Source organism: Lissotriton helveticus, chromosome 4_1 (genome assembly GCF_964261635.1).
Source record: "Lissotriton helveticus chromosome 4_1, aLisHel1.1, whole genome shotgun sequence".
NCBI classification, from domain to species: Eukaryota; Metazoa; Chordata; class Amphibia; order Caudata; family Salamandridae; genus Lissotriton; species Lissotriton helveticus.
The window spans coordinates 1,077,711,465-1,077,783,553 of record NC_136063.1 but is presented as its reverse complement, the minus strand read 5'-3'; positions in this window follow the sequence as shown (position 1 = coordinate 1,077,783,553).

Below are 72,089 nucleotides of genomic sequence, written 5' to 3'. Positions count from 1 at the left end.
TCAGAAGCTTCTATTTCGACCAATTTCTGGCAGAAAAATGACTCTAAACACTTATTTTAGTTCCAAACATGATAATTCACATTTAATAGTCATTTACAGTCAAAAGAGAAAACAATAAAACATTACCATTTCTGACCATCTGGAGAAAGTTCGACAGGTTCGGGGTCATCGTTTATCATCAAAAAAATTATTTTTTCAACTGTTGAAAAAATGATTCAAAATGTCAAATGGATTATGCCGCATGTTAAATATCCACTTTTTGAAGCCCCACAGTGACCAAAATTGCCATTTTTACAGACTTTTACTGCTATTCAGAAGCTTCTATTTCTACCAATTTCTGCCAGAAAAATGACTCTAAACAACACATTTTAGATCCATACATGATAATGCACAGTTAATAGTCGTTTACAGTCAAAAGAGAAAACATAAAAAAATGGCCATTTCTGACCATCTGGAGAAAGTTTGACAGGTCCGGGGTCATCGTTTTTCATAAAAAAATCTATTTTTTCAAATGTAGAAAAAATATTATTCAAAATGTCAAATGGATTGTGCCTCATGTTGAATAACCACTTTTTAAAGCCCCACAGTGACCAAAATTGCTATTTTAAGACCTTTCTTCCTACTCAGAAGCTTCTCTTTCGACCAATTTCTGGCAGAAAAATTACTCTAAACAACTCATTTTAGTTCCAAACATGATAATTCACATTTAACAGTTGTTTACAGTCAAAAGAGAAAACAATAAAAAAATGACAATTTCTGACCATCTGGAGAAAGTTCGACAGGTCCGGGGTCATCGTTTTTCATCAAAAAATGTATTTTTTGAACTGTTGAAAAAATGATTCAAAATGTCAAATGGATTGTGCCTCATAATGAATACCCACTTTTTAAAGCCCCACAGTGACCAAAATTGCCATTTTAGCAGACTTTTCCTCCTACTCAGAAGCTTCTATTTGACCAATTTCTGGAAGAAAAATGACTCTAAACACTTATTTTAGTTCCAAACATGAGAATTCACATTTAACAGTCATTTACAGTCAAAAGAGAATACATTAAAAAATTACCTTTTCTGACCATCTGGAGAAAGTTCGACAGGTCTGGGGTCATCGTTTTTCATCAAAAAATTCATTTTTTGAACTGTTGAAAAAATGATTCAAAATGTCAAAGGGACTGTGCCTCATGTTGAATAACCACTTTTTAAAGCCCCACAGTGACCAAAATTGCCATTTTTACAGACTTTTCCTCCTACTCAGAAGCTTCTATTTCTACCAATTTCTGGCAGAAAAATGACTCTAAACAACACATTTTAGTTCTATACATGATAATGCACATTTAATAGTCGTTTACAGTCAAAAGAGAAAACATTAAAAAATGACCATTTCTGACCATCTGGAGAAAGTTTGACAGGTCCGGGGTCATCGTTTTTCATCAAAAAATCTATTTTTTCAAATGTAGAAAAAATTATTCAAAATGTCAAATGGATTGTGCCTCATTATGAATAACCACTTTTTAAAGCCCCACAGTGACCAAAATTGCCATTTTTACAGACTTTTCCTCCTACTCAGAAGCTTCTATTTCTACCAATTTCTGGCAGAAAAATTACTCTAAACAACACATTTTAGTTCCATACATGATAATGCACATTTAATAGTTGTTTACAGTCAAAAGAGAAAACATTAAAAAATGACCATTTCTGACCATCTGGAGAAAGTTCGACAGGTCCGGGGTCATCGTTTTTCATCCAAAAATTATTTTTTCAAATGTAGAAAAAATTATTCAAAATGTCAAATGGATTGTGCCTCATGTTGAATAACCACTTTTTAAAGCCCCACAGTGACCAAAATTGCTATTTTAACAGACTTTTCTTCCTACTCAGAAGCTTCTCTACCAATTTCTGGCAGAAAAATTACTCTAAACAACTCATTTTAGTTCCAAACATGATAATTCACATTTAACAGTTGTTTACAGTCAGAAGAGAAAACAATAAAAAAAATGACCATTTCTGACAATCTGGAGAAAGTTCGACAGGTCCGGGGTCATCGTTTTTCATCAAAAAATTTATTTTTTGAACTGTTGAAAAAATGATTCAAAATGTCAAATGGATTGTGCCTCATGTTGAATACCCACTTTTTAAAAGCCCCACAGTGACCAAAATTGCCATTTTAGCAGACTTTTCCTCCTACTCAGAAGCTTCTATTTGACCAATTTCTGGAAGAAAAATGACTCTAAACACTTATTTTAGTTCCAAACATGATAATTCACATTTAACAGTCATTTACAGTCAAAAGAGAATACATTAAAAAATTACCTTTTCTGACCATCTGGAGAAAGTTCGACAGGTCTGGGGTCATCGTTTTTCATCAAAAAATTCATTTTTTGAACTGTTGAAAAAATGATTCAAAATGTCAAAGGGACTGTGCCTCATGTTGAATAACGACTTTTTAAAGCCCCACAGTGACCAAAATTGCCATTTTTACAGACTTTTCCTCCTACTCAGAAGCTTCTATTTCTACCAATTTCTGGCAGAAAAATGACTCTAAACAACACATTTTAGTTCTATACATGATAATGCACATTTAATAGTCGTTTACAGTCAAAAGAGAAAACATTAAAAAATGACCATTTCTGACCATCTGGAGAAAGTTTGACAGGTCCGGGGTCATCGTTTTTCATCAAAAAATCTATTTTTTCAAATGTAGAAAAAATTATTCAAAATGTCAAATGGATTGTGCCTCATTATGAATAACCACTTTTTAAAGCCCCACAGTGACCAAAATTGCCATTTTTACGGACTTTTCCTCCTACTCAGAAGCTTCTATTTCTACCAATTTCTGGCAGAAAAATTACTCTAAACAACACATTTTAGTTCCATACATGATAATTCACATTTAATAGTCGTTTACAGTCAAAAGAGAAAACATTAAAAAATGACCATTTCTGACCATCTGGAGAAAGTTCGACAGGTCCGGGGTCATCGTTTTTCATGCAAAAATTATTTTTTCAAATGTAGAAAAAATTATTCAAAATGTCAAATGGATTGTGCCTCATGTTGAATAACCACTTTTTAAAGCCCCACAGTGACCAAAATTGCTATTTTAACAGACTTTTCTTCCTACTCAGAAGCTTCTCTACCAATTTCTGGCAGAAAAATTACTCTAAATAACTCATTTTAGTTCCAAACATGATAATTCACATTTAACAGTTGTTTACAGTCAGAAGAGAAAACAATAAAAAAATGACCATTTCTGACCATCTGGAGAAAGTTCGACAGGTCCGGGGTCATCGTTTTTCATCCAAAAATTTATTTTTTGAACTGTTGAAAAAATGATTCAAAATGTCAAATGGATTGTGCCTCATGTTGAATACCCACTTTTTAAAGCCCCACAGTGACCAAAATTGCCATTTTAGCAGACTTTTCCTCCTACTCAGAAGCTTCTATTTTGACCAATTTCTGGAAGAAAAATGACTCTAAACACTCATTTTAGATCCAAACATGATAATTCACATTTAACAGTCATTTACAGTCAAAAGAGAATACATTAAAAAATTACCTTTTCTGACCATCTGGAGAAAGTTCGACAGGTCTGGGGTCATCGTTTTTCATCAAGAAATTCATTTTTTGAACTGTTGAAAAAATGATTCAAAATGTCAAAGGGACTGTGCCTCATGTTGAATAACCACTTTTTAAAGCCCCACAGTGACCAAAATTGCCATTTTTACAGACTTTTCCTCCTACTCAGAAGCTTCCATGTCTACCAATTTCTGGCAGAAAAATGACTCTAAACAACTCATTTTAGTTCCATACATGATAATGCACATTTAATAGTCGTTTACAGTCAAAAGAGAAAACATTAAAAAATGACCATTTCTGACCATCTGGAGAAAGTTTGACAGGTCCGGGGTCATCGTTTTTCATCAAAAAATCTATTTTTTCAAATGTAGAAAAAATTATTCAAAATGTCAAATGGATTGTGCCTCATGTTGAATAACCACTTTTTAAAGCCCCACAGTGACCAAAATTGCCATTTTAACAGACTTTTCCTCCTACTCAGAAGCTTCTATTTCTACCAATTTCTGGCAGAAAAATGACTCTAAACAACACATTTTAGTTCCATACATGATAATGCACATTTAATAGTTGTTTACAGTCAAAAGAGAAAACATTAAACAATGACCATTTCTGACCATCTGGAGAAAGTTCGACAGGTCCGTGGTCATTGTTTTTCATCAAAAAATTAATTTTTTGAACTGTTGAAAAAATTATTCAAAATGTCAAAGGGATTGTGCCTCATATTGAATAACCACTTTTTAAAGCCCCACAGTGACCAAAATTGCCATTTTAACAGACTTTTCCTCCTACTCAGAAGCTTCTCCACCAATTTCTGGCAGAAAAATTACTCTAAACAACTCATTTTAGTTCCAAACATGATAATTTACATTTAACAGTCGTTTACAGTCAAAAGAGAAAACTTTAAAAATGACAATTTTTGACCATCTGGTGAAAGTTCGACAGGTCCAGGGTCATCGTTTTTCATCAAAAATTGATTTTTTTCAACTGTTGAAAAAATGATTCAAAATGTCAAATGGATTGTGCCTCATGTTGAATACCCACTTTTTAAAGCCCCACAGTGGTTAAAATTGCCATTTAACAGACTTTTCCTCCTACTCAGAAGCTTCTATTTCGACCAATTTCTGGCAGAAAAATGACCCCAAACCACTTATTTTAGTTCCAAACATGATAATTTACATTTAATAGTCATTTACAGTCAAAAGAGAAAACAATAAAACATTACCATTTTTGACCATCTGGTGAAAGTTCGACAGGTCCAGGGTCATCGTTTTTCATCAAAAATTGATTTTTTTCAACTGTTGAAAAAATGATTCAAAATGTCAAATGGATTATGCCTCATGTTGAATATCCACTTTTTGAAGCCCCACAGTGACCAAAATTGCCATTTTTACAGACTTTTACTGCTATTCAGAAGCTTCTATTTCTACCAATTTCTGGCAGAAAAATGACTCTAAACTACACATTTTAGTTCCATACATGATAATGCACAGTTAATAGTCGTTTACAGTCAAAAGAGAAAACATTAAAAAATGGCCATTTCTGACCATCTGGAGAAAGTTTGACAGGTCCGGGGTCATCGTTTTTCATCAAAAAATCTATTTTTTCAAATGTAGAAAAAATTATTCAAAATGTCAAATGGATTGTGCCTCATGTTGAATAACCACTTTTTAAAGCCCCACAGTGACCAAAATTGCTATTTTAAGACCTTTCTTCCTATTCAGAAACTTCTCTTTCGACCAATTTCTGGCGGAAAAATGACTCCAAACACTTGTTTTAGTTTTAAACATGATAATTCACATTTAATAGTCATTTACAGTCAAAAGAGAAAACATTAAAAAATGGCCATTTCTGACCATCTGGAGAAAGTTCGACAGGTCTGGGGTCATCGTTTTTCATCAAGAAATTCATTTTTTGAACTGTTGAAAAAATGATTCAAAATGTCAAAGGGACTGTGCCTCATGTTGAATAACCACTTTTTAAAGCCCCACAGTGACCAAAATTGCCATTTTTACAGACTTTTCCTCCTACTCAGAAGCTTCCATGTCTACCAATTTCTGGCAGAAAAATGACTCTAAACAACTCATTTTAGTTCCATACATGATAATGCACATTTAATAGTCGTTTACAGTCAAAAGAGAAAACATTAAAAAATGACCATTTCTGACCATCTGGAGAAAGTTTGACAGGTCCGGGGTCATCGTTTTTCATCAAAAAATCTATTTTTTCAAATGTAGAAAAAATTATTCAAAATGTCAAATGGATTGTGCCTCATGTTGAATAACCACTTTTTAAAGCCCCACAGTGACCAAAATTGCCATTTTAACAGACTTTTCCTCCTACTCAGAAGCTTCTATTTCTACCAATTTCTGGCAGAAAAATGACTCTAAACAACACATTTTAGTTCTATACATGATAATTCACATTTAACAGTCATTTACAGTCAAAAGAGAATACATGAAAAAATGACCTTTTCTGACCATCTGGAGAAAGTTCGACATGTCTGGGGTCATCGTTTTTCATCAAAAAATTCATTTTTTGAACTGTTGAAAAAATGATTCAAAATGTCAAAGGGACTGTGCCTCATGTTGAATAACCACTTTTTAAAGCCCCACAGTGACCAAAATTGCCATTTTTAAAGACTTTTCCTCCTACTCAGAAGCTTCTATTTCTACCAATTTCTGGCAGAAAAATGACTCTAAACTACACATTTTAGTTCCAAACATGATAATTCACATTTAATAGTCATTTACTGTCAAAAGAGAAAACAATAAAACATTACCATTTCTGACCATCTGGAGAAAGTTCGACAGGTCCAGGGTCATCGTTTTTCATCAAAAATCGATTTTTTTCAACTGTTGAAAAAATGATTCAAAATGTCAAATGGATTGTGCCTCGTGTTGAATACCCACTTTTTAAAGCCCCACAGTGACCAAAATTGCCATTTAACAGACTTTTCCTCCTACTCAGAAGCTTCTATTTCGACCAATTTCTGGCAGAAAAATGACTCCAAACACTTATTTTAGTTCCTAACATGATAATTTACATTTAACAGTCGTTTACAGTCAAAAGAGAAAACATTAAAAATGACAATTTTTGACCATCTGGTGAAAGTTCGACAGGTCCAGGGTCATCGTTTTTGATCAAAAATTGATTTTTTTCAACTGTTGAAAAAATGATTCAAAATGTCAAATGGATTGTGCCTCATGTTGAATACCCACTTTTTAAAGCCCCACAGTGACCAAAATTGCCATTTAACAGACTTTTCCTCCTACTCAGAAGCTTCTATTTCGACCAATTTCTGGCAGAAAAATGACTCCAAACACTTATTTTAGTTCCAAACACGATAATTCACATTAATAGTCATTTACAGTCAAAAGAGAAAACAATAAAACATTACCATTTCTGACCATCTGGAGAAAGTTCGACAGGTTCGGGGTCATCGTTTTTCATCAAAAAAATTATTTTTTCAACTGTTGAAAAAATGATTCAAAATGTCAAATGGATTATGCCTCATGTTAAATATCCACTTTTTGAAGCCCCACAGTGACCAAAATTGCCATTTTTACAGACTTTTACTGCTATTCAGAAGCTTCTATTTCTACCAATTTCTGGCAGAAAAATGACTCTAAACAACACATTTTAGTTCCATACATGATAATGCACAGTTAATAGTTGTTTACAGTCAAAAGAGAAAACATTACAAAATGGCCATTTCTGACCATCTGGAGAAAGTTTGACAGGTCCGGGGTCATCGTTTTTCATAAAAAAATCTATTTTTTCAAATGTAGAAAAAATTATTCAAAATGTCAAATGGATTGTGCCTCATGTTGAATAACCACTTTTTAAAGCCCCACAGTGACCAAAATTGCCATTTTTACAGACTTTTACTGCTATTCAGAAGCTTCTATTTCGACCAATTTCTGGCAGAAAAATGACTCTAAACAACTCATTTTACTTCCAAACATGATAATTCACATTTAACAGTCGTTTACAGTCAAAAGAGAAAACATTAAAAAATGACCATTTCTGACCATCTGAAGAAAGTTCGACAGGTCTGGGGTCATCGTTTTTCATCAAAAAATTCATTTTTTGAACTGTTGAAAAAATGATTCAAAATGTCAAATGGATTGTGCCTCATATTGAATAACCACTTTTTAAAGCCCCACAGTGACCAAAATTGCCAATTTACAGACATTTCTTCCTACTCAGAAGCTTCTCTTTCGACCAATTTCTGGCAGAAAAATTACTCTAAACAACTCAATTAGTTCCAAACATGATAATTTACATTTAACAGTCGTTTACACTCAAAAGAGAAAACATTACAAAAATGACCATTTCTGACCATCTGGAGAAAGTTCGACAGGGCCGGGGTCATCGTTTTTCATCAAAAAATTAATTTTTTGAACTGTTGAAAAAATTATTCAAAATGTCAAAGGGATTGTGCCTCATATTGAATAACCACTTTTTAAAGCCCCACAGTGACCAAAATTGCCAATTTACAGACTTTTCTTCCTACTCAGAAGCTTCTATTTCGACCAATTTCTGGCAGAAAAAATGACTCTAAACAACTCATTTTAGTTCCTAACATGATAATTTACATTTAACAGTCGTTTACAGTCAAAAGAGAAAACATTAAAAATGACAATTTTTGACCATCTGGTGAAAGTTCGACAGGTCCAGGGTCATCGTTTTTCATCAAAAATTGTTTTTTTTCAACTGTTGAAAAAATGATTCAAAATGTCAAATGGATTGTGCCTCATGTTGAATACCCACTTTTTAAAGCCCCACAGTGACCAAAATTGCCATTTAACAGACTTTTCCTCCTACTCAGAAGCTTCTATTTCGACCAATTTCTGGCAGAAAAATGACTCCAAACACTTATTTTAGTTCCAAACACGATAATTCACATTTAATAGTCATTTACAGTCAAAAGAGAAAACAATAAAACATTACCATTTCTGACCATCTGGAGAAAGTTCGACAGGTTCGGGGTCATCGTTTTTCATCAAAAAAATTATTTTTTCAACTGTTGAAAAAATGATTCAAAATGTCAAATGGATTATGCCTCATGTTAAATATCCACTTTTTGAAGCCCCACAGTGACCAAAATTGCCATTTTTACAGACTTTTACTGCTATTCAGAAGCTTCTATTTCTACCAATTTCTGGCAGAAAAATGACTCTAAACAACACATTTTAGTTCCATACATGATAATGCACAGTTAATAGTTGTTTACAGTCAAAAGAGAAAACATTAAAAAATGGCCATTTCTGACCATCTGGAGAAAGTTTGACAGGTCCGGGGTCATCATTTTTCATAAAAAAATCTATTTTTTCAAATGTAGAAAAAATTATTCAAAATGTCAAATGGATTGTGCCTCATGTTGAATAACCACTTTTTAAAGCCCCACAGTGACCAAAATTGCCATTTTTACAGACTTTTACTGCTATTCAGAAGCTTCTATTTCGACCAATTTCTGGCAGAAAAATGACTCTAAACAACTCATTTTACTTCCAAACATGATAATTCACATTTAACAGTCGTTTACAGTCAAAAGAGAAAACATTAAAAAATGACCATTTCTGACCATCTGAAGAAAGTTCGACAGGTCTGGGGTCATCGTTTTTCATCAAAAAATTCATTTTTTGAACTGTTGAAAAAATGATTCAAAATGTCAAATGGATTGTGCCTCATGTTGAATACCCACTTTTTAAAGCCCCACAGTGACCAAAATTGCCATTTTAGCAGACTTTTCCTCCTACTCAGAAGCTTCTATTTTGACCAATTTCTGGATGAAAAATGACTCTAAACACTTATTTTAGTTCCAAACATGATAATTCACATTTAACAGTCATTTACAGTCAAAAGAGAATACATGAAAAAATGACCTTTTCTGACCATCTGGAGAAAGTTCGACATGTCTGGGGTCATCGTTTTTCATCAAAAAATTCATTTTTTGAACTGTTGAAAAAATGATTCAAAATGTCAAAGGGACTGTGCCTCATGTTGAATAACCACTTTTTAAAGCCCCACAGTGACCAAAATTGCCATTTTTACAGACTTTTCCTCCTACTCAGAAGCTTCTATTTCTACCAATTTCTGGCAGAAAAATTACTCTAAACTACACATTTTAGTTCCAAACATGATAATTCACATTTAATAGTCATTTACTGTCAAAAGAGAAAACAATAAAACATTACCATTTCTGACCATCTGGAGAAAGTTCGACAGGTCTGGGGTCATCGTTTTTCATCAAAAAATTCATTTTTTGAACTGTTGAAAAAATGATTCAAAATGTCAAATGGATTGTGCCTCATATTGAATAACCACTTTTTAAAGCCCCACAGTGACCAAAATTGCCAATTTACAGACATTTCTTCCTACTCAGAAGCTTCTCTTTCGACCAATTTCTGGCAGAAAAATTACTCTAAACAACTCAATTAGTTCCAAACATGATAATTTACATTTAACAGTCGTTTACACTCAAAAGAGAAAACATTACAAAAATGACCATTTCTGACCATCTGGAGAAAGTTCGACAGGGCCGGGGTCATCGTTTTTCATCAAAAAATTAATTTTTTGAACTGTTGAAAAAATTATTCAAAATGTCAAAGGGATTGTGCCTCATATTGAATAACCACTTTTTAAAGCCCCACAGTGACCAAAATTGCCAATTTACAGACTTTTCTTCCTACTCAGAAGCTTCTATTTCGACCAATTTCTGGCAGAAAAAAATTACTCTAAACAACTCATTTTAGTTCCTAACATGATAATTTACATTTAACAGTCGTTTACAGTCAAAAGAGAAAACATTAAAAATGACAATTTTTGACCATCTGGTGAAAGTTCGACAGGTCCAGGGTCATCGTTTTTCATCAAAAATTGTTTTTTTTCAACTGTTGAAAAAATGATTCAAAATGTCAAATGGATTGTGCCTCATGTTGAATACCCACTTTTTAAAGCCCCACAGTGACCAAAATTGCCATTTAACAGACTTTTCCTCCTACTCAGAAGCTTCTATTTCGACCAATTTCTGGCAGAAAAATGACTCCAAACACTTATTTTAGTTCCAAACATGATAATTCACATTTAATAGTCATTTACAGTCAAAAGAGAAAACAATAAAACATTACCATTTCTGACCATCTGGAGAAAGTTCGACAGGTTCGGGGTCATCGTTTTTCATCAAAAAAATTATTTTTTCAACTGTTGAAAAAATGATTCAAAATGTCAAATGGATTATGCCTCATGTTAAATATCCACTTTTTGAAGCCCCACAGTGACCAAAATTGCCATTTTTACAGACTTTTACTGCTATTCAGAAGCTTCTATTTCTACCAATTTCTGGCAGAAAAATGACTCTAAACAACACATTTTAGTTCCATACATGATAATGCACAGTTAATAGTCGTTTACAGTCAAAAGAGAAAACATTAAAAAATGGCCATTTCTGACCATCTGGAGAAAGTTTGACAGGTCCGGGGTCATCGTTTTTCATAAAAAATCTATTTTTTCAAATGTAGAAAAAATTATTCAAAATGTCAAATGGATTGTGCCTCATGTTGAATAACCACTTTTTAAAGCCCCACAGTGACCAAAATTGCCATTTTTACAGACTTTTACTGCTATTCAGAAGCTTCTATTTCGACCAATTTCTGGCAGAAAAATGACTCTAAACAACTCATTTTACTTCCAAACATGATAATTCACATTTAACAGTCGTTTTCAGTCAAAAGAGAAAACATTAAAAAAAGACCATTTCTGACCATCTTAAGAAAGTTCGACAGGTCTGGGGTCATCGTTTTTAATCAAAAAATTCATTTTTTGAACTGTTGAAAAAATGATTCAAAATGTCAAATGGATTGTGCCTCATGTTGAATAACCACTTTTTAAAGCCCCACAGTGACCAAAATTGCCAATTTACAGACATTTCTTCCTACTCAGAAGCTTCTCTTTCGACCAATTTCTGGCAGAAAAATTACTCTAAACAACTCAATTAGTTCCAAACATGATAATTTACATTTAACAGTCGTTTACACTCAAAAGAGAAAACATTACAAAAATGACCATTTCTGACCATCTGGAGAAAGTTCGACAGGGCCGGGGTCATCGTTTTTCATCAAAAAATTTATTTTTTGTACTGTTGAAAAAATTATTCAAAATGTCAAAGGGATTGTGCCTCATATTGAATAACCACTTTTTAAAGCCCCACAGTGACCAAAATTGCCAATTTACAGACTTTTCTTCCTACTCAGAAGCTTCTATTTCGACCAATTTCTGGCAGAAAAAATGACTCTAAACAACTCATTTTAGTTCCTAACATGATAATTTACATTTAACAGTCGTTTACAGTCAAAAGAGAAAACATTAAAAATGACAATTTTTGACCATCTGGTGAAAGTTCGACAGGTCCAGGGTCATCGTTTTTCATCAAAAATTGTTTTTTTTCAACTGTTGAAAAAATGATTCAAAATGTCAAATGGATTGTGCCTCATGTTGAATACCCACTTTTTAAAGCCCCACAGTGACCAAAATTGCCATTTAACAGACTTTTCCTCCTACTCAGAAGCTTCTATTTCGACCAATTTCTGGCAGAAAAATGACTCCAAACACTTATTTTAGTTCCAAACATGATAATTCACATTTAATAGTCATTTACAGTCAAAAGAGAAAACAATAAAACATTACCATTTCTGACCATCTGGAGAAAGTTCGACAGGTTCGGGGTCATCGTTTTTCATCAAAAAAATTATTTTTTCAACTGTTGAAAAAATGATTCAAAATGTCAAATGGATTATGCCTCATGTTAAATATCCACTTTTTGAAGCCCCACAGTGACCAAAATTGCCATTTTTACAGACTTTTACTGCTATTCAGAAGCTTCTATTTCTACCAATTTCTGGCAGAAAAATGACTCTAAACAACACATTTTAGTTCCATACATGATAATGCACAGTTAATAGTCGTTCACAGTCAAAAGAGAAAACATTAAAAAATGGCCATTTCTGACCATCTGGAGAAAGTTTGACAGGTCCGGGGTCATCGTTTTTCATAAAAAATCTATTTTTTCAAATGTAGAAAAAATTATTCAAAATGTCAAATGGATTGTGCCTCATGTTGAATAACCACTTTTTAAAGCCCCACAGTGACCAAAATTGCCATTTTTACAGACTTTTACTGCTATTCAGAAGCTTCTATTTCGACCAATTTCTGGCAGAAAAATGACTCTAAACAACTCATTTTACTTCCAAACATGATAATTCACATTTAACAGTCGTTTTCAGTCAAAAGAGAAAACATTAAAAAATGACCATTTCTGACCATCTTAAGAAAGTTCGACAGGTCTGGGGTCATCGTTTTTAATCAAAAAATTCATTTTTTGAACTGTTGAAAAAATGATTCAAAATGTCAAATGGATTGTGCCTCATGTTGAATACCCACTTTTTAAAGCCCCACGGTGACCAAAATTGCCATTTTAGCAGACTTTTCCTCCTACTCAGAAGCTTCTATTTTGACCAATTTCTGGTTGAAAAATGACTCTAAACACTTATTTTAGTTCCAAACATGATAATTCACATTTAACAGTCATTTACAGTCAAAAGAGAATACATGAAAAAATGACCTTTTCTGACCATCTGGAGAAAGTTCGACATGTCTGGGGTCATCGTTTTTCATCAAAAAATGCATTTTTTGAACTGTTGAAAAAATGATTCAAAATGTCAAAGGGACTGTGCCTCATGTTGAATAACCACTTTTTAAAGCCCCACAGTGACCAAAATTGCCATTTTTACAGACTTTTCCTCCTACTCAGAAGCTTCTATTTCTACCAATTTCTGGCAGAAAAATTACTCTAAACTACACATTTTAGTTCCAAACATGATAATTCACATTTAATAGTCATTTACTGTCAAAAGAGAAAACAATAAAACATTACCATTTCTGACCATCTGGAGAAAGTTCGACAGGTCTGGGGTCATCGTTTTTCATCAAAAAATTCATTTTTTGAACTGTTGAAAAAATGATTCAAAATGTCAAATGGATTGTGCCTCATATTGAATAACCACTTTTTAAAGCCCCACAGTGACCAAAATTGCCAATTTACAGACATTTCTTCCTACTCAGAAGCTTCTCTTTCGACCAATTTCTGGCAGAAAAATTACTCTAAACAACTCAATTAGTTCCAAACATGATAATTTACATTTAACAGTCGTTTACACTCAAAAGAGAAAACATTACAAAAATGACCATTTCTGACCATCTGGAGAAAGTTCGACAGGGCCGGGGTCATCGTTTTTCATCAAAAAATTAATTTTTTGAACTGTTGAAAAAATTATTCAAATGTCAAAGGGATTGTGCCTCATATTGAATAACCACTTTTTAAAGCCCCACAGTGACCAAAATTGCCAATTTACAGACTTTTCTTCCTACTCAGAAGCTTCTATTTCGACCAATTTCTGGCAGAAAAATTACTCTAAACAACTCATTTTAGTTCCTAACATGATAATTTACATTTAACAGTCGTTTACAGTCAAAAGAGAAAACATTAAAAATGACAATTTTTGACCATCTGGTGAAAGTTCGACAGGTCCAGGGTCATCGTTTTTCATCAAAAATTGTTTTTTTTCAACTGTTGAAAAAATGATTCAAAATGTCAAATGGATTGTGCCTCATGTTGAATACCCACTTTTTAAAGCCCCACAGTGACCAAAATTGCCATTTAACAGACTTTTCCTCCTACTCAGAAGCTTCTATTTCGACCAATTTCTGGCAGAAAAATGACTCCAAACACTTATTTTAGTTCCAAACATGATAATTCACATTTAATAGTCATTTACAGTCAAAAGAGAAAACAATAAAACATTACCATTTCTGACCATCTGGAGAAAGTTCGACAGGTTCGGGGTCATCGTTTTTCATCAAAAAAATTATTTTTTCAACTGTTGAAAAAATGATTCAAAATGTCAAATGGATTATGCCTCATGTTAAATATCCACTTTTTGAAGCCCCACAGTGACCAAAATTGCCAATTTACAGACATTTCTTCCTACTCAGAAGCTTCTCTTTCGACCAATTTCTGGCAGAAAAATTACTCTAAACAACTCAATTAGTTCCAAACATGATAATTTACATTTAACAGTCGTTTACACTCAAAAGAGAAAACATTACAAAAATGACCATTTCTGACCATCTGGAGAAAGTTCGACAGGGCCGGGGTCATCGTTTTTCATCAAAAAATTTATTTTTTGAACTGTTGAAAAAATTATTCAAAATGTCAAAGGGATTGTGCCTCATATTGAATAACCACTTTTTAAAGCCCCACAGTGACCAAAATTGCCAATTTACAGACTTTTCTTCCTACTCAGAAGCTTCTATTTCGACCAATTTCTGGCAGAAAAAATGACTCTAAACAACTCATTTTAGTTCCTAACATGATAATTTACATTTAACAGTCGTTTACAGTCAAAAGAGAAAACATTAAAAATGACAATTTTTGACCATCTGGTGAAAGTTCGACAGGTCCAGGGTCATCGTTTTTCATCAAAAATTGTTTTTTTTCAACTGTTGAAAAAATGATTCAAAATGTCAAATGGATTGTGCCTCATGTTGAATACCCACTTTTTAAAGCCCCACAGTGACCAAAATTGCCATTTAACAGACTTTTCCTCCTACTCAGAAGCTTCTATTTCGACCAATTTCTGGCATAAAAATGACTCCAAACACTTATTTTAGTTCCAAACATGATAATTCACATTTAATAGTCATTTACAGTCAAAAGAGAAAACAATAAAACATTACCATTTCTGACCATCTGGAGAAAGTTCGACAGGTTCGGGGTCATCGTTTTTCATCAAAAAAATTATTTTTTCAACTGTTGAAAAAATGATTCAAAATGTCAAATGGATTATGCCTCATGTTAAATATCCACTTTTTGAAGCCCCACAGTGACCAAAATTGCCATTTTTACAGACTTTTACTGCTATTCAGAAGCTTCTATTTCTACCAATTTCTGGCAGAAAAATGACTCTAAACAACACATTTTAGTTCCATACATGATAATGCACAGTTAATAGTTGTTTACAGTCAAAAGAGAAAACATTAAAAAATGGCCATTTCTGACCATCTGGAGAAAGTTTGACAGGTCCGGGGTCATCGTTTTTCATAAAAAATCTATTTTTTCAAATGTAGAAAAAATTATTCAAAATGTCAAATGGATTGTGCCTCATGTTGAATAACCACTTTTTAAAGCCCCACAGTGACCAAAATTGCCATTTTTACAGACTTTTACTGCTATTCAGAAGCTTCTATTTCGACCAATTTCTGGCAGAAAAATGACTCTAAACAACTCATTTTACTTCCAAACATGATAATTCACATTTAACAGTCGTTTACAGTCAAAAGAGAAAACATTAAAAAATGACCATTTCTGACCATCTGAAGAAAGTTCGACAGGTCTGGGGTCATCGTTTTTCATCAAAAAATTCATTTTTTGAACTGTTGAAAAAATGATTCAAAATGTCAAATGGATTGTGCCTCATGTTGAATACCTACTTTTTAAAGCCCCACAGTGACCAAAATTGCAATTTTAGCAGACTTTTCCTCCTACTCAGAAGCTTCTATTTTGACCAATTTCTGGATGAAAAATGACTCTAAACACTTATTTTAGTTCCAAACATGATAATTCACATTTAACAGTCATTTACAGTCAAAAGAGAATACATGAAAAAATGACCTTTTCTGACCATCTGGAGAAAGTTCGACATGTCTGGGGTCATCGTTTTTCATCAAAAAATTCATTTTTTGAACTGTTGAAAAAATGATTCAAAATGTCAAAGGGACTGTGCCTCATGTTGAATAACCACTTTTTAAAGCCCCACAGTGACCAAAATTGCCATTTTTACAGACTTTTCCTCCTACTCAGAAGCTTCTATTTCTACCAATTTCTGGCAGAAAAATGACTCTAAACTACACATTTTAGTTCCAAACATGATAATTCACATTTAATAGTCATTTACTGTCAAAAGAGAAAACAATAAAACATTACCATTTCTGACCATCTGGAGAAAGTTCGACAGGTCCAGGGTCATCGTTTTTCATCAAAAATTGATTTTTTTCAACTGTTGAAAAAATGATTCAAAATGTCAAATGGATTGTGCCTCGTGTTGAATACCCACTTTTTAAAGCCCCACAGTGACCAAAATTGCCATTTAACAGACTTTTCCTCCTACTCAGAAGCTTCTATTTCGACCAATTTCTGGCAGAAAAATGACTCCAAACACTTATTTTAGTTCCTAACATGATAATTTACATTTAACAGTCGTTTACAGTCAAAAGAGAAAACATTAAAAATGACAATTTTTGACCATCTGGTGAAAGTTCGACAGGTCCAGGGTCATCGTTTTTCATCAAAAATTGATTTTTTTCAACTGTTGAAAAAATGATTCAAAATGTCAAATGGATTGTGCCTCATGTTGAATACCCACTTTTTAAAGCCCCACAGTGACCAAAATTGCCATTTAACAGACTTTTCCTCCTACTCAGAAGCTTCTATTTCGACCAATTTCTGGCAGAAAAATGACTCCAAACACTTATTTTAGTTCCAAACACGATAATTCACATTAATAGTCATTTACAGTCAAAAGAGAAAACAATAAAACATTACCATTTCTGACCATCTGGAGAAAGTTCGACAGGTTCGGGGTCATCGTTTTTCATCAAAAAAATTATTTTTTCAACTGTTGAAAAAATGATTCAAAATGTCAAATGGATTATGCCTCATGTTAAATATCCACTTTTTGAAGCCCCACAGTGACCAAAATTGCCATTTTTACAGACTTTTACTGCTATTCAGAAGCTTCTATTTCTACCAATTTCTGGCAGAAAAATGACTCTAAACAACACATTTTAGTTCCATACATGATAATGCACAGTTAATAGTTGTTTACAGTCAAAAGAGAAAACATTAAAAAATGGCCATTTCTGACCATCTGGAGAAAGTTTGACAGGTCCGGGGTCATCGTTTTTCATAAAAAAATCTATTTTTTCAAATGTAGAAAAAATTATTCAAAATGTCAAATGGATTGTGCCTCATGTTGAATAACCACTTTTTAAAGCCCCACAGTGACCAAAATTGCCATTTTTACAGACTTTTACTGCTATTCAGAAGCTTCTATTTCGACCAATTTCTGGCAGAAAAATGACTCTAAACAACTCATTTTACTTCCAAACATGATAATTCACATTTAACAGTCGTTTACAGTCAAAAGAGAAAACATTAAAAAATGACCATTTCTGACCATCTGAAGAAAGTTCGACAGGTCTGGGGTCATCGTTTTTCATCAAAAAATTCATTTTTTGAACTGTTGAAAAAATGATTCAAAATGTCAAATGGATTGTGCCTCATATTGAATAACCACTTTTTAAAGCCCCACAGTGACCAAAATTGCCAATTTACAGACATTTCTTCCTACTCAGAAGCTTCTCTTTCGACCAATTTCTGGCAGAAAAATTACTCTAAACAACTCAATTAGTTCCAAACATGATAATTTACATTTAACAGTCGTTTACACTCAAAAGAGAAAACATTACAAAAATGACCATTTCTGACCATCTGGAGAAAGTTCGACAGGGCCGGGGTCATCGTTTTTCATCAAAAAATTAATTTTTTGAACTGTTGAAAAAATTATTCAAAATGTCAAAGGGATTGTGCCTCATATTGAATAACCACTTTTTAAAGCCCCACAGTGACCAAAATTGCCAATTTACAGACTTTTCTTCCTACTCAGAAGCTTCTATTTCGACCAATTTCTGGCAGAAAAAATGACTCTAAACAACTCATTTTAGTTCCTAACATGATAATTTACATTTAACAGTCGTTTACAGTCAAAAGAGAAAACATTAAAAATGACAATTTTTGACCATCTGGTGAAAGTTCGACAGGTCCAGGGTCATCGTTTTTCATCAAAAATTGTTTTTTTTCAACTGTTGAAAAAATGATTCAAAATGTCAAATGGATTGTGCCTCATGTTGAATACCCACTTTTTAAAGCCCCACAGTGACCAAAATTGCCATTTAACAGACTTTTCCTCCTACTCAGAAGCTTCTATTTCGACCAATTTCTGGCAGAAAAATGACTCCAAACACTTATTTTAGTTCCAAACATGATAATTCACATTTAATAGTCATTTACAGTCAAAAGAGAAAACAATAAAACATTACCTTTTCTGACCATCTGGAGAAAGTTCGACATGTCTGGGGTCATCGTTTTTCATCAAAAAATTCATTTTTTGAACTGTTGAAAAAATGATTCAAAATGTCAAATGGATTATGCCTCATGTTAAATATCCACTTTTTGAAGCCCCACAGTGACCAAAATTGCCATTTTTACAGACTTTTACTGCTATTCAGAAGCTTCTATTTCTACCAATTTCTGGCAGAAAAATGACTCTAAACAACACATTTTAGTTCCATACATGATAATGCATAGTTAATAGTTGTTTACAGTCAAAAGAGAAAACATTAAAAAATGGCCATTTCTGACCATCTGGAGAAAGTTTGACAGGTCCGGGGTCATCGTTTTTCATAAAAAAATCTATTATTTCAAATGTAGAAAAAATTATTCAAAATGTCAAATGGATTGTGCCTCATATTGAATAACCACTTTTTAAAGCCCCACAGTGACCAAAATTGCCATTTTTACAGACTTTTACTGCTATTCAGAAGCTTCTATTTCGACCAATTTCTGGCAGAAAAATGACTCTAAACAACTCATTTTACTTCCAAACATGATAATTCACATTTAACAGTCGTTTACAGTCAAAAGAGAAAACATTAAAAAATGACCATTTCTGACCATCTGAAGAAAGTTCGACAGGTCTGGGGTCATCGTTTTTCATCAAAAAATTCATTTTTTGAACTGTTGAAAAAATGATTCAAAATGTCAAATGGATTGTGCCTCATGTTGAATACCCACTTTTTAAAGCCCCACAGTGACCAAAATTGCCATTTTAGCAGACTTTTCCTCCTACTCAGAAGCTTCTATTTTGACCAATTTCTGGATGAAAAATGACTCTAAACACTTATTTTAGTTCCAAACATGATAATTCACATTTAACAGTCATTTACAGTCAAAAGAGAATACATGAAAAAATGACCTTTTCTGACCATCTGGAGAAAGTTCGACATGTCTGGGGTCATCGTTTTTCATCAAAAAATTCATTTTTTGAACTGTTGAAAAAATGATTCAAAATGTCAAAGGGACTGTGCCTCATGTTGAATAACCACTTTTTAAAGCCCCACAGTGACCAAAATTGCCATTTTTACAGACTTTTCCTCCTACTCAGAAGCTTCTATTTCTACCAATTTCTGGCAGAAAAATGACTCTAAACTACACATTTTAGTTCCAAACATGATAATTCACATTTAATAGTCATTTACTGTAAAAAGAGAAAACAATAAAACATTACCATTTCTGACCATCTGGAGAAAGTTCGACAGGTCCAGGGTCATCGTTTTTCATCAAAAATTGATTTTTTTCAACTGTTGAAAAAATGATTCAAAATGTCAAATGGATTGTGCCTCGTGTTGAATACCCCCTTTTTAAAGCCCCACAGTGACCAAAATTGCCATTTAACAGACTTTTCCTCCTACTCAGAAGCTTCTATTTCGACCAATTTCTGGCAGAAAAATGACTCCAAACACTTATTTTAGTTCCTAACATGATAATTTACATTTAACAGTCGTTTACAGTCAAAAGAGAAAATATTAAAAATGACAATTTTTGACCATCTGGTGAAAGTTCGACAGGTCCAGGGTCATCGTTTTTCATCAAAAATTGATTTTTTTCAACTGTTGAAAAAATGATTCAAAATGTCAAATGGATTGTGCCTCATGTTGAATACCCACTTTTTAAAGCCCCACAGTGACCAAAATTGCCATTTAACAGACTTTTCCTCCTACTCAGAAGCTTCTATTTCGACCAATTTCTGGCAGAAAAATGACTCCAAACACTTATTTTAGTTCCAAACACGATAATTCACATTTAATAGTCATTTACAGTCAAAAGAGAAAACAATAAAACATTACCATTTCTGACCATCTGGAGAAAGTTCGACAGGTTCGGGGTCATCGTTTTTCATCAAAAAAAATATTTTTTCAACTGTGTAAAAAATGATTCAAAATGTCAAATGGATTATGCCTCATGTTAAATATCCACTTTTTGAAGCCCCACAGTGACCAAAATTGCCATTTTTACAGACTTTTACTGCTATTCAGAAGCTTCTATTTCTACCAATTTCTGGCAGAAAAATGACTCTAAACAACACATTTTAGTTCCATACATGATAATGCACAGTTAATAGTCGTTTACAGTCAAAAGAGAAAACATTAAAAAATGGCCATTTCTGACCATCTGGAGAAAGTTTGACAGGTCCGGGGTCATCGTTTTTCATAAAAAAATCTATTTTTTCAAATGTAGAAAAAATTATTCAAAATGTCAAATGGATTGTGCCTCATGTTGAATAACCACTTTTTAAAGCCCCACAGTGACCAAAATTGCCATTTTTACAGACTTTTACTGCTATTCAGAAGCTTCTATTTCGACCAATTTCTGGCAGAAAAATGACTCTAAACAACTCATTTTACTTCCAAACATGATAATTCACATTTAACAGTCGTTTACAGTCAAAAGAGAAAACATTAAAAAATGACCATTTCTGACCATCTGAAGAAAGTTCGACAGGTCTGGAGTCATCGTTTTTCATCAAAAAATTCATTTTTTGAACTGTTGAAAAAATGATTCAAAATGTCAAATGGATTGTGCCTCATATTGAATAACCACTTTTTAAAGCCCCACAGTGACCAAAATTGCCAATTTACAGACATTTCTTCCTACTCAGAAGCTTCTCTTTCGACCAATTTCTGGCAGAAAAATTACTCTAAACAACTCAATTAGTTCCAAACATGATAATTTACATTTAACAGTCGTTTACACTCAAAAGAGAAAACATTACAAAAATGACCATTTCTGACCATCTGGAGAAAGTTCGACAGGGCCGGGGTCATCGTTTTTCATCAAAAAATTAATTTTTTGAACTGTTGAAAAAATTATTCAAAATGTCAAAGGGATTGTGCCTCGTGTTGAATACCCCCTTTTTAAAGCCCCACAGTGACCAAAATTGCCATTTAACAGACTTTTCCTCCTACTCAGAAGCTTCTATTTCGACCAATTTCTGGCAGAAAAATGACTCCAAACACTTATTTTAGTTCCTAACATGATAATTTACATTTAACAGTCGTTTACAGTCAAAAGAGAAACCATTAAAAATGACAATTTTTGACCATCTGGTGAAAGTTCGACAGGTCCAGGGTCATCGTTTTTCATCAAAAATTGATTTTTTTCAACTGTTGAAAAAATGATTCAAAATGTCAAATGGATTGTGCCTCATGTTGAATACCCACTTTTTAAAGCCCCACAGTGACCAAAATTGCCATTTAACAGACTTTTCCTCCTACTCAGAAGCTTCTATTTCGACCAATTTCTGGCAGAAAAATGACTCCAAACACTTATTTTAGTTCCAAACACGATAATTCACATTTAATAGTCATTTACAGTCAAAAGAGAAAACAATAAAACATTACCATTTCTGACCATCTGGAGAAAGTTCGACAGGTTCGGGGTCATCGTTTTTCATCAAAAAAAATATTTTTTCAACTGTGTAAAAAATGATTCAAAATGTCAAATGGATTATGCCTCATGTTAAATATCCACTTTTTGAAGCCCCACAGTGACCAAAATTGCCATTTTTACAGACTTTTACTGCTATTCAGAAGCTTCTATTTCTACCAATTTCTGGCAGAAAAATGACTCTAAACAACACATTTTAGTTCCATACATGATAATGCACAGTTAATAGTCGTTTACAGTCAAAAGAGAAAACATTAAAAAATGGCCATTTCTGACCATCTGGAGAAAGTTTGACAGGTCCGGGGTCATCGTTTTTCATAAAAAAATCTATTTTTTCAAATGTAGAAAAAATTATTCAAAATGTCAAATGGATTGTGCCTCATGTTGAATAACCACTTTTTAAAGCCCCACAGTGACCAAAATTGCCATTTTTACAGACTTTTACTGCTATTCAGAAGCTTCTATTTCGACCAATTTCTGGCAGAAAAATGACTCTAAACAACTCATTTTACTTCCAAACATGATAATTCACATTTAACAGTCGTTTACAGTCAAAAGAGAAAACATAAAAAAATGACCATTTCTGACCATCTGAAGAAAGTTCGACAGGTCTGGGGTCATCGTTTTTCATCAAAAAATTCATTTTTTGAACTGTTGAAAAAATGATTCAAAATGTCAAATGGATTGTGCCTCATATTGAATAACCACTTTTTAAAGCCCCACAGTGACCAAAATTGCCAATTTACAGACATTTCTTCCTACTCAGAAGCTTCTCTTTCGACCAATTTCTGGCAGAAAAATTACTCTAAACAACTCAATTAGTTCCAAACATGATAATTTACATTTAACAGTCGTTTACACTCAAAAGAGAAAACATTACAAAAATGACCATTTCTGACCATCTGGAGAAAGTTCGACAGGGCCGGGGTCATCGTTTTTCATCAAAAAATTAATTTTTTGAACTGTTGAAAAAATTATTCAAAATGTCAAAGGGATTGTGCCTCATATTGAATACCCCCTTTTTAAAGCCCCACAGTGACCAAAATTGCCATTTAACAGACTTTTCCTCCTACTCAGAAGCTTCTATTTCGACCAATTTCTGGCAGAAAAATGACTCCAAACACTTATTTTAGTTCCTAACATGATAATTTACATTTAACAGTCGTTTACAGTCAAAAGAGAAACCATTAAAAATGACAATTTTTGACCATCTGGTGAAAGTTCGACAGGTCCAGGGTCATCGTTTTTCATCAAAAATTCATTTTTTTCAACTGTTGAAAAAATGATTCAAAATGTCAAATGGATTGTGCCTCATGTTGAATACCCACTTTTTAAAGCCCCACAGTGACCAAAATTGCCATTTAACAGACTTTTCCTCCTACTCAGAAGCTTCTATTTCGACCAATTTCTGGCAGAAAAATGACTCCAAACACTTATTTTAGTTCCAAACACGATAATTCACATTTAATAGTCATTTACAGTCAAAAGAGAAAACAATAAAACATTACCATTTCTGACCATCTGGAGAAAGTTCGACAGGTTCGGGGTCATCGTTTTTCATCAAAAAAAATATTTTTTCAACTGTGTAAAAAATGATTCAAAATGTCAAATGGATTATGCCTCATGTTAAATATCCACTTTTTGAAGCCCCACAGTGACCAAAATTGCCATTTTTACAGACTTTTACTGCTATTCAGAAGCTTCTATTTCTACCAATTTCTGGCAGAAAAATGACTCTAAACAACACATTTTAGTTCCATACATGATAATGCACAGTTAATAGTCGTTTACAGTCAAAAGAGAAAACATTAAAAAATGGCCATTTCTGACCATCTGGAGAAAGTTTGACAGGTCCGGGGTCATCGTTTTTCATAAAAAAATCTATTTTTTCAAATGTAGAAAAAATTATTCAAAATGTCAAATGGATTGTGCCTCATGTTGAATAACCACTTTTTAAAGCCCCACAGTGACCAAAATTGCCATTTTTACAGACTTTTACTGCTATTCAGAAGCTTCTATTTCGACCAATTTCTGGCAGAAAAATGACTCTAAACAACTCATTTTACTTCCAAACATGATAATTCACATTTAACAGTCGTTTACAGTCAAAAGAGAAAACATAAAAAAATGACCATTTCTGACCATCTGAAGAAAGTTCGACAGGTCTGGGGTCATCGTTTTTCATCAAAAAATTCATTTTTTGAACTGTTGAAAAAATGATTCAAAATGTCAAATGGATTGTGCCTCATATTGAATAACCACTTTTTAAAGCCCCACAGTGACCAAAATTGCCAATTTACAGACATTTCTTCCTACTCAGAAGCTTCTCTTTCGACCAATTTCTGGCAGAAAAATTACTCTAAACAACTCAATTAGTTCCAAACATGATAATTTACATTTAACAGTCGTTTACACTCAAAAGAGAAAACATTACAAAAATGACCATTTCTGACCATCTGGAGAAAGTTCGACAGGGCCGGGGTCATCGTTTTTCATCAAAAAATTAATTTTTTGAACTGTTGAAAAAATTATTCAAAATGTCAAAGGGATTGTGCCTCATATTGAATAACCACTTTTTAAAGCCCCACAGTGACCAAAATTGCCAATTTACAGACTTTTCTTCCTACTCAGAAGCTTCTATTTCGACCAATTTCTGGCAGAAAAAATGACTCTAAACAACTCATTTTAGTTCCTAACATGATAATTTACATTTAACAGTCGTTTACAGTCAAAAGAGAAAACATTAAAAATGACAATTTTTGACCATCTGGTGAAAGTTCGACAGGTCCAGGGTCATCGTTTTTCATCAAAAATTGTTTTTTTTCAACTGTTGAAAAAATGATTCAAAATGTCAAATGGATTGTGCCTCATGTTGAATACCCACTTTTTAAAGCCCCACAGTGACCAAAATTGCCATTTAACAGACTTTTCCTCCTACTCAGAAGCTTCTATTTCGACCAATTTCTGGCAGAAAAATGACTCCAAACACTTATTTTAGTTCCAAACATGATAATTCACATTTAACAGTCATTTACAGTCAAAAGAGAAAACAATAAAACATTACCTTTTCTGACCATCTGGAGAAAGTTCGACATGTCTGGGGTCATCTTTTTTCATCAAAAAATTCATTTTTTGAACTGTTGAAAAAATGATTCAAAATGTCAAAGGGACTGTGCCTCATTTTGAATAACCACTTTTTAAAGCCCCACAGTGACCAAAATTGCCATTTTTACAGACTTTTCCTCCTACTCAGAAGCTTCTATTTCTACCAATTTCTGGCAGAAAAATGACTCTAAACTACACATTTTAGTTCCAAACATGATAATTCACATTTAATAGTCATTTACTGTCAAAAGAGAAAACAATAAAACATTACCATTTCTGACCATCTGGAGAAAGTTCGACAGGTCCAGGGTCATCGTTTTTCATCAAAAATTGATTTTTTTCAACTGTTGAAAAAATGATTCAAAATGTCAAATGGATTGTGCCTCGTGTTGAATACCCCCTTTTTAAAGCCCCACAGTGACCAAAATTGCCATTTAACAGACTTTTCCTCCTACTCAGAAGCTTCTATTTCGACCAATTTCTGGCAGAAAAATGACTCCAAACACTTATTTTAGTTCCTAACATGATAATTTACATTTAACAGTCGTTTACAGTCAAAAGAGAAACCATTAAAAATGACAATTTTTGACCATCTGGTGAAAGTTCGACAGGTCCAGGGTCATCGTTTTTCATCAAAAATTGATTTTTTTCAACTGTTGAAAAAATGATTCAAAATGTCAAATGGATTGTGCCTCATGTTGAATACCCACTTTTTAAAGCCCCACAGTGACCAAAATTGCCATTTAACAGACTTTTCCTCCTACTCAGAAGCTTCTATTTCGACCAATTTCTGGCAGAAAAATGACTCCAAACACTTATTTTAGTTCCAAACACGATAATTCACATTTAATAGTCATTTACAGTCAAAAGAGAAAACAATAAAACATTACCATGTCTGACCATCTGGAGAAAGTTCGACAGGTTCGGGGTCATCGTTTTTCATCAAAAAAAATATTTTTTCAACTGCGTAAAAAATGATTCAAAATGTCAAATGGATTATGCCTCATGTTAAATATCCACTTTTTGAAGCCCCACAGTGACCAAAATTGCCATTTTTACAGACTTTTACTGCTATTCAGAAGCTTCTATTTCTACCAATTTCTGGCAGAAAAATGACTCTAAACAACACATTTTAGTTCCATACATGATAATGCACAGTTAATAGTCGTTTACAGTCAAAAGAGAAAACATTAAAAAATGGCCATTTCTGACCATCTGGAGAAAGTTTGACAGGTCCGGGGTCATCGTTTTTCATAAAAAAATCTATTTTTTCAAATGTAGAAAAAATTATTCAAAATGTCAAATGGATTGTGCCTCATGTTGAATAACCACTTTTTAAAGCCCCACAGTGACCAAAATTGCCATTTTTACAGATTTTTACTGCTATTCAGAAGCTTCTATTTCGACCAATTTCTGGCAGAAAAATGACTCTAAACAACTCATTTTACTTCCAAACATGATAATTCACATTTAACAGTCGTTTACAGTCAAAAGAGAAAACATAAAAAAATGACCATTTCTGACCATCTGAAGAAAGTTCGACAGGTCTGGGGTCATCGTTTTTCATCAAAAAATTCATTTTTTGAACTGTTGAAAAAATGATTCAAAATGTCAAATGGATTGTGCCTCATATTGAATAACCACTTTTTAAAGCCCCACAGTGACCAAAATTGCCAATTTACAGACATTTCTTCCTACTCAGAAGCTTCTCTTTCGACCAATTTCTGGCAGAAAAATTACTCTAAACAACTCAATTAGTTCCAAACATGATAATTTACATTTAACAGTCGTTTACACTCAAAAGAGAAAACATTACAAAAATGACCATTTCTGACCATCTGGAGAAAGTTCGACAGGGCCGGGGTCATCGTTTTTCATCAAAAAATTAATTTTTTGAACTGTTGAAAAAATTATTCAAAATGTCAAAGGGATTGTGCCTCATATTGAATAACCACTTTTTAAAGCCCCACAGTGACCAAAATTGCCAATTTACAGACTTTTCTTCCTACTCAGAAGCTTCTATTTCGACCAATTTCTGGCAGAAAAAATGACTCTAAACAACTCATTTTAGTTCCTAACATGATAATTTACATTTAACAGTCGTTTACAGTCAAAAGAGAAAACATTAAAAATGACAATTTTTGACCATCTGGTGAAAGTTCGACAGGTCCAGGGTCATCGTTTTTCATCAAAAATTGTTTTTTTTCAACTGTTGAAAAAATGATTCAAAATGTCAAATGGATTGTGCCTCATGTTGAATACCCACTTTTTAAAGCCCCACAGTGACCAAAATTGCCATTTAACAGACTTTTCCTCCTACTCAGAAGCTTCTATTTCGACCAATTTCTGGCAGAAAAATGACTCCAAACACTTATTTTAGTTCCAAACATGATAATTCACATTTAACAGTCATTTACAGTCAAAAGAGAAAACAATAAAACATTACCTTTTCTGACCATCTGGAGAAAGTTCGACATGTCTGGGGTCATCTTTTTTCATCAAAAAATTCATTTTTTGAACTGTTGAAAAAATGATTCAAAATGTCAAAGGGACTGTGCCTCATGTTGAATAACCACTTTTTAAAGCCCCACAGTGACCAAAATTGCCATTTTTACAGACTTTTCCTCCTACTCAGAAGCTTCTATTTCTACCAATTTCTGGCAGAAAAATGACTCTAAACAACACATTTTAGTTCCAAAAATGATAATTCACATTTAATAGTCATTTACTGTCAAAAGAGAAAACAATAAAAAAATTACCATTTCTGACCATCTGGAGAAAGTTCGACAGGTCCAGGGTCATCGTTTTTCATCAAAAATTGATTTTTTTCAACTGTTGAAAAAATGATTCAAAATGTCAAATGGATTGTGCCTCGTGTTGAATACCCACTTTTTAAAGCCCCACAGTGACCAAAATTGCCATTTAACAGACTTTTCCTCCTACTCAGAAGCTTCTATTTCGACCAATTTCTGGCAGAAAAATGACTCCAAACACTTATTTTAGTTCCTAACATGATAATTTACATTTAACAGTCGTTTACAGTCAAAAGAGAAAACATTAAAAATGACAATTTTTGACCATCTGGTGAAAGTTCGACAGGTCCAGGGTCATCGTTTTTCATCAAAAATTGATTTTTTCAACTGTTGAAAAAATGATTCAAAATGTCAAATGGATTGTGCCTCATGTTGAATACCCACTTTTTAAAGCCCCACAGTGACCAAAATTGCAATTTAACAGACTTTTCCTCCTACTCAGAAGCTTCTATTTCGACCAATTTCTGGCAGAAAAATGACTCCAAACACTTATTTTAGTTCCAAACATGATAATTCACATTTAATAGTCATTTACAGTCAAAAGAGAAAACAATAAAACATTACCATTTCTGACCATCTGGAGAAAGTTTGACAGGTTCGGGGTCATCGTTTTTCATCAAAAAAATTATTTTTTCAACTGTTGAAAAAATTATTCAAAATGTCAAATGGATTATGCCTCATGTTAAATATCCACTTTTTGAAGCCCCACGGTGACCAAAATTGCCATTTTTACAGACTTTTACTGCTATTCAGAAGCTTCTATTTCGACCAATTTCTGGCAGAAAAATGACTCTAAACAACACATTTTAGTTCCATACATGATAATGCACAGTTAATAGTCGTTTACAGTCAAAAGAGAAAACCATAAAAAATGGCCATTTCTGACCATATGGAGAAAGTTTGACAGGTCCGGGGTCATCGTTTTTCATAAAAAAATCAATTTTTTCAAATGTAGAAAAAATTATTCAAAATGTCAAATGGATTGTGCCTCATGTTGAATAACCACTTTTTAAAGCCCCACAGTGACCAAAATTGCCATTTTTACAGACTTTTACTGCTATTCAGAAGCTTCTATTTCGACCAATTTCTGGCAGAAAAATGACTCTAAACAACTCATTTTACTTCCAAACGTGATAATTCACATTTAACAGTCGTTTACAGTCAAAAGAGAAAACATTAAAAAATGACCATTTCTGACCATCTGAAGAAAGTTCGACAGGTCTGGGGTCATCGTTTTTCATCAAAAAATTCATTTTTTGAACTGTTGAAAAAATGATTCAAAATGTCAAATGGATTGTGCCTCATGTTGAATACCCACTTTTTAAAGCCCCGCAGTGACCAAAATTGCCATTTTAGCAGACTTTTCCTCCTACTCAGAAGCTTCTATTTTGACCAATTTCTGGATGAAAAATGACTCTAAACACTTATTTTAGTTCCAAACATGATAATTCACATTTAACAGTCATTTACAGTCAAAAGAGAATACATTAAAAAATGACCTTTTCTGACCATCTGGAGAAAGTTCGACAGGTCTGGGGTCATCGTTTTTCATCAAAAAATTCATTTTTTGAACTGTTGAAAAAATGATTCAAAATGTCAAAGGGACTGTGCCTCATGTTGAATAACCACTTTTTAAAGCCCCACAGTGACCAAAATTGCCATTTTTACAGACTTTTCCTCCTACTCAGAAGCTTCTATTTCTACCAATTTCTGGCAGAAAAATGACTCTAAACAACACATTTTAGTTCCAAACATGATAATGCACATTTAATAGTCGTTTACAGTCAAAAGAGAAAACATAAAAAAATGGCCATTTCTGACCATCTGGAGAAAGTTTGACAGGTCCGGGGTCATCGTTTTTCATCAAAAAATCTATTTTTTCAAATGTAGAAAAAATTATTCAAAATGTCAAATGGATTGTGCCTCATGTTGAATAACCACTTTTTAAAGCCCCACAGTGACCAAAATTGCTATTTTAAGACCTTTCTTCCTACTCAGAAGCTTCTCTTTCGACCAATTTCTGGCAGAAAAATTACTCTAAACAACTCATTTTAGTTCCAAACATGATAATTCACATTTAACAGTTGTTTACAGTCAAAAGAGAAAACAATAAAAAAATGACCATTTCTGACCATCTGGAGAAAGTTGGACAGGTCCGGGGTCATCGTTTTTCATCAAAAAATTTATTTTTTGAACTGTTGAAAAAATGATTCTAAATGTCAAAGGGACTGTGCCTCATGTTGAATAACCACTTTTTAAAGTCCCACAGTGACCAAAATTGCCATTTTTACAGACTTTTACTGCTATTCAGAAGCTTCTATTTCTACCAATTTCTGGCAGAAAAATGACTCTAAACAACACATTTTAGTTCCATACATGATAATGCACAGTTAATAGTCGTTTACAGTCAAAAGAGAAAACATTAAAAAATGGCCATTTCTGACCATCTGGAGAAAGTTTGACAGGTCCGGGGTCATCGTTTTTCATAAAAAAATCTATTTTTTCAAATGTAGAAAAAATTATTCAAAATGTCAAATGGATTGTGCCTCATGTTGAATAACCACTTTTTAAAGCCCCACAGTGACCAAAATTGACATTTTTACAGACTTTTACTGCTATTCAGAAGCTTCTATTTCGACCAATTTCTGGCAGAAAAAAGACTCTAAACAACTCATTTTACTTCCAAACATGATAATTCACATTTAACAGTCGTTTACAGTCAAAAGAGAACACATTAAAAAATGACCATTTCTGACCATCTGAAGAAAGTTCGACAGGTCTGGGGTCATCGTTTTTCATCAAAAAATTCATTTTTTGAACTGTTGAAAAAATGATTCAAAATGTCAAATGGATTGTGCCTCATGTTGAATACCCACTTTTTAAAGCCCCACAGTGACCAAAATTGCCATTTTAGCAGACTTTTCCTCCTACTCAGAAGCTTCTATTTTGACCAATTTCTGGATGAAAAATGACTCTAAACACTTATTTTAGTTCCAAACATGATAATTCACATTTAACAGTCATTTACAGTCAAAAGAGAATACATTAAAAATGACCTTTTCTGACCATCTGGAGAAAGTTCGACAGGTCTGGGGTCATCGTTTTTCATCAAAAAATTCATTTTTTGAACTGTTGAAAAAATGATTCAAAATGTCAAAGGGACTGTGCCTCATGTTGAATAACCACTTTTTAAAGCCCCACAGTGACCAAAATTGCCATTTTTACAGACTTTTCCTCCTACTCAGAAGCTTCTATTTCTACCAATTTCTGGCAGAAAAATGACTCTAAACAACACATTTTAGTTCCAAACATGATAATGCACATTTAATAGTCGTTTACAGTCAAAAGAGAAAACATTAAAAAATGGCCATTTCTGACCATCTGGAGAAGGTTTGACAGGTCCGGGGTCATCGTTTTTCATCAAAAAATCTATTTTTTCAAATGTAGAAAAAATTATTCAAAATGTCAAATGGATTGTGCCTCATGTTGATAACCACTTTTTAAAGCCCCACAGTGACCAAAATTGCTATTTTAAGACCTTTCTTCCTACTCAGAAGCTTCTATTTCGACCAATTTCTGGCAGAAAAATTACTCTAAACAACTCATTTTAGTTCCAAACATGATAATTCACATTTAACAGTTGTTTACAGTCAAAAGAGAAAACAATAAAAAAAATGACCATTTCTGACCATCTGGAGAAAGTTGGACAGGTCCGGGGTCATCGTTTTTCATCAAAAAATGTATTTTTTGAACTGTTGAAAAAATGATTCTAAATGTCAAAGGGACTGTGCCTCATGTTGAATAACCACTTTTTAAAGTCCCACAGTGACCAAAATTGCCATTTTTACAGACTTTTACTGCTATTCAGAAGCTTCTATTTCTACCAATTTCTGGCAGAAAAATGACTCTAAACAACACATTTTAGTTCCATACATGATAATGCACAGTTAATAGTCGTTTACAGTCAAAAGAGAAAACATTAAAAAATGGCCATTTCTGACCATCTGGAGAAAGTTTGACAGGTCCGGGGTCATCGTTTTTCATAAAAAAATCTATTTTTTCAAATGTAGAAAAAATTATTCAAAATGTCAAATGGATTGTGCCTCATGTTGAATAACCACTTTTTAAAGCCCCACAGTGACCAAAATTGCCATTTTTACAGACTTTTACTGCTATTCAGAAGCTTCTATTTCGACCAATTTCTGGCAGAAAAATGACTCTAAACAACTCATTTTACTTCCAAACATGATAATTCACATTTAACAGTCGTTTACAGTCAAAAGAGAAAACATAAAAAAATGACCATTTCTGACCATCTGAAGAAAGTTCGACAGGTCTGGGGTCATCGTTTTTCATCAAAAAATTCATTTTTTGAACTGTTGAAAAAATGATTCAAAATGTCAAATGGATTGTGCCTCATGTTGAATACCCACTTTTTAAAGCCCCACAGTGACCAAAATTGCCATTTTAGCAGACTTTTCCTCCTACTCAGAAGCTTCTATTTTGACCAATTTCTGGATGAAAAATGACTCTAAACACTTATTTTAGTTCCAAACATGATAATTCACATTTAACAGTCATTTACAGTCAAAAGAGAATACATTAAAAAATGGCCATTTCTGACCATCTGGAGAAGGTTTGACAGGTCCGGGGTCATCGTTTTTCATCAAAAAATCTATTTTTTCAAATGTAGAAAAAATTATTCAAAATGTCAAATGGATTGTGCCTCATGTTGATAACCACTTTTTAAAGCCCCACAGTGACCAAAATTGCTATTTTAAGACCTTTCTTCCTACTCAGAAGCTTCTATTTCGACCAATTTCTGGCAGAAAAATTACTCTAAACAACTCATTTTAGTTCCAAACATGATAATTCACATTTAACAGTTGTTTACAGTCAAAAGAGAAAACAATAAAAAAATGACCATTTCTGACCATCTGGAGAAAGTTGGACAGGTCCGGGGTCATCGTTTTTCATCAAAAAATGTATTTTTTGAACTGTTGAAAAAATGATTCTAAATGTCAAAGGGACTGTGCCTCATGTTGAATAACCACTTTTTAAAGTCCCACAGTGACCAAAATTGCCATTTTTACAGACTTTTACTGCTATTCAGAAGCTTCTATTTCTACCAATTTCTGGCAGAAAAATGACTCTAAACAACACATTTTAGTTCCATACATGATAATGCACAGTTAATAGTCGTTTACAGTCAAAAGAGAAAACATTAAAAAATGGCCATTTCTGACCATCTGGAGAAAGTTTGACAGGTCCGGGGTCATCGTTTTTCATAAAAAAATCTATTTTTTCAAATGTAGAAAAAATTATTCAAAATGCCAAATGGATTGTGCCTCATGTTGAATAACCACTTTTTAAAGCCCCACAGTGACCAAAATTGCCATTTTTACAGACTTTTACTGCTATTCAGAAGCTTCTATTTCGACCAATTTCTGGCAGAAAAATTACTCTAAACAACTCATTTTACTTCCAAACATGATAATTCACATTTAACAGTCGTTTACAGTCAAAAGAGAAAACATTAAAAAATGACCATTTCTGACCATCTGAAGAAAGTTCGACAGGTCTGGGGTCATCGTTTTTCATCAAAAAAATTTCTTTTTTCAACTGTTGAAAAAATGATTCAAAATGTCAAATGGATTGTGCCTCATGTTGAATACCCACTTTTTAAAGCCCCACAGTGACCAAAATTGCCATTTTAGCAGACTTTTCCTCCTACTCAGAAGCTTCTATTTTGACCAATTTCTGGATGAAAAATTACTCTAAACACTTATTTTAGTTCCAAACATGATAATTCACATTTAACAGTCATTTACAGTCAAAAGAGAATACATTAAAAAATGACCTTTTCTGACCATCTGGAGAAAGTTCGACAGGTCTGGGGTCATCGTTTTTCATCAAAAAATGCATTTTTTGAACTGTTGAAAAAATGATTCAAAATGTCAAAGGGACTGTGCCTCATGTTGAATAACCACTTTTTAAAGCCCCACAGTGACCAAAATTGCCATTTTTACAGACTTTTCCTCCTACTCAGAAGCTTCTATTTCTACCAATTTCTGGCAGAAAAATGACTCTAAACAACACATTTTAGTTCCAAACATGATAATGCACATTTAATAGTCGTTTACAGTCAAAAGAGAAAACATTAAAAAATGGCCATTTCTGACCATCTGGAGAAGGTTTGACAGGTCCGGGGTCATCGTTTTTCATCAAAAAATCTATTTTTTCAAATGTAGAAAAAATTATTCAAAATGTCAAATGGATTGTGCCTCATGTTGATAACCACTTTTTAAAGCCCCACAGTGACCAAAATTGCTATTTTAAGACCTTTCTTCCTACTCAGAAGCTTCTATTTCGACCAATTTCTGGCAGAAAAATTACTCTAAACAACTCATTTTAGTTCCAAACATGATAATTCACATTTAACAGTTGTTTACAGTCAAAAGAGAAAACAATAAAAAAATGACCATTTCTGACCATCTGGAGAAAGTTGGACAGGTCCGGGGTCATCGTTTTTCATCAAAAAATGTATTTTTTGAACTGTTGAAAAAATGATTCTAAATGTCAAAGGGACTGTGCCTCATGTTGAATAACCACTTTTTAAAGTCCCACAGTGACCAAAATTGCCATTTTTACAGACTTTTACTGCTATTCAGAAGCTTCTATTTCTACCAATTTCTGGCAGAAAAATGACTCTAAACAACACATTTTAGTTCCATACATGATAATGCACAGTTAATAGTCGTTTACAGTCAAAAGAGAAAACATTAAAAAATGGCCATTTCTGACCATCTGGAGAAAGTTTGACAGGTCCGGGGTCATCGTTTTTCATAAAAAAATCTATTTTTTCAAATGTAGAAAAAATTATTCAAAATGTCAAATGGATTGTGCCTCATGTTGAATAACCACTTTTTAAAGCCCCACAGTGACCAAAATTGCCATTTTTACAGACTTTTACTGCTATTCAGAAGCTTCTATTTCGACCAATTTCTGGCAGAAAAATGACTCTAAACAACTCATTTTACTTCCAAACATGATAATTCACATTTAACAGTCGTTTACAGTCAAAAGAGAAAACATAAAAAAATGACCATTTCTGACCATCTGAAGAAAGTTCGACAGGTCTGGGGTCATCGTTTTTCATCAAAAAATTCATTTTTTGAACTGTTGAAAAAATGATTCAAAATGTCAAATGGATTGTGCCTCATGTTGAATACCCACTTTTTAAAGCCCCACAGTGACCAAAATTGCCATTTTAGCAGACTTTTCCTCCTACTCAGAAGCTTCTATTTTGACCAATTTCTGGATGAAAAATGACTCTAAACACTTATTTTAGTTCCAAACATGATAATTCACATTTAACAGTCATTTACAGTCAAAAGAGAATACATTAAAAAATGGCCATTTCTGACCATCTGGAGAAGGTTTGACAGGTCCGGGGTCATCGTTTTTCATCAAAAAATCTATTTTTTCAAATGTAGAAAAAATTATTCAAAATGTCAAATGGATTGTGCCTCATGTTGATAACCACTTTTTAAAGCCCCACAGTGACCAAAATTGCTATTTTAAGACCTTTCTTCCTACTCAGAAGCTTCTATTTCGACCAATTTCTGGCAGAAAAATTACTCTAAACAACTCATTTTAGTTCCAAACATGATAATTCACATTTAACAGTTGTTTACAGTCAAAAGAGAAAACAATAAAAAAATGACCATTTCTGACCATCTGGAGAAAGTTGGACAGGTCCGGGGTCATCGTTTTTCATCAAAAAATGTATTTTTTGAACTGTTGAAAAAATGATTCTAAATGTCAAAGGGACTGTGCCTCATGTTGAATAACCACTTTTTAAAGTCCCACAGTGACCAAAATTGCCATTTTTACAGACTTTTACTGCTATTCAGAAGCTTCTATTTCTACCAATTTCTGGCAGAAAAATGACTCTAAACAACACATTTTAGTTCCATACATGATAATGCACAGTTAATAGTCGTTTACAGTCAAAAGAGAAAACATTAAAAAATGGCCATTTCTGACCATCTGGAGAAAGTTTGACAGGTCCGGGGTCATCGTTTTTCATAAAAAAATCTATTTTTTCAAATGTAGAAAAAATTATTCAAAATGCCAAATGGATTGTGCCTCATGTTGAATAACCACTTTTTAAAGCCCCACAGTGACCAAAATTGCCATTTTTACAGACTTTTACTGCTATTCAGAAGCTTCTATTTCGACCAATTTCTGGCAGAAAAATTACTCTAAACAACTCATTTTACTTCCAAACATGATAATTCACATTTAACAGTCGTTTACAGTCAAAAGAGAAAACATTAAAAAATGACCATTTCTGACCATCTGAAGAAAGTTCGACAGGTCTGGGGTCATCGTTTTTCATCAAAAAAATTTCTTTTTTCAACTGTTGAAAAAATGATTCAAAATGTCAAATGGATTGTGCCTCATGTTGAATACCCACTTTTTAAAGCCCCACAGTGACCAAAATTGCCATTTTAGCAGACTTTTCCTCCTACTCAGAAGCTTCTATTTTGACCAATTTCTGGATGAAAAATTACTCTAAACACTTATTTTAGTTCCAAACATGATAATTCACATTTAACAGTCATTTACAGTCAAAAGAGAATACATTAAAAAATGACCTTTTCTGACCATCTGGAGAAAGTTCGACAGGTCTGGGGTCATCGTTTTTCATCAAAAAATGCATTTTTTGAACTGTTGAAAAAATGATTCAAAATGTCAAAGGGACTGTGCCTCATGTTGAATAACCACTTTTTAAAGCCCCACAGTGACCAAAATTGCCATTTTTACAGAGTTTTACTGCTATTCAGAAGCTTCTATTTCTACCATTTTCTGGCAGAAAAATGACTCTAAACAACACATTTTAGTTCCAAACATGATAATGCACATTTAATAGTTGTTTACAGTCAAAAGAGAAAACATTAAAAAATGGCCATTTCTGACCATCTGGAGAAGGTTTGACAGGTCCGGGGTCATCGTTTTTCATCCAAAAATCTATTTTTTCAAATGTAGAAAAAATTATTCAAAATGTCAAATGGATTGTGCCTCATGTTGAATAACCACTTTTTAAAGCCCCACAGTGACCAAAATTGCTATTTTAAGACCTTTCTTCCTACTCAGAAGCTTCTATTTCGACCAATTTCTGGCAGAAAAATTACTCTAAACAACTCATTTTAGTTCCAAACATGATAATTCACATTTAACAGTTGTTTACAGTCAAAAGAGAAAACAATAAAAAAATGACCATTTCTGACCATCTGGAGAAAGTTGGACAGGTCCGGGGTCATCGTTTTTCATCAAAAAATTTATTTTTTGAACTGTTGAAAAAATGATTCTGAATGTCAAAGGGACTGTGCCTCATGTTGAATAACAACTTTTTAAAGTCCCACAGTGACCAAAATTGCCATTTTTACAGACTTTTCCTCCTACTCAGAAGCTTCTATTTCTACCAATTTCTGGCAGAAAAATAACTCTAAACAACACATTTTAGTTCCATACATGATAATGCACATTTAAAGTTGTTTACAGTCAAAAGAGAAAACATAAAAAAATGACCATTTCTGACCATCTGGAGAAAGTTGGACAGGTCCGGGGTCATCGTTTTTCATCAATTTTTTTTTTTTTTAACTGTTGAAAAAAGTATCCAAAATGTCAAATGGATTGTGCCTCATGTTGAATAAACACTTTTTGAAGCCCCACAGTAACCAAAATTGCAATTTTTACAGTCTTTTCCTCCTACTCAGAAGCTTCTATTTCGACCAATTTCTGGCAAAAAATGACTCTAAACACACTCATTTTAGTTCCAAACATGATAATGCACATTTAATAGTCATTTACAGTCAAAAGAGAAAACATTAAAAAATGACCATTTCTGACCATCTGGAGAAAGTTTGACAGGTCCGGGGTCATCGTTTTTCATCAAAAAATCTATTTTTTCAAATGTAGAAAAAATTATTCAAAATGTCAAATGGATTGTGCCTCATGTTGAATAACGACTTTTTAAAGCCCCACAGTGACCAAAATTGCTATTTTAACAGACTTTTCTTCCTACTCACAAGCTTCTCTTTCGACCAATTTCTGGCAGAAAAATTACTCTAAACAACTCATTTTAGTTCCAAACATGATAATTTAAATTTAACAGTCGTTTACACTCAAAAGAGAAAACATTAAAAAAATGACCATTTCTGACCATCTGGAGAAAGTTCGACAGGTCATCTTTTTTCATCAAAAAATTAATTTTTTGAACTGTTGAAAAAATGTATTCAAAATGTCAAAGGGATTGTGCCTCATATTGAATAACCACTTTTTAAAGCCCCACAGTGACCAAAATTGCCAATTTACAGACTTTTCTTCCTACTCAGAAGCTTCTCTTTCGACCAATTTCTGGCAGAAAAATTACTCTAAAGAACTCAATTAGTTCCAAACATGATAATTTACATTTAACAGTCGTTTACACTCAAAAGAGAAAACATTACAAAAATGACCATTTCTGACCATCTGGAGAAAGTTCGACAGGGCCGGGGTCATCGTTTTTCATCCAAAAATTCATTTTTTGAACTGTTGAAAAAATGATTCAAAATGTCAAATGGATTGTGCCTCATGTTGAATACCCACTTTTTAAAGCCCCACAGTGACCAAAATTGCCATTTAACAGACTTTTCCTCCTACTCAGAAGCTTCTATTTCGACCAATTTCTGGCAGAAAAATGACTCCAAACACTTATTTTAGTTCCTAACATGATAATTTACATTTAACAGTCGTTTACAGTCAAAAGAGAAAACATTAAAAATGACAATTTTTGACCATCTGGTGAAAGTTCGACAGGTCCAGGGTCATCGTTTTTCATCAAAAATTGATTTTTTTCAACTGTTGAAAAAATGATTCAAAATGTCAAATGGATTGTGCCTCATGTTGAATACCCACTTTTTAAAGCCCCACAGTGACCAAAATTGCCATTTAACAGACTTTTCCTCCTACTCAGAAGCTTCTATTTCTACCAATTTCTGGCAGAAAAATGACTCTAAACAACACATTTTAGTTCCATACATGATAATTTACATTTAACAGTCGTTTACAGTCAAAAGAGAAAACATTAAAAATGACAATTTTTGACCATCTGGTGAAAGTTCGACAGGTCCAGGGTCATCGTTTTTCATCAAAAATTGATTTTTTTCAACTGTTGAAAAAATGATTCAAAATGTCAAATGGATTGTGCCTCATGTTGAATACCCACTTTTTAAAGCCCCACAGTGACCAAAATTGCCATTTAACAGACTTTTCCTCCTACTCAGAAGCTTCTATTTCGACCAATTTCTGGCAGAAAAATGACTCCAAACACTTATTTTAGTTCCAAACATGATAATTCACATTTAATAGTCATTTACAGTCAAAAGAGAAAACAATAAAACATTACCATTTCTGACCATCTGGAGAAAGTTCGACAGGTTCGGGGTCATCGTTTTTCATCAAAAAAATTATTTTTTCAACTGTTGAAAAAATGATTTAAAATGTCAAATGGATTATGCCTCATGTTAAATATCCACTTTTTGAAGCCCCACAGTGACCAAAATTGCCAATTTTACAGACTTTTCCTCCTACTCAGAAGCTTCTATTTCGACCAATTTCTGGCAGAAAAATGACTCTAAACACTTATTTTAGTTCCAAACATGATAATTCACATTTAATAGTCATTTACAGTCAAAAGAGAAAACAATAAAACATTACCATTTCTGACCATCTGGAGAAAGTTCGACAGGTTCGGGGTCATCGTTTATCATCAAAAAAATTATTTTTTCAACTGTTGAAAAAATGATTCAAAATGTCAAATGGATTATGCCGCATGTTAAATATCCACTTTTTGAAGCCCCACAGTGACCAAAATTGCCATTTTTACAGACTTTTACTGCTATTCAGAAGCTTCTATTTCTACCAATTTCTGCCAGAAAAATGACTCTAAACAACACATTTTAGATCCATACATGATAATGCACAGTTAATAGTCGTTTACAGTCAAAAGAGAAAACATAAAAAAATGGCCATTTCTGACCATCTGGAGAAAGTTTGACAGGTCCGGGGTCATCGTTTTTCATAAAAAAATCTATTTTTTCAAATGTAGAAAAAATATTATTCAAAATGTCAAATGGATTGTGCCTCATGTTGAATAACCACTTTTTAAAGCCCCACAGTGACCAAAATTGCTATTTTAAGACCTTTCTTCCTACTCAGAAGCTTCTCTTTCGACCAATTTCTGGCAGAAAAATTACTCTAAACAACTCATTTTAGTTCCAAACATGATAATTCACATTTAACAGTTGTTTACAGTCAAAAGAGAAAACAATAAAAAAATGACAATTTCTGACCATCTGGAGAAAGTTCGACAGGTCCGGGGTCATCGTTTTTCATCAAAAAATGTATTTTTTGAACTGTTGAAAAAATGATTCAAAATGTCAAATGGATTGTGCCTCATAATGAATACCCACTTTTTAAAGCCCCACAGTGACCAAAATTGCCATTTTAGCAGACTTTTCCTCCTACTCAGAAGCTTCTATTTGACCAATTTCTGGAAGAAAAATGACTCTAAACACTTATTTTAGTTCCAAACATGAGAATTCACATTTAACAGTCATTTACAGTCAAAAGAGAATACATTAAAAAATTACCTTTTCTGACCATCTGGAGAAAGTTCGACAGGTCTGGGGTCATCGTTTTTCATCAAAAAATTCATTTTTTGAACTGTTGAAAAAATGATTCAAAATGTCAAAGGGACTGTGCCTCATGTTGAATAACCACTTTTTAAAGCCCCACAGTGACCAAAATTGCCATTTTTACAGACTTTTCCTCCTACTCAGAAGCTTCTATTTCTACCAATTTCTGGCAGAAAAATGACTCTAAACAACACATTTTAGTTCTATACATGATAATGCACATTTAATAGTCGTTTACAGTCAAAAGAGAAAACATTAAAAAATGACCATTTCTGACCATCTGGAGAAAGTTTGACAGGTCCGGGGTCATCGTTTTTCATCAAAAAATCTATTTTTTCAAATGTAGAAAAAATTATTCAAAATGTCAAATGGATTGTGCCTCATTATGAATAACCACTTTTTAAAGCCCCACAGTGACCAAAATTGCCATTTTTACAGACTTTTCCTCCTACTCAGAAGCTTCTATTTCTACCAATTTCTGGCAGAAAAATTACTCTAAACAACACATTTTAGTTCCATACATGATAATGCACATTTAATAGTTGTTTACAGTCAAAAGAGAAAACATTAAAAAATGACCATTTCTGACCATCTGGAGAAAGTTCGACAGGTCCGGGGTCATCGTTTTTCATCCAAAAATTATTTTTTCAAATGTAGAAAAAATTATTCAAAATGTCAAATGGATTGTGCCTCATGTTGAATAACCACTTTTTAAAGCCCCACAGTGACCAAAATTGCTATTTTAACAGACTTTTCTTCCTACTCAGAAGCTTCTCTACCAATTTCTGGCAGAAAAATTACTCTAAACAACTCATTTTAGTTCCAAACATGATAATTCACATTTAACAGTTGTTTACAGTCAGAAGAGAAAACAATAAAAAAAATGACCATTTCTGACAATCTGGAGAAAGTTCGACAGGTCCGGGGTCATCGTTTTTCATCAAAAAATTTATTTTTTGAACTGTTGAAAAAATGATTCAAAATGTCAAATGGATTGTGCCTCATGTTGAATACCCACTTTTTAAAAGCCCCACAGTGACCAAAATTGCCATTTTAGCAGACTTTTCCTCCTACTCAGAAGCTTCTATTTGACCAATTTCTGGAAGAAAAATGACTCTAAACACTTATTTTAGTTCCAAACATGATAATTCACATTTAACAGTCATTTACAGTCAAAAGAGAATACATTAAAAAATTACCTTTTCTGACCATCTGGAGAAAGTTCGACAGGTCTGGGGTCATCGTTTTTCATCAAAAAATTCATTTTTTGAACTGTTGAAAAAATGATTCAAAATGTCAAAGGGACTGTGCCTCATGTTGAATAACGACTTTTTAAAGCCCCACAGTGACCAAAATTGCCATTTTTACAGACTTTTCCTCCTACTCAGAAGCTTCTATTTCTACCAATTTCTGGCAGAAAAATGACTCTAAACAACACATTTTAGTTCTATACATGATAATGCACATTTAATAGTCGTTTACAGTCAAAAGAGAAAACATTAAAAAATGACCATTTCTGACCATCTGGAGAAAGTTTGACAGGTCCGGGGTCATCGTTTTTCATCAAAAAATCTATTTTTTCAAATGTAGAAAAAATTATTCAAAATGTCAAATGGATTGTGCCTCATTATGAATAACCACTTTTTAAAGCCCCACAGTGACCAAAATTGCCATTTTTACGGACTTTTCCTCCTACTCAGAAGCTTCTATTTCTACCAATTTCTGGCAGAAAAATTACTCTAAACAACACATTTTAGTTCCATACATGATAATTCACATTTAATAGTCGTTTACAGTCAAAAGAGAAAACATTAAAAAATGACCATTTCTGACCATCTGGAGAAAGTTCGACAGGTCCGGGGTCATCGTTTTTCATGCAAAAATTATTTTTTCAAATGTAGAAAAAATTATTCAAAATGTCAAATGGATTGTGCCTCATGTTGAATAACCACTTTTTAAAGCCCCACAGTGACCAAAATTGCTATTTTAACAGACTTTTCTTCCTACTCAGAAGCTTCTCTACCAATTTCTGGCAGAAAAATTACTCTAAATAACTCATTTTAGTTCCAAACATGATAATTCACATTTAACAGTTGTTTACAGTCAGAAGAGAAAACAATAAAAAAATGACCATTTCTGACCATCTGGAGAAAGTTCGACAGGTCCGGGGTCATCGTTTTTCATCCAAAAATTTATTTTTTGAACTGTTGAAAAAATGATTCAAAATGTCAAATGGATTGTGCCTCATGTTGAATACCCACTTTTTAAAGCCCCACAGTGACCAAAATTGCCATTTTAGCAGACTTTTCCTCCTACTCAGAAGCTTCTATTTTGACCAATTTCTGGAAGAAAAATGACTCTAAACACTCATTTTAGATCCAAACATGATAATTCACATTTAACAGTCATTTACAGTCAAAAGAGAATACATTAAAAAATTACCTTTTCTGACCATCTGGAGAAAGTTCGACAGGTCTGGGGTCATCGTTTTTCATCAAGAAATTCATTTTTTGAACTGTTGAAAAAATGATTCAAAATGTCAAAGGGACTGTGCCTCATGTTGAATAACCACTTTTTAAAGCCCCACAGTGACCAAAATTGCCATTTTTACAGACTTTTCCTCCTACTCAGAAGCTTCCATGTCTACCAATTTCTGGCAGAAAAATGACTCTAAACAACTCATTTTAGTTCCATACATGATAATGCACATTTAATAGTCGTTTACAGTCAAAAGAGAAAACATTAAAAAATGACCATTTCTGACCATCTGGAGAAAGTTTGACAGGTCCGGGGTCATCGTTTTTCATCAAAAAATCTATTTTTTCAAATGTAGAAAAAATTATTCAAAATGTCAAATGGATTGTGCCTCATGTTGAATAACCACTTTTTAAAGCCCCACAGTGACCAAAATTGCCATTTTAACAGACTTTTCCTCCTACTCAGAAGCTTCTATTTCTACCAATTTCTGGCAGAAAAATGACTCTAAACAACACATTTTAGTTCCATACATGATAATGCACATTTAATAGTTGTTTACAGTCAAAAGAGAAAACATTAAACAATGACCATTTCTGACCATCTGGAGAAAGTTCGACAGGTCCGTGGTCATTGTTTTTCATCAAAAAATTAATTTTTTGAACTGTTGAAAAAATTATTCAAAATGTCAAAGGGATTGTGCCTCATATTGAATAACCACTTTTTAAAGCCCCACAGTGACCAAAATTGCCATTTTAACAGACTTTTCCTCCTACTCAGAAGCTTCTCCACCAATTTCTGGCAGAAAAATTACTCTAAACAACTCATTTTAGTTCCAAACATGATAATTTACATTTAACAGTCGTTTACAGTCAAAAGAGAAAACTTTAAAAATGACAATTTTTGACCATCTGGTGAAAGTTCGACAGGTCCAGGGTCATCGTTTTTCATCAAAAATTGATTTTTTTCAACTGTTGAAAAAATGATTCAAAATGTCAAATGGATTGTGCCTCATGTTGAATACCCACTTTTTAAAGCCCCACAGTGGTTAAAATTGCCATTTAACAGACTTTTCCTCCTACTCAGAAGCTTCTATTTCGACCAATTTCTGGCAGAAAAATGACCCCAAACCACTTATTTTAGTTCCAAACATGATAATTTACATTTAATAGTCATTTACAGTCAAAAGAGAAAACAATAAAACATTACCATTTTTGACCATCTGGTGAAAGTTCGACAGGTCCAGGGTCATCGTTTTTCATCAAAAATTGATTTTTTTCAACTGTTGAAAAAATGATTCAAAATGTCAAATGGATTATGCCTCATGTTGAATATCCACTTTTTGAAGCCCCACAGTGACCAAAATTGCCATTTTTACAGACTTTTACTGCTATTCAGAAGCTTCTATTTCTACCAATTTCTGGCAGAAAAATGACTCTAAACTACACATTTTAGTTCCATACATGATAATGCACAGTTAATAGTCGTTTACAGTCAAAAGAGAAAACATTAAAAAATGGCCATTTCTGACCATCTGGAGAAAGTTTGACAGGTCCGGGGTCATCGTTTTTCATCAAAAAATCTATTTTTTCAAATGTAGAAAAAATTATTCAAAATGTCAAATGGATTGTGCCTCATGTTGAATAACCACTTTTTAAAGCCCCACAGTGACCAAAATTGCTATTTTAAGACCTTTCTTCCTATTCAGAAACTTCTCTTTCGACCAATTTCTGGCGGAAAAATGACTCCAAACACTTGTTTTAGTTTTAAACATGATAATTCACATTTAATAGTCATTTACAGTCAAAAGAGAAAACATTAAAAAATGGCCATTTCTGACCATCTGGAGAAAGTTCGACAGGTCTGGGGTCATCGTTTTTCATCAAGAAATTCATTTTTTGAACTGTTGAAAAAATGATTCAAAATGTCAAAGGGACTGTGCCTCATGTTGAATAACCACTTTTTAAAGCCCCACAGTGACCAAAATTGCCATTTTTACAGACTTTTCCTCCTACTCAGAAGCTTCCATGTCTACCAATTTCTGGCAGAAAAATGACTCTAAACAACTCATTTTAGTTCCATACATGATAATGCACATTTAATAGTCGTTTACAGTCAAAAGAGAAAACATTAAAAAATGACCATTTCTGACCATCTGGAGAAAGTTTGACAGGTCCGGGGTCATCGTTTTTCATCAAAAAATCTATTTTTTCAAATGTAGAAAAAATTATTCAAAATGTCAAATGGATTGTGCCTCATGTTGAATAACCACTTTTTAAAGCCCCACAGTGACCAAAATTGCCATTTTAACAGACTTTTCCTCCTACTCAGAAGCTTCTATTTCTACCAATTTCTGGCAGAAAAATGACTCTAAACAACACATTTTAGTTCCATACATGATAATGCACATTTAATAGTTGTTTACAGTCAAAAGAGAAAACATTAAACAATGACCATTTCTGACCATCTGGAGAAAGTTCGACAGGTCCGTGGTCATTGTTTTTCATCAAAAAATTAATTTTTTGAACTGTTGAAAAAATTATTCAAAATGTCAAAGGGATTGTGCCTCATATTGAATAACCACTTTTTAAAGCCCCACAGTGACCAAAATTGCCATTTTAACAGACTTTTCCTCCTACTCAGAAGCTTCTCCACCAATTTCTGGCAGAAAAATTACTCTAAACAACTCATTTTAGTTCCAAACATGATAATTTACATTTAACAGTCGTTTACAGTCAAAAGAGAAAACTTTAAAAATGACAATTTTTGACCATCTGGTGAAAGTTCGACAGGTCCAGGGTCATCGTTTTTCATCAAAAATTGATTTTTTTCAACTGTTGAAAAAATGATTCAAAATGTCAAATGGATTGTGCCTCATGTTGAATACCCACTTTTTAAAGCCCCACAGTGGTTAAAATTGCCATTTAACAGACTTTTCCTCCTACTCAGAAGCTTCTATTTCGACCAATTTCTGGCAGAAAAATGACCCCAAACCACTTATTTTAGTTCCAAACATGATAATTTACATTTAATAGTCATTTACAGTCAAAAGAGAAAACAATAAAACATTACCATTTTTGACCATCTGGTGAAAGTTCGACAGGTCCAGGGTCATCGTTTTTCATCAAAAATTGATTTTTTTCAACTGTTGAAAAAATGATTCAAAATGTCAAATGGATTATGCCTCATGTTGAATATCCACTTTTTGAAGCCCCACAGTGACCAAAATTGCCATTTTTACAGACTTTTACTGCTATTCAGAAGCTTCTATTTCTACCAATTTCTGGCAGAAAAATGACTCTAAACTACACATTTTAGTTCCATACATGATAATGCACAGTTAATAGTCGTTTACAGTCAAAAGAGAAAACATTAAAAAATGGCCATTTCTGACCATCTGGAGAAAGTTTGACAGGTCCGGGGTCATCGTTTTTCATCAAAAAATCTATTTTTTCAAATGTAGAAAAAATTATTCAAAATGTCAAATGGATTGTGCCTCATGTTGAATAACCACTTTTTAAAGCCCCACAGTGACCAAAATTGCTATTTTAAGACCTTTCTTCCTATTCAGAAACTTCTCTTTCGACCAATTTCTGGCGGAAAAATGACTCCAAACACTTGTTTTAGTTTTAAACATGATAATTCACATTTAATAGTCATTTACAGTCAAAAGAGAAAACATTAAAAAATGGCCATTTCTGACCATCTGGAGAAAGTTCGACAGGTCTGGGGTCATCGTTTTTCATCAAAAAAGTCATTTTTTGAACTGTTGAAAAAATGATTCAAAATGTCAAATAGATTGTGCCTCATGTTGAATACCCACTTTTTAAAGCCCCACAGTGACCAAAATTGCTATTTTAAGACCTTTCTTCCTATTCAGAAACTTCTCTTTCGACCAATTTCTGGCGGAAAAATGACTCCAAACACTTGTTTTAGTTTTAAACATGATAATTCACATTTAATAGTCATTTACAGTCAAAAGAGAAAACATTAAAAAATGGCCATTTCTGACCATCTGGAGAAAGTTCGACAGGTCTGGGGTCATCGTTTTTCATCAAAAAAGTCATTTTTTGAACTGTTGAAAAAATGATTCAAAATGTCAAATGGATTGTGCCTCATGTTGAATACCCACTTTTTAAAGCCCCACAGTGAACAAAATTGCCATTTTAGCAGACTTTTCCTCCTACTCAGAAGCTTCTATTTTGATCAATTTCTGGAAGAAAAATGACTCTAAACACTTGTCCTAGTTCTGGGACACCCCCGCGCCGCACGGCCACCAGCTGCTGTGTGCGCTCACCCTGCCTGACTGCCTCGTAGCTGCCTCGCTGATCCGCGTGACCACGCCCCCCTGCCTTCGCGCGGCGGGGCCGTGCTCGCCTGACCGGCCTCGGTAGTTTTTGCCTTCTGCATTCTTCTCCGTTTGTTTTGTTTTGTTTTGCCATTCTTTACTGCCTGTATCTTTTTACCCCGTGTTGTTAGTGCCTTCTAGTGCTGCTCTGCCCGTCGTCCCCCTCCCCGCTTCCCGCCACCGCCGATTGCCCTGCCCCTTTTGCTTTCTGTACCCTCCCCGCTCCCGCCTCCCAGCTGCTCCGCCCACCCGCGCACTTCGCCATATATGGCGACCGTGCGAACGCGCAGCGTTGACGCGCAGCGGGCGCGCCGATTGTGCGCCAAAGGTGCGCCAAAGGTAAGCCCGTCTGCACCCGTCCGCGCCTGGACCGCGCCCAGTGCCAGGACCCCTGGCCCCCACCGACGGAAGCCGCCCCGACGATCCTACAACGCCGCCGAACTCTTCGCACTCAACACCAGCGGCATCCCAGGATGCCACCGAGCCACCCCGAAGAACACCCACGGACCCTTCAGCTGCCACGCCTGCAAGTTCTCCTGCATCCGGACCTACCCTGCACCAACACCCGCCAAGCCGATCACCAGCAGCAACCACCTCAAGTGCATCCTGCTCAACACCCGCTCCGTCCACAGACACGCCATCGAACTCTGGAACCTCCTCGACACCACAGCCCCTGACGTCGCCTTCCTCACTGAGACCTGGATGAACGCCTCCTCAGCGCCCGACATCGCCATCGCCATCCCAAAGGGCTACAAGATCACACGAAGGGACCGCACCGCCAACCAGACGGGAGGAGGCATCGCCATCATCCACAGAGACACCATCCGCATCACGACCAACACCGAGGACACCCTAACCACCGCTGAACACCTGCACTTCCAGATCCACACGGACCCCAGGACAACCCTCAGAGGCACCCTGATCTACCGACCCCCAGGAACACGCACACGATTCAGCGAGGACATCGCCGACTTCATCAGCCCGCATGCCCTCCCCTCCGCCGACTACATCCTCCTGGGGGACCTCAACTTCCACCTGGAGAACAACAGCGACCGCAACACCACCACCCTGCTCGACAACCTCGCCAACCTCGGACTCAAGCAGCTGGTGACCACCCCCACCCACCTCGCCGGACACACTCTCGACGCCGTCTTCTCATCCAGCAAAGACATCGCCTTCAGCCACGCCACAGGACTCCACTGGACGGACCACAGCTGCGTCCACTTCACCTTCAAAAGAACGACGATCCACCACCACCAGCAACAGGTCGCCCGAAGAAGCTGGAACAAGATCACAGCCGACCAGCTCACCGCCTCCCTGAGCCAGCACCCTCCCGCCGGCTCAGCGAACCCCAGCCAGGCCGCCGACAACCTCACCAAGTGGATCAGCAACTGCGCGGACGAACTCGCCCCTCTGAGGACCCCGCCCAGCAGACCCGGCAGCAGAAAAACCCCATGGTTCACCGACAAACTCAAGAGCTCCAAGAAGAACTGCCGAGCCCTCGAGAAAGCGTGGAGAAGGGAACCAACAATGGACAACATGACCAACCTCAAGCGCGCCACCCGGAAACACCACCAACTGATCCGCGCCACCAAGAAAAATGCCTACAAGGACCGGCTAGACAACAACGCACACAACTGCAAGGAACTCTTCAACATCATGAAAGAGCTCTCCAACCCCAACGCCGGGAACAACGACATCACCCCGTCGCAAGACCTCTGCAACTCCCTCGCCTCATTCTTCCACAACAAGATCGCGGACATACACAACAGTTTCAGCATCCAACCGACGCACGCCACGACCACAGCAACGCCACCCACCACCACCCTCCGCGCCTGGACTCCGATCAGCACCGAAGACACCATCCGCACCATGAACTCCATCCACTCCGGATCTCCAACCGACCCCTGCCCTCATCACGCCTTCAACAAGGCCGACGCTGTCATCGCACCCCACCTGCGGGACATCATCAACACCTCCTTCGACACCGCCACCTTCCCGGAGAGCTGGAAGCACGCGGAACTCAGCGCTCTACTCAAGAAACCTACAGCGGACCCCACCGAACTCAAGAATTACCGTCCCATCTCGCTCCTCCTGTTCCCGGCCAAAGTCATCGAAAAGACCGTCAACAAACAGCTGGCCGCCTTCCTCGAGACGAATGGATCCCTCGACCCCTCACAGTCTGGCTTCCGAGCCAACCACAGCACAGAGACCGCCCTCATCGCTGCCACTGATGACATCCGAACCCTGATGGACAACGGAGAAACAGCGGCCCTCATCCTCCTAGACCTCTCCGCGGCGTTCGACACTGTCTGCCACCGCACCCTAGTACAGCGCCTCGGCAACATCGGAATCCAGGAGAAGGCACTAGAATGGATCACCTCCTTCCTCGACGGAAGAACACAAAGAGTCCGCCTACCACCGTACAAATCAGAGGCCACCAAAGTCATCTGCGGCGTCCCCCAAGGATCCTCGCTGAGCCCCACCCTCTTCAACGTCTACATGAGTCCCCTCGCAGGCATCGCACGCAAACACAACCTCAACATAATCTCCTACGCCGACGACACCCAGCTGATCCTCTCCCTGACCAACGACCCCGATGCCGCCAGAACCAACCTGCACGAAGGGATGAGAGATGTAGCCGAGTGGATGACTAGCAGCCGCCTGAAACTGAACTCAGACAAGACGGAGGTCCTCATCCTGGGCTCCTCGCCCTCCGCCTGGGATGACTCCTGGTGGCCCCCCGCCCTGGGCACCGCACCCAAACCGACGGACCACGCACGCAACCTGGGCTTCATCCTGGACTCCTCCCTCTCCATGACCAGACAACTCAACGCCGTCTCCTCGTCATGCTTCAACATCCTACGCATGCTACGGAAGATCTTCTGGTGGATCCCCACCGAGACCAGGAAGACCGTCACCCAGGCCCTCGTCACCAGCCGACTGGACTACGGCAACGCCCTCTACGCCGGAACCACCGCCAAGCTCCAGAAGAGACTCCAGCGGATACAGAATGCCTCAGCCAGACTCATCCTCGACCTCCCACGAAACAGCCACATCTCCGGACACCTGAGAGACCTGCACTGGCTCCCCGTCAGGAAAAGAATCACCTTCCGTCTCCTCACCCACGCACACAAAGCCCTGCACGACCAAGGCCCGAGCTACCTCAACAACCGAATCAACTTCTACGCTCCCAAACGCCACCTCAGATCAACCAGCCACGCCCTCGCCGAGGTCCCACGCATCCGAAGACCGACAACAGGAGGAAGGTCCTTCTCCTACCTAGCCGCCAAGACCTGGAACTCCCTCCCGACCGACCTTCGCCTGACCCAAGACCACCTCACCTTCAGGAAGAAGCTCAAGACCTGGCTGTTCGAGCAGTAACGGCACCCCCCCTCCTAGCGCCTTGAGACCCTACGGGTGAGTAGTGCGCTATATAAATGTACTGATTGATTGATTGATTTTTTTAGTTCCAAACATGATAATTCACATTTAACAGTCATTTACAGTCAAAAGAGAATACATTAAAAAATGACCTTTTCTGACCATCTGGAGAAAGTTCGACAGGTCTGGGGTCATCGTTTTTCATCAAAAAAATAATTTTTTGAACTGTTGAAAAAATGATTCAAAATGTCAAAGGGACTGTGCCTCATGTTGAATAACCACTTTTTAAAGCCCCACAGTGACCAAAATTGCCATTTTTACAGACTTTTCCTCCTACTCAGAAGCTTCTATTTCTACCAATTTCTGGCAGAAAAAATTACTCTAAACAACTAATTTTAGTTCCAAACATGATAATTCACATTTAACAGTTGTTTACAGTCAGAAGAGAAAACAATAAAAAAATGACCATTTCTGAACATCTGGAGAAAGTTCGACAGGTCCGGGGTCATTGTTTTTCATCAAAAAATTTATTTTTTGAACTGTTGAAAAAATGATTCAAAATGTCAAATGGATTGTGCCTCATGTTGAATACCCACTTTTTAAAGCCCCACAGTGACCAAAATTGCCATTTAACAGACTTTTCCTCCTACTCAGAAGCTTCTATTTCGACCAATTTCTGGCAGAAAAATGACTCCAAACACTTATTTTAGTTCCAAACATGATAATTCACATTTAATAGTCATTTACAGTCAAAAGAGAAAACAATAAAACATTACCATTTCTGACCATCTGGAGAAAGTTCGACAGGTTCAGGGTCATTGTTTTTCATCAAAAAAATTATTTTTTCAACTGTTGAAAAAATGATTCAAAATGTCAAATGGATTATGCCTCATGTTGAATATCCACTTTTTGAAGCCCCACAGTGACCAAAATTGCCATTTTTACAGACTTTTACTGCTATTCTGAAGCTTCTATTTCGACCAATTTCTGGCAGAAAAATTACTCTAAACAACTCATTTTACTTCCAAACATGATAATTCACATTTAACAGTCGTTTACAGTTAAAAGAGAAAACATTAAAAAATTACCATTTCTGACCATCTGGAGAAAGTTCGACAGGTCTGGGGTCATCGTTTTTCATCAAAAAAGTCATTTTTTGAACTGTTGAAAAAATGATTCAAAATGTCAAAGGGACTGTGCCTCATGTTGAATAACCACTTTTTAAAACCCCACAGTGACCAAAATTGCCATTTTTACAGACTTTTCCTCCTACTCAGAAGCTTCTAATTCTACCAATTTCTGGTAGAAAAATGACTCTAAACAAAACATTTTAGTTCCATACATGATAATGCACATTTAATAGTCGTTTACAGTCAAAAGAGAAAACATTAAAAAATGACCATTTCTAACCATCTGGAGAAAGTTTGACAGGTCCGGGGTCATCGATTTTCATCAAAAAAAATCTATTTTTTGAAATGTAGAAAAAATTATTACAAATGTCAAATGGATTGTGCCTCATGTTGAATAACCTCTTTTTAAAGCCCCACAGTGACCAAAATTGCAATTTTAAGAGACTTTTCTTCCTACTCAGAAGCTTCTCTTTCGACCAATTTCTGGCAGAAAAATTACTCTAAACAACTCAATTAGTTCCAAACATGATAATTTACATTTAACAGTCGTTTACACTCAAAAGAGAAAACATTACAAAAATGTCCATTTCGACCATCTGGAGAAAGTTCGACAGGTCCGGGGTCATCGTTTTTCATCAAAAAATTAATTTTTTGAACTGTTGAAAAAATTATTCAAAATGTCAAAGGGATTGTGCCTCATATTGAATAACCACTTTTTAAAGCCCCACAGTGACCAAAATTGCCAATTTACAGACTTTTCTTCCTACTCAGAAGCTTCTATTTCGACCAATTTCTGGCAGAAAAAGTGACTCTAAACAACTCATTTTAGTTCCTAACATGATAATTTACATTTAACAGTCGTTTACAGTCAAAAGAGAAAACATTAAAAATGACAATTTTTGACCATCTGGTGAAAGTTCGACAGGTCCAGGGTCATCGTTTTTCATCAAAAATTGATTTTTTTCAACTGTTGAAAAAATGATTCAAAATGTCAAATGGATTGTGCCTCATGTTGAATACCCACTTTTTAAAGCCCCACAGTGACCAAAATTGCCAATTAACAGACTTTTCCTCCTACTCAGCAGCTTCTATTTCGACCAATTTCTGGCAGAAAAATTACTCCAAACACTTATTTTAGTTCCAAACATGATAATTCACATTTAATAGTCATTTACAGTCAAAAGAGAAAACAATAAAATATTACCATTTCTGACCATCTGGAGAAAGTTCGACAGGTTCGGGGTCATCGTTTTTCATCAAAAAAATTATTTTTTCAACTGTTGAAAAAACTGATTCAAAATGTCAAATGGATTATGCCTCATGTTGAATATCCACTTTTTGAAGCCCCACAGTGACCAAAATTGCCATTTTTACAGACTTTTACTGCTATTCAGAAGCTTCTATTTCTACCAATTTCTGGCAGAAAAATGACTCTAAACAACACATTTTAGTTCCAAACATGATAATTCACATTTAACAGTTGTTTACAGTCAAAAGAGAAAACATTAAAAAAATGACAATTTCTGACCATCTGGAGAAAGTTCGACAGGTCCGGGGTCATCGTTTTTCATCAAAAAATGTATTTTTTGAACTGTTGAAAAAATGATTCTAAATGTCAAATGGATTGTGCCTCATGTTGAATACCCACTTTTTAAAGCCCCAGAGTGACCAAAATTGCCATTTAACAGACTTTTCCTCCTACTCAGAAGCTTCTATTTCGACCAATTTCTGGCAGAAAAATGACTCCAAACACTTGTTTTAGTATTAAACATGATAATTCACATTTAATAGTCATTTACAGTCAAAAGAGAAAACAATAAAACATTACCATTTCTGACCATCTGGAGAAAGTTCGACAGGTTCGGGGTCATTGTTTTTCATCAAAAAAAATATTTTTTCAACTGTTGAAAAAATGATTCAAAATGTCAAATGGATTATGCCTCATGTTGAATATCCACTTTTTGAAGCCCCACAGTGACCAAAATTGCCATTTTTACAGACTTTTACTGCTATTCAGAAGCTTCTATTTCGACCAATTTCTGGAAGAAAACTGACTCTAAACACTTATTTTAGTTCCAAACATGATAATTCACATTTAACAGTCATTTACAGTCAAAAGAGAATACATTAAAAAATGACCTTTTCTGACCATCTGGAGAAAGTTCGACAGGTCTGGGGTCATCGTTTTTCATTAAAAAAGTAATTTTTTGAACTGTTGAAAAAATGATTCAAAATGTCAAAGGGACTGTGCCTCATGTTGAATAACCACTTTTTGAAGCCCCACAGTGACCAAAATTGCCATTTTTACAGACTTTTCCTTCTACTCAGAAGCTTCTATTTCTACCAATTTCTGGCAGAAAAATTACTCTAAACAACACATTTTAGTTCCATACATGATAATGCACATTTAATAGTTGTTTACAGTCAAAAGAGAAAACATTAAAAAATGACCATTTCTGACCATCTGGAGAAAGTTCGACAGGTCCGGGGTCATCGTTTTTCATCCAAAAATTTATTTTTTGAACTGTTGAAAAAATGATTCAAAATGTCAAATGGATTGTGCCTCATGTTGAATACCCACTTTTTAAAGCCCCACAGTGACCAAAATTGCCATTTAACAGACTTTTCCTCCTACTCAGAAGCTTCTATTTCGACCAATTTCTGGCAGAAAAATGACTCCAAACACTTATTTTAGTTCCAAACATGATAATTCACATTTAATAGTCATTACAGTCAAAAGAGAAAACAATAAAACATTACCATTTCTGACCATCTGGAGAAAGTTCGACAGGTTCGGGGTCATTGTTTTTCATCAAAAACATTATTTTTTCAACTGTTGAAAAAATGATTCAAAATGTCAAATGGATTATGCCTCATGTTGAATATCCACTTTTTGAAGCCCCACAGTGACCAAAATTGCAATTTTTACAGACTTTTACTGCTATTCAGAAGCTTCTATTTCGACCAATTTCTGGCAGAAAACATGACTCTAAACAACTCATTTTAGTTCCATACATGATAATGCACATTTTATAGTCGTTTACAATAAAAAGAGAATACATTAAAAAATGACCATTTCTGACCATCTGGAGAAAGTTTGACAGGTCCGGGGTCATCGTTTTTCATCAAAAAATCTATTTTTTCAAATGTAGAAAAAATTATTCAAAATGTCAAATGGATTGTGCCTCATGTTGAATACCCACTTTTTAAAGCCCCACAGTGACCAAAATTGCCATTTAACAGACTTTTCCTCCTACTCAGAAGCTTCTATTTCGACCAATTTCTGGCAGAAAAATGACTCCAAACACTTATTTTAGTTCCAAACATGATAATTCACATTTAATAGTCATTTACAGTCAAAAGAGAAAACAATAAAACATTACCATTTCTGACCATCTGGAGAAAGTTCGACAGGTTCGGGGTCATTGTTTTTCATCAAAAACATTATTTTTTCAACTGTTGAAAAAATGATTCAAAATGTCAAATGGATTATGCCTCATGTTGAATATCCACTTTTTGAAGCCCCACAGTGACCAAAATTGCAATTTTTACAGACTTTTACTGCTATTCAGAAGCTTCTATTTCGACCAATTTCTGGCAGAAAACATGACTCTAAACAACTCATTTTAGTTCCATACATGATAATGCACATTTTATAGTCGTTTACAATAAAAAGAGAATACATTAAAAAATGACCATTTCTGACCATCTGGAGAAAGTTTGACAGGTCCGGGGTCATCGTTTTTCATCAAAAAATCTATTTTTTCAAATGTAGAAAAAATTATTCAAAATGTCAAATGGATTGTGCCTCATTTTGAATAACCACTTTTTAATGTCCCACAGTGACCAAAATTGCCATTTTTACAGACTTTTCCTCCTACTCAGAAGCTTCTATTTCTACAAATTTCTGGCAGAAAATGACTCTAAACAACACATTTTAGTTCCATACATGATAATGCACATTTAATAGTTGTTTACAGTCAAAAGAGAAAACATTAAAAAATGACCATTTCTGACCATCTGGAGAAAGTTCGACAGGTCCGGGGTCATCGTTTTTCATCCAAAAATTATTTTTTCAAATGTAGAAAAAATTATTCAAAATGTCAAATGGATTGTGCCTCATGTTGAATAACCACTTTTTAAAGCCCCACAGTGACCAAAATTGCTATTTTAACAGACTTTTCTTCCTACTCAGAAGCTTTTTTACCAATTTCTGGCAGAAAAATTACTCTAAACAACTCATTTTAGTTTCAAACATGATAATTCACATTTAACAGTTGTTTACAGTCAGAAGAGAAAACAATAAAAAAATGACCATTTCTGACCATCTGGAGAAAGTTCGACAGGTCCGGGGTCATCGTTTTTCATCAAAAATTTTTTTTTTGAACTGTTGAAAAAATGATTCAAAATGTCAAATGGATTGTGCCTCATGTTGAATACCCACTTTTTAAAGCCCCACAGTGACCAAAATTGCCATTTTAGAAGACTTTTCCTCCTACTCAGAAGCTTCTATTTTGACCAATTTCTGGAAGAAAAATGACTCTAAACACTTATTTTAGTTCCAAACATGATAATTCACATTTAACAGTCATTTATAGTCAAAAGAGAATACATTAAAAAATTACCTTCTCTGACCATCTGGAGAAAGTTCGACAGGTCTGGGGTCATCGTTTTTCATCAAAAAATTCATTTTTTGAACTGTTGAAAAAATGATTCAAAATGTCAAAGGGACTGTGCCTCATGTTGAATAACCACTTTTTAAAGCCCCACAGTGACCAAAATTGCCATTTTTACAGACTTTTCCTCCTACTCAGAAGCTTCTATTTCTACCAATTTCTGGCAGAAAAATGACTCTAAACAACACATTTTAGTTCCATACATGATAATGCACATTTAATAGTCATTTACAGTCAAAAGAGAAAACATTAAAAATGACCATTTCTGACCATCTGGAGAAAGTTTGACAGGTCCGGGGTCATCGTTTTTCATCAAAAAATCTATTTTTTCAAATGTAGAAAAAATTATTCAAAATGTCAAATGGATTGTGCCTCATGTTGAATACCCACTTTTTAAAGCCCCACAGTGACCAAAATTGCCATTTAACAGACTTTTCCTCCTACTCAGAAGCTTCTATTTCGACCAATTTCTGGCAGAAAAATGACTCCAAACACTTATTTTAGTTCCAAACATGATAATTCACATTTAATAGTCATTTACAGTCAAAAGAGAAAACAATAAAACATTACCATTTCTGACCATCTGGAGAAAGTTCGACAGGTTCGGGGTCATTGTTTTTCATCAAAAACATTATTTTTTCAACTGTTGAAAAAATGATTCAAAATGTCAAATGGATTATGCCTCATGTTGAATATCCACTTTTTGAAGCCCCACAGTGACCAAAATTGCAATTTTTACAGACTTTTACTGCTATTCAGAAGCTTCTATTTCGACCAATTTCTGGCAGAAAACATGACTCTAAACAACTCATTTTAGTTCCATACATGATAATGCACATTTTATAGTCGTTTACAATAAAAAGAGAATACATTAAAAAATGACCATTTCTGACCATCTGGAGAAAGTTTGACAGGTCCGGGGTCATCGTTTTTCATCAAAAAATCTATTTTTTCAAATGTAGAAAAAATTATTCAAAATGTCAAATGGATTGTGCCTCATTTTGAATAACCACTTTTTAATGTCCCACAGTGACCAAAATTGCCATTTTTACAGACTTTTCCTCCTACTCAGAAGCTTCTATTTCTACAAATTTCTGGCAGAAAATGACTCTAAACAACACATTTTAGTTCCATACATGATAATGCACATTTAATAGTTGTTTACAGTCAAAAGAGAAAACATTAAAAAATGACCATTTCTGACCATCTGGAAAAAGTTCGACAGGTCCGGGGTCATCGTTTTTCATCCAAAAATTATTTTTTCAAATGTAGAAAAAATTATTCAAAATGTCAAATGGATTGTGCCTCATGTTGAATAACCACTTTTTAAAGCCCCACAGTGACCAAAATTGCTATTTTAACAGACTTTTCTTCCTACTCAGAAGCTTTTTTACCAATTTCTGGCAGAAAAATTACTCTAAACAACTCATTTTAGTTTCAAACATGATAATTCACATTTAACAGTTGTTTACAGTCAGAAGAGAAAACAATAAAAAAATGACAATTTCTGACCATCTGGAGAAAGTTCGACAGGTCCGGGGTCATCGTTTTTCATCAAAAATTTTTTTTTTGAACCGTTGAAAAAATGATTCAAAATGTCAAATGGATTGTGCCTCATGTTGAATACCCACTTTTTAAAGCCCCACAGTGACCAAAATTGCCATTTTAGAAGACTTTTCCTCCTACTCAGAAGCTTCTATTTTGACCAATTTCTGGAAGAAAAATGACTCTAAACACTTATTTTAGTTCCAAACATGATAATTCACATTTAACAGTCATTTATAGTTAAAAGAGAATACATTAAAAAATTACCTTTTCTGACCATCTGGAGAAAGTTCGACAGGTCTGGGGTCATCGTTTTTCATCAAAAAATTCATTTTTTGAACTGTTGAAAAAATGATTCAAAATGTCAAAGGGACTGTGCCTCATGTTGAATAACCACTTTTTAAAGCCCCACAGTGACCAAAATTGCCATTTTTACAGACTTTTCCTCCTACTCAGAAGCTTCTATTTCTACCAATTTCTGGCAGAAAAATGACTCTAAACAACACATTTTAGTTCCATACATAATAATGCACATTTAATAGTTGTTTACAGTCAAAAGAGAAAACATTAAAAAATGACCATTTCTGACCATCTGGAGAAAGTTTGACAGGTCCGGGGTCATCGTTTTTCATCAAAAAATCTATTTTTTCAAATGTAGAAAAAATTATTCAAAATGTCAAATGGATTGTGCCTCATGTTGAATAACCACTTTTTAAAGCCCCACAGTGACCAAAATTGCCATTTTTACAGACTTTTCCTCCTACTCAGAAGCTTCTATTTCTACCAATTTCTGGCAGAAAAATGACTCTAAACAACACATTTTAGTTCCATACATGATAATGCACATTTTATATTTGTTTACAGTCAAAAGAGAAAACATTAAAAAATGACCATTTCTGACTATCTGGAGAAAGTTCGACAGGTCCGGGGTCATCGTTTTTCATCCAAAAATTATTTTTTCAAATGTAGAAAAAATTATTCAAAATGTCAAATGGATTGTGCCTCATGTTGAATAACCACTTTTTAAAGCCCCACAGTGACCAAAATTGCTATTTTAACAGACTTTTCTTCCTACTCAGAAGCTTCCCTACCAATTTCTGGCAGAAAAATTACTCTAAACAACTCATTTTAGTTCCAAACATGATAATTCACATTTAACAGTTGTTTACAGTCAGAAGAGAAAACAATAAAACATTACCATTTCTGACCATCTGGAGAAAGTTTGACAGGTCCGGGGTCATTGTTTTTCATCAAAAAATTTATTTTTTGAACTGTTGAAAAAATGATTCAATATGTCAAATGGATTGTGCCTCATGTTGAATACCCACTTTTTAACCTTTTCGGTGCGACCGCGTTTCCCCCTCCGGTGCTGGGCCGTAATAGAAAAGGGCGTGGTCATGACGGAACGGTTCCGTCATGAGCACTGCTCAACCGACGCTCATGACGGAACCGCTCCATCATGAGCACCGAAGGGGTTAAAGCCCCACAGTGACCAAAATTGCCATTTAACAGACTTTTCCTCCTACTCAGAAGCTTCTATTTTGACCAATTACTGGAAGAAAAATGACTCTAAACACTTATTTTGGTTCCAAACATGATAATTCACATTTAACAGTCATTTACAGTCAAAAGAGAATACATTAAAAAAATTACCTTTTCTGACCATCTGGAGAAAGTTCGACAGGTCTGGGGTCATCGTTTTTCATCAAAAAATTCATTTTTGGAACTGTTGAAAAAATGATTCAAAATGTCAAAGGGACTGTGCCTCATGTTGAATAACCACTTTTTAAAGCCCCACAGTGACCAAAATTGCCATTTTTACAGACTTTTCCTCCTACTCAGAAGCTTCTATTTCTACCAATTTCTGGCAGAAAAATGACTCTAAACAACACATTTTAGTTCCATACATGATAATGCACATTTAATAGTCATTTACAGTCAAAAGAGAAAACATTAAAAAATGACCATTTCTGACCATCTGGAGAAAGTTTGACAGGTCCGGGGTCATCGTTTTTCATCAAAAAATCTATTTTTTCAAATGTAGAAAAAATTATTAAAAATGTCAAATGGATTGTGCCTCAGGTTGAATAACCACTTTTAAGGCCCCACAGTGACCAAAATTGCTATTTTAAGAGACTTTTCTTCCTACTCAGAAGCTTCTCTTTCGACCAATTTCTGGCAGAAAAATTACTCTAAACAACTCATTTTAGTTCCAAACATGATAATTCACATTTAACAGTTGTTTACAGTCGAAAGATAAAACAATAAAAAATGACCATTTCTGACCATCTGGAGAAAGTTCGACAGGTCCGGGGTCATCGTTTTTCATCAAAAAATTTATTTTTTGAACTGTTGAAAAAATGATTCAAAATGTCAAATGGATTGTGCCTCATGTTGAATGCCCACTTTTTAAAGCCCCACAGTGACCAAAATTGCCATTTAAAAGACTTTTCCTCCTACTCAGAAGCTTCTATTTCGACCAATTTCTGGCAGAAAAATTACTCCAAACACTTATTTTAGTTCCAAACATGATAATTCACATTTAATAGTCATTTACAGTCAAAAGAGAAAACAATAAAATATTACCATTTCTGACCATCTGGAGAAAGTTCGACAGGTTCGGGGTCATCGTTTTTCATCAAAAAAATTATTTTTTCAACTGTTGAAAAAACTGATTCAAAATGTCAAATGGATTGTGCCTCATGTTGAATATCCACTTTTTGAAGCCCCACAGTGACCAAAATTGCCATTTTTACAGACTTTTACTGCTATTCAGAAGCTTCTATTTCTACCAATTTCTGGCAGAAAAATGACTCTAAACAACACATTTTAGTTCCAAACATGATAATTCACATTTAACAGTTGTTTACAGTCAAAAGAGAAAACATTAAAAAAATGACAATTTCTGACCATCTGGAGAAAGTTCGACAGGTCCGGGTTCATCGTTTTTCATCAAAAAATGTATTTTTTGAACTGTTGAAAAAATGATTCTAAATGTCAAATGGATTGTGCCTCATGTTGAATACCCACTTTTTAAAGCCCCAGAGTGACCAAAATTGCCATTTAACAGACTTTTCCTCCTACTCAGAAGCTTCTATTTCGACCAATTTCTGGCAGAAAAATGACTCCAAACACTTGTTTTAGTATTAAACATGATAATTCACATTTAATAGTCATTTACAGTCAAAAGAGAAAACAATAAAACATTACCATTTCTGACCATCTGGAGAAAGTTCGACAGGTTCGGGGTCATTGTTTTTCATCAAAATAAATATTTTTTCAACTGTTGAAAAAATGATTCAAAATGTCAAATGGATTATGCCTCATGTTGAATATCCACTTTTTGAAGCCCCACAGTGACCAAAATTGCCATTTTTACAGACTTTTCCTTCTACTCAGAAGCTTCTATTTCTACCAATTTCTGGCAGAAAAATTACTCTAAACAACACATTTTAGTTCCATACATGATAATGCACATTTAATAGTTGTTTACAGTCAAAAGAGAAAACATTAAAAAATGACCATTTCTGACCATCTGGAGAAAGTTCGACAGGTCCGGGGTCATCGTTTTTCATCCAAAAATTAATTTTTTGAACTGTTGAAAAAATGATTCAAAATGTCAAATGGATTGTGCCTCATGTTGAATACCCACTTTTTAAAGCCCCACAGTGACCAAAATTGCCATTTAACAGACTTTTCCTCCTACTCAGAAGCTTCTATTTCGACCAATTTCTGGCAGAAAAATGACTCCAAACACTTATTTTAGTTCCAAACATGATAATTCACATTTAATAGTCATTTACAGTCAAAAGAGAAAACAATAAAACATTACCATTTCTGACCATCTGGAGAAAGTTCGACAGGTCTGGGGTCATCGTTTTTCATTAAAAAAGTAATTTTTTGAACTGTTGAAAAAATGATTCAAAATGTCAAAGGGACTGTGCCTCATGTTGAATAACCACTTTTTAAAGCCCCACAGTGACCAAAATTGCCATTTTTACAGACTTTTCCTTCTACTCAGAAGCTTCTATTTCTACCAATTTCTGGCAGAAAAATTACTCTAAACAACACATTTTAGTTCCATACATGATAATGCACATTTAATAGTTGTTTACAGTCAAAAGAGAAAACATTAAAAAATGACCATTTCTGACCATCTGGAGAAAGTTCGACAGGTCCGGGGTCATCGTTTTTCATCCAAAAATTAATTTTTTGAACTGTTGAAAAAATGATTCAAAATGTCAAATGGATTGTGCCTCATGTTGAATACCCACTTTTTAAAGCCCCACAGTGACCAAAATTGCCATTTAACAGACTTTTCCTCCTACTCAGAAGCTTCTATTTCGACCAATTTCTGGCAGAAAAATGACTCCAAACACTTATTTTAGTTCCAAACATGATAATTCACATTTAATAGTCATTTACAGTCAAAAGAGAAAACAATAAAACATTACCATTTCTGACCATCTGGAGAAAGTTCGACAGGTCTGGGGTCATCGTTTTTCATTAAAAAAGTAATTTTTTGAACTGTTGAAAAAATGATTCAAAATGTCAAAGGGACTGTGCCTCATGTTGAATAACCACTTTTTAAAGCCCCACAGTGACCAAAATTGCCATTTTTACAGACTTTTCCTTCTACTCAGAAGCTTCTATTTCTACCAATTTCTGGCAGAAAAATTACTCTAAACAACACATTTTAGTTCCATACATGATAATGCACATTTAATAGTTGTTTACAGTCAAAAGAGAAAACATTAAAAAATGACCATTTCTGACCATCTGGAGAAAGTTCGACAGGTCCGGGGTCATCGTTTTTCATCCAAAAATAAATTTTTTGAACTGTTGAAAAAATGATTCAAAATGTCAAATGGATTGTGCCTCATGTTGAATACCCACTTTTTAAAGCCCCACAGTGACCAAAATTGCCATTTAACAGACTTTTCCTCCTACTCAGAAGCTTCTATTTCGACCAATTTCTGGCAGAAAAATGACTCCAAACACTTATTTTAGTTCCAAACATGATAATTCACATGTAATAGTCATTTACAGTCAAAAGAGAAAACAATAAAACATTACCATTTCTGACCATCTGGAGAAAGTTCGACAGGTTCGGGGTCATTGTTTTTCATCAAAAACATTATTTTTTCAACTGTTGAAAAAATGATTCAAAATGTCAAATGGATTATGCCTCATGTTGAATATCCACTTTTTGAAGCCCCACAGTGACCAAAATTGCAATTTTGACAGACTTTTACTGCTATTCAGAAGCTTCTATTTCGACCAATTTCTGGCAGAAAACATGACTCTAAACAACTCATTTTAGTTCCATACATGATAATGCACATTTTATAGTCTTTTACAATAAAAAGAGAATACATTAAAAAATGACCATTTCTGACCATCTGGAGAAAGTTTGACAGGTCCGGGGTCATCGTTTTTCATCAAAAAATCAATTTTTTCAAATGTAGAAAAAATTATTCAAAATGTCAAATGGATTGTGCCTCATTTTGAATAACCACTTTTTAATGCCCCACAGTGACCAAAATTGCCATTTTTACAGACTTTTCCTCCTACTCAGAAGCTTCTATTTCTACCCATTTCTGGCAGAAAAATGACTCTAAACAACACATTTTAGTTCCATACATGATAATGCACATTTAATAGTTGTTTACAGTCAAAAGAGAAAACATTAAAAAATGACCATTTCTGACCATCTGGAGAAAGTTCGACAGGTCCGGGGTCATCGTTTTTCATCCAAAAATTATTTTTTCAAATGTAGAAAAAATTATTCAAAATGTCAAATGGATTGTGCCTCATGTTGAATAACCACTTTTTAAAGCCCCACAGTGACCAAAATTGCTATTTTAACAGACTTTTCTTCCTACTCAGAAGCTTTTTTACCAATTTCTGGCAGAAAAATTACTCTAAACAACTCATTTTAGTTCCAAACATGATAATTCACATTTAACAGTTGTTTACAGTCAGAAGAGAAAACAATAAAAAAATGACCATTTCTGACCATCTGGAGAAAGTTCGACAGGTCCGGGGTCATCGTTTTTCATCAAAAAAATTTTTTTTTGAACTGTTGAAAAAATGATTCAAAATGTCAAATGGATTGTGCCTCATGTTGAATACCCACTTTTTAAAGCCCCACAGTGACCAAAATTGCCATTTTAGAAGACTTTTCCTCCTACTCAGAAGCTTCTATTTTGACCAATTTCTGGAAGAAAAATGACTCTAAACACTTATTTTAGTTCCAAACATGATAATTCACATTTAACAGTCATTTATAGTCAAAAGAGAATACATTAAAAAATTACCTTCTCTGACCATCTGGAGAAAGTTCGACAGGTCTGGGGTCATCGTTTTTCATCAAAAAATTCATTTTTTGAACTGTTGAAAAAATGATTCAAAATGTCAAAGGGACTGTGCCTCATGTTGAATAACCACTTTTTAAAGCCCCACAGTGACCAAAATTGCCATTTTTACAGACTTTTCCTCCTACTCAGAAGCTTCTATTTCTACCAATTTCTGGCAGAAAAATGACTCTAAACAACACATTTTAGTTCCATACATGATAATGCACATTTAATAGTCATTTACAGTCAAAAGAGAAAACATTAAAAATGACCATTTCTGACCATCTGGAGAAAGTTTGACAGGTCCGGGGTCATCGTTTTTCATCAAAAAATCTATTTTTTCAAATGTAGAAAAAATTATTCAAAATGTCAAATGGATTGTGCCTCATGTTGAATACCCACTTTTTAAAGCCCCACAGTGACCAAAATTGCCATTTAACAGACTTTTCCTCCTACTCAGAAGCTTCTATTTCGACCAATTTCTGGCAGAAAAATGACTCCAAACACTTATTTTAGTTCCAAACATGATAATTCACATTTAATAGTCATTTACAGTCAAAAGAGAAAACAATAAAACATTACCATTTCTGACCATCTGGAGAAAGTTCGACAGGTTCGGGGTCATTGTTTTTCATCAAAAACATTATTTTTTCAACTGTTGAAAAAATGATTCAAAATGTCAAATGGATTATGCCTCATGTTGAATATCCACTTTTTGAAGCCCCACAGTGACCAAAATTGCAATTTTTACAGACTTTTACTGCTATTCAGAAGCTTCTATTTCGACCAATTTCTGGCAGAAAACATGACTCTAAACAACTCATTTTAGTTCCATACATGATAATGCACATTTTATAGTCGTTTACAATAAAAAGAGAATACATTAAAAAATGACCATTTCTGACCATCTGGAGAAAGTTTGACAGGTCCGGGGTCATCGTTTTTCATCAAAAAATCTATTTTTTCAAATGTAGAAAAAATTATTCAAAATGTCAAATGGATTGTGCCTCATTTTGAATAACCACTTTTTAATGTCCCACAGTGACCAAAATTGCCATTTTTACAGACTTTTCCTCCTACTCAGAAGCTTCTATTTCTACAAATTTCTGGCAGAAAATGACTCTAAACAACACATTTTAGTTCCATACATGATAATGCACATTTAATAGTTGTTTACAGTCAAAAGAGAAAACATTAAAAAATGACCATTTCTGACCATCTGGAGAAAGTTCGACAGGTCCGGGGTCATCGTTTTTCATCCAAAAATTATTTTTTCAAATGTAGAAAAAATTATTCAAAATGTCAAATGGATTGTGCCTCATGTTGAATAACCACTTTTTAAAGCCCCACAGTGACCAAAATTGCTATTTTAACAGACTTTTCTTCCTACTCAGAAGCTTTTTTACCAATTTCTGGCAGAAAAATTACTCTAAACAACTCATTTTAGTTTCAAACATGATAATTCACATTTAACAGTTGTTTACAGTCAGAAGAGAAAACAATAAAAAAATGACAATTTCTGACCATCTGGAGAAAGTTCGACAGGTCCGGGGTCATCGTTTTTCATCAAAAAATTTTTTTTTGAACCGTTGAAAAAATGATTCAAAATGTCAAATGGATTGTGCCTCATGTTGAATACCCACTTTTTAAAGCCCCACAGTGACCAAAATTGCCATTTTAGAAGACTTTTCCTCCTACTCAGAAGCTTCTATTTTGACCAATTTCTGGAAGAAAAATGACTCTAAACACTTATTTTAGTTCCAAACATGATAATTCACATTTAACAGTCATTTATAGTTAAAAGAGAATACATTAAAAAATTACCTTTTCTGACCATCTGGAGAAAGTTCGACAGGTCTGGGGTCATCGTTTTTCATCAAAAAATTCATTTTTTGAACTGTTGAAAAAATGATTCAAAATGTCAAAGGGACTGTGCCTCATGTTGAATAACCACTTTTTAAAGCCCCACAGTGACCAAAATTGCCATTTTTACAGACTTTTCCTCCTACTCAGAAGCTTCTATTTCTACCAATTTCTGGCAGAAAAATGACTCTAAACAACACATTTTAGTTCCATACATAATAATGCACATTTAATAGTTGTTTACAGTCAAAAGAGAAAACATTAAAAAATGACCATTTCTGACCATCTGGAGAAAGTTTGACAGGTCCGGGGTCATCGTTTTTCATCAAAAAATCTATTTTTTCAAATGTAGAAAAAATTATTCAAAATGTCAAATGGATTGTGCCTCATGTTGAATAACCACTTTTTAAAGCCCCACAGTGACCAAAATTGCCATTTTTACAGACTTTTCCTCCTACTCAGAAGCTTCTATTTCTACCAATTTCTGGCAGAAAAATGACTCTAAACAACACATTTTAGTTCCATACATGATAATGCACATTTTATATTTGTTTACAGTCAAAAGAGAAAACATTAAAAAATGACCATTTCTGACTATCTGGAGAAAGTTCGACAGGTCCGGGGTCATCGTTTTTCATCCAAAAATTATTTTTTCAAATGTAGAAAAAATTATTCAAAATGTCAAATGGATTGTGCCTCATGTTGAATAACCACTTTTTAAAGCCCCACAGTGACCAAAATTGCTATTTTAACAGACTTTTCTTCCTACTCAGAAGCTTCCCTACCAATTTCTGGCAGAAAAATTACTCTAAACAACTCATTTTAGTTCCAAACATGATAATTCACATTTAACAGTTGTTTACAGTCAGAAGAGAAAACAATAAAACATTACCATTTCTGACCATCTGGAGAAAGTTCGACAGGTCCGGGGTCATTGTTTTTCATCAAAAAATTTATTTTTTGAACTGTTGAAAAAATGATTCAATATGTCAAATGGATTGTGCCTCATGTTGAATACCCACTTTTTAACCTTTTCGGTGCGACCGCGTTTCCCCCTCCGGTGCTGGGCCGTAATAGAAAAGGGCGTGGTCATGACGGAACGGTTCCGTCATGAGCACTGCTCAACCGACGCTCATGACGGAACCGCTCCATCATGAGCACCGAAGGGGTTAAAGCCCCACAGTGACCAAAATTGCCATTTAACAGACTTTTCCTCCTACTCAGAAGCTTCTATTTCAACCAATTTCTGGCAGAAAAATGACTCCATACACTTATTTTAGTTCCAAACATGATAATTCACATTTAATAGTCATTTACAGTCAAAAGAGAAAACAATAAAACATTACCATTTCTGACCATCTGGAGAAAGTTCGACAGGTTCGGGGACATTGTTTTTCATCAAAAAAATTATTTTTCCAACTGTTGAAAAAATGATTCAAAATGTCAAATGGATTGTGCCTCATGTTGAATACCCACTTTTTAAAGCCCCACAGTGACCAAAATTGCCATTTTAGCAGATTTTTCCTCCTACTAAGAAGCTTCTATTTTGACCAATTACTGGAAGAAAAATGACTCTAAACACTTATTTTGGTTCCAAACATGATAATTCACATTTAACAGTCATTTACAGTCAAAAGAGAATACATTAAAAAAATTACCTTTTCTGACCATCTGGAGAAAGTTCGACAGGTCCGGGGTCATCGTTTTTCATCAAAAAATTTATTTTTTGAACTGTTGAAAAAATGATTCAAAATGTCAAATGGATTGTGCCTCATGTTGAATGCCCACTTTTTAAAGCCCCACAGTGACCAAAATTGCCATTTAACAGACTTTTCCTCCTACTCAGAAGCTTCTATTTCGACCAATTTCTGGCAGAAAAATTACTCCAAACACTTATTTTAGTTCCAAACATGATAATTCACATTTAATAGTCATTTACAGTCAAAAGAGAAAACAATAAAATATTACCATTTCTGACCATCTGGAGAAAGTTCGACAGGTTCGGGGTCATCGTTTTTCATCAAAAAAATTATTTTTTCAACTGTTGAAAAAACTGATTCAAAATGTCAAATGGATTGTGCCTCATGTTGAATATCCACTTTTTGAAGCCCCACAGTGACCAAAATTGCCATTTTTACAGACTTTTACTGCTATTCAGAAGCTTCTATTTCTACCAATTTCTGGCAGAAAAATGACTCTAAACAACACATTTTAGTTCCAAACATGATAATTCACATTTAACAGTTGTTTACAGTCAAAAGAGAAAACATTAAAAAAATGACAATTTCTGACCATCTGGAGAAAGTTCGACAGGTCCGGGTTCATCGTTTTTCATCAAAAAATGTATTTTTTGAACTGTTGAAAAAATGATTCTAAATGTCAAATGGATTGTGCCTCATGTTGAATACCCACTTTTTAAAGCCCCAGAGTGACCAAAATTGCCATTTAACAGACTTTTCCTCCTACTCAGAAGCTTCTATTTCGACCAATTTCTGGCAGAAAAATGACTCCAAACACTTGTTTTAGTATTAAACATGATAATTCACATTTAATAGTCATTTACAGTCAAAAGAGAAAACAATAAAACATTACCATTTCTGACCATCTGGAGAAAGTTCGACAGGTTCGGGGTCATTGTTTTTCATCAAAATAAATATTTTTTCAACTGTTGAAAAAATGATTCAAAATGTCAAATGGATTATGCCTCATGTTGAATATCCACTTTTTGAAGCCCCACAGTGACCAAAATTGCCATTTTTACAGACTTTTCCTTCTACTCAGAAGCTTCTATTTCTACCAATTTCTGGCAGAAAAATTACTCTAAACAACACATTTTAGTTCCATACATGATAATGCACATTTAATAGTTGTTTACAGTCAAAAGAGAAAACATTAAAAAATGACCATTTCTGACCATCTGGAGAAAGTTCGACAGGTCCGGGGTCATCGTTTTTCATCCAAAAATTAATTTTTTGAACTGTTGAAAAAATTATTCAAAATGTCAAATGGATTGTGCCTCATGTTGAATACCCACTTTTTAAAGCCCCACAGTGACCAAAATTGCCATTTAACAGACTTTTCCTCCTACTCAGAAGCTTCTATTTCGACCAATTTCTGGCAGAAAAATGACTCCAAACACTTATTTTAGTTCCAAACATGATAATTCACATTTAATAGTCATTTACAGTCAAAAGAGAAAACAATAAAACATTACCATTTCTGACCATCTGGAGAAAGTTCGACAGGTCTGGGGTCATCGTTTTTCATTAAAAAAGTAATTTTTTGAACTGTTGAAAAAATGATTCAAAATGTCAAAGGGACTGTGCCTCATGTTGAATAACCACTTTTTAAAGCCCCACAGTGACCAAAATTGCCATTTTTACAGACTTTTCCTTCTACTCAGAAGCTTCTATTTCTACCAATTTCTGGCAGAAAAATTACTCTAAACAACACATTTTAGTTCCATACATGATAATGCACATTTAATAGTTGTTTACAGTCAAAAGAGAAAACATTAAAAAATGACCATTTCTGACCATCTGGAGAAAGTTTGACAGGTCCGGGGTCATCGTTTTTCATCAAAAAATCAATTTTTTCAAATGTAGAAAAAATTATTCAAAATGTCAAATGGATTGTGCCTCATTTTGAATAACCACTTTTTAATGCCCCACAGTGACCAAAATTGCCATTTTTACAGACTTTTCCTCCTACTCAGAAGCTTCTATTTCTACCCATTTCTGGCAGAAAAATGACTCTAAACAACACATTTTAGTTCCATACATGATAATGCACATTTAATAGTTGTTTACAGTCAAAAGAGAAAACATTAAAAAATGACCATTTCTGACCATCTGGAGAAAGTTCGACAGGTCCGGGGTCATCGTTTTTCATCCAAAAATTATTTTTTCAAATGTAGAAAAAATTATTCAAAATGTCAAATGGATTGTGCCTCATGTTGAATAACCACTTTTTAAAGCCCCACAGTGACCAAAATTGCTATTTTAACAGACTTTTCTTCCTACTCAGAAGCTTTTTTACCAATTTCTGGCAGAAAAATTACTCTAAACAACTCATTTTAGTTCCAAACATGATAATTCACATTTAACAGTTGTTTACAGTCAGAAGAGAAAACAATAAAAAAATGACCATTTCTGACCATCTGGAGAAAGTTCGACAGGTCCGGGGTCATCGTTTTTCATCAAAAATTTTTTTTTTTGAACTGTTGAAAAAATGATTCAAAATGTCAAATGGATTGTGCCTCATGTTGAATACCCACTTTTTAAAGCCCCACAGTGACCAAAATTGCCATTTTAGAAGACTTTTCCTCCTACTCAGAAGCTTCTATTTTGACCAATTTCTGGAAGAAAAATGACTCTAAACACTTATTTTAGTTCCAAACATGATAATTCACATTTAACAGTCATTTATAGTCAAAAGAGAATACATTAAAAAATTACCTTCTCTGACCATCTGGAGAAAGTTCGACAGGTCTGGGGTCATCGTTTTTCATCCAAAAATTCATTTTTTGAACTGTTGAAAAAATGATTCAAAATGTCAAAGGGACTGTGCCTCATGTTGAATAACCACTTTTTAAAGCCCCACAGTGACCAAAATTGCCATTTTTACAGACTTTTCCTCCTACTCAGAAGCTTCTATTTCTACCAATTTCTGGCAGAAAAATGACTCTAAACAACACATTTTAGTTCCATACATGATAATGCACATTTAATAGTCATTTACAGTCAAAAGAGAAAACATTAAAAATGACCATTTCTGACCATCTGGAGAAAGTTTGACAGGTCCGGGGTCATCGTTTTTCATCAAAAAATCTATTTTTTCAAATGTAGAAAAAATTATTAAAAATGTCAAATGGATTGTGCCTCATGTTGAATAACCACTTTTAAAGCCCCACAGTGACCAAAATTGCTATTTTAAGAGACTTTTCTTCCTACTCAGAAGCTTCTCTTTCGACCAATTTCTGGCAGAAAAATTACTCTAAACAACTCATTTTAGTTCCAAACATGATAATTCACATTTAACAGTTGTTTACAGTCAAAAGATAAAACAATAAAAAATGACCATTTCTGACCATCTGGAGAAAGTTCGACAGGTCCGGGGTCATCGTTTTTCATAAAAAAAATTATTTTTTGAACTGTTGAAAAAATGATTCAAAATGTCAAATGGATTGTGCCTCATGTTGAATGCCCACTTTTTAAAGCCCCACAGTGACCAAAATTGCCATTTAACAGACTTTTCCTCCTATCAGAAGCTTCTATTTCGACCAATTTCTGGCAGAAAAATTACTCCAAACACTTATTTTAGTTCCAAACATGATAATTCACATTTAATAGTCATTTACAGTCAAAAGAGAAATCAATAAAATATTACCATTTCT